The sequence below is a fragment of the Haliotis rubra genome, unplaced genomic scaffold (genome assembly GCF_003918875.1).
Source record: "Haliotis rubra isolate DU_JTF1 unplaced genomic scaffold, ASM391887v1 Scf153, whole genome shotgun sequence".
Classification (NCBI taxonomy): domain Eukaryota; kingdom Metazoa; phylum Mollusca; class Gastropoda; order Lepetellida; family Haliotidae; genus Haliotis; species Haliotis rubra.
This window is the reverse complement of record NW_025765481.1, coordinates 318,084-390,172: the sequence shown is the minus strand read 5'-3', so window position 1 is coordinate 390,172 and position 72,089 is coordinate 318,084. Positions and strand designations below refer to the sequence as shown.

The following is a 72,089-nucleotide window of genomic DNA, read 5'->3' as shown; positions in this document are numbered from 1 at the left end:
TTGATCACTGGATTGTCTGGTCCAGATTCGATTATTTACAGGCTGCCACCATATTGCTGGAATATTGCCACGTGCGGCGAGTCACTCACTCACTCACTCCAACACCAAACTGAAATATCGTGTTATAACTGACATACTGTTCTAAGCAGCTTTCAACCGAAAACATCTTACATGTTGCATACGATATTCATTTCTGACATGCATCCTTATGTGCGATTAAAGTACAGAAATAATCGAAATGAAGTCCCTGCTGTTGATCGGGCAACGCCGCGGGAAATAAAATTGATATTTGGTTCCACTTAGTACAAAATCCCGAACAATTGTATTGTTATGTAGTAAACTGTCAGCACAGATACAGCTAATCAAGTGCAGCGTATATTTGTTCAGCATGAAAACCTTTTATCGTCTGATTGTCAAGGTCTTCAGAAACAGTCATAAATGCTTAGTTTACAAATAATGACAATATGACACTAATATTTATGAACAGACAATAACCAGGTGATCAATTTGAAAAAACCCCAAACCAACAAGTATTTCTCGGTATTCTGCATATACCATCTTATATTTTGCATAGACTGTATGGCGCTCCTGACTGGAGATCGGAAACTCCGGGCTCCGCGTCCCTTTTCACATCACATTGCCAAACAGTGCGCGTGTACACTGTACTTCCGTTATGTCTCCGCGTTTCTGTGGGAGAAGGTCCGATGTGATGGAAGGCCTTGGTCGTTCTTTTGCATTTGCATGGTGTTGAGAATCAAAGATAATTAACAGGGAGAATCTGCAGGGTACGATCCATACAGCGTTTGTAGCGCAATGACACTTAGTGTCGTAACGTTACGAACGCTTTGTGGCTACATTTAAGACTCGATATGTTTCATGTGTTGATATTGTGGCTATACATGCTGCTTAAAAACGCGGTCATCAGTTTCATTTAATAGCTTCAGACGAATTAAACACAGCTGTAAAAGGATCGTTCGAATGTTTATGGGTTTTTTAAATTCCGTAAATCTATTTGCTAGGTGTCCTGTTCCCTTGGTACCGACTCTCCTTATATACAATGTAGTTCAGTTTGGCTTTAATTGCTTGGTACATATCTGGTTGTTCCACTAATTGCATGTGTTCAGTTCATATTAAACGTTGTCTCACACTTCAGCGTTTGTTGATTTATCAATAACAGGTTAATGAGGAGTATCATTCATTGTTGACCCATTCTTTGCGATTCATCACTACTCCATTCACTCACTATCCAACAAAATAGTGCAATTTGGTAATATTTTATGAGCGCTTCACTGGTTTAAATTTCACCAACATCAACACCTTTAAACAGCCATACGGTTTTTATCAGTGTGCAGGTATAATCTGAGCAGATGATTTGGATTAAGTTTTCATTAAGTAAAGTAAATATTTTACTTAACCAAAAATTGAAACAAATTCAAAGCTGGACTATAAGAACTTATTTTCAGTAATCAGTTTCTAAAATCACAAATGTTACTGTAAATGAGTGAGTGTTGATTAATTTTCTTTGCGCAATGACATCTATCATAAAACTGTAAACTACCAGTGAAGATCTGGGTTAGAATTGGTCTTCAGCAACCCATGCTTGCAGTAAGAGGTGGATTGGGTGGCCAGACTCGTTGACTTGGTTGACACACTTATACCAACTGCGTAAATTGATGCTCATGCTGTTGATCACTGGATTGCCTGGTCCAGACTCGATTATGTACAGACCGCCGCCATATAGCTGAGAATATTGCCAAGTGCGGTGTTAAACAACAAACCAACCAACTGAAACTGGAAATAGCTTGTCAACAAATCTGTATCATAAAAATGCAGATTTAGCTTTGCTATTACATTATCTGGTTATGAAAATGTGTCCATTGTATATCTGATATCATACTTGTAGTGATGAGTCTGCAGTATCATCTAATTTATTAATGTTATTCAGAAGTCCATTCAGTAATTCATAGGATAAAATATATGCATTTGACATTCTTTCATTTGCATAAACATTCAAGTGAGGTATTGTATTCCTCATACCATCAGGAGTTTGAGTGCTGTTATTGTCACATAATGTGCAGTCCATGCCTGAGTCAATATGGTTTAAACAGTTTGAACCCGTGAAGATCCGGGTTAGAATTGATCTTCAGTAACCCATGCTTGTTGTAAGAGGCGACTAACTGGATTGGGTGTTCCGCCTCGCTGACTTTGTTGACATATGTCATTGTATCCCAATTGCATAGATCGATGCTCAGGCTTTAGATCACTGGATTGTCTGGTCCAGACTCGATTATTTTTAATCCACCGCCATATAGTGATGGCCCACAGGATGGAAACCATTATGAAATGATTCAGTGTGATTGCCACTCCAAGAATGAGTCTTGGTTTTACACATGAACTGAATATGATGAACAAGTTTGTTTTCAAATTGCTAAATATATTTGACAACCAGTGTTCTTTTGGTAGTATGACACATTACACACAACAGTAACTGGTGATGGACTTGCATCGGTCAAACAAGCCAGTTAGGGATGTCTACCTTCAACAGAAGCTAGTCCTGGCCTTGTATCGGTCAAACAAGCCAGTTAGGAATGTCTACCTTCAACAGAAGCTAGTCCTGGCCTTGTATCGGTCAAACAAGCCAGTTAGGAATGTCTACCCACAACAGAAGCTAGTCCTGGCCTTTTATCGGTCAAACAAGCCAGTTAGGGATGTCTACCCACAACAGAAGCTAGTCCTGGCCTTGTATCGGTCAAACAAGCCAGTTAGGGATGTCTACCCACAACAGAAGCTAGTTCTGGCCTTGTATCGGTCAAACAAGCCAGTTAGGGATGTCTACCCACAACAGAAGCTAGTTCTGGACCTTGTATCGGTCAAACAAGCCAGTTAGGGATGTCTACCCACAACAGAAGCTAGTTGTGGCCTTGTATCGGTCAAACAAGTTAAGAAAGTCTACTTGATATGTGTGTTTCATGTGTCAATATAGTGTCTGTACATGCTGCTTAAAATCGTGATCATTATAGTCATCATGTTCAGGTAATGTGTTCACATGGCAGCATGACACTGACAGAAGCTGGTCATGGCCTTGCATCAGTTAAACAACCCAGTAAGGAATGCAGTATTCCCACACATATCAGTAAACAGCCATAGTCAAAAGTTGGTCTGTCAAACTGGCAGGAAATGACATGATGGTCACATACAACTATGGCTCACCAAGACTTTGTACCGCCAATCCAAGAACTAAACAATCCTATTACTAGGGAACAATGGCCTTGTTTTGCAACTCATCATTATCTATTTGACTGACTGACTGACTGAGTTTGGTTTTACGCCGCTTTTAGCAATATTCCAGCAATATCACGGCGGGGGACACCAGAAATGGGCTTCACTCATTGTACCCATGTGGGGATTCGAACCCGGGTCTTCGGCGTGACGAGCCAACGCTTCAACCACTAGACTACCCCACCACCGCCCCTCATTATCTATTTAACAGGATATTACGGATCGATGGTGAATCTCTCCATGTAAGACCTTCTGAATAAAGACACAAGACAATGTTTCATTGAATCAGTGATTTATGATTTATATACAAAATATTTTTACAAACTGTCACAAGAAATGAAGAAAATCTTGGGATGAGACTTGAAACAGTTGAAAGTGGCATAAACAAAATGACATTTTCTCTACAATTTGTTTTCTAACAGATACATGAAACTTCAGGTCACTGCAGCTCACAGGGGAATCCATATAATATATCTCATACATTAAATATCAAAAATATCATTTGAGTACACCCCACATAGATTTTATGTATCAAGCATTTGAAATGTAAACATCATGAACAAATGTTTACGCAGGAAGGCTGTGCAGACAAGATGTAAAAACCAACAATTATGCATTTTGAGATTGGTTTGAAGTTAACCCACAGCTCTCATTTTTTATGACAAATATTTTCATTGTCGTCAACTTCATAGCACTTTCAGATCATGAAAACAAATCTGTTGAGGAAAACATTTCATAATAACTATAATCTTTGACACGGGGCATCTTTTGGGTAAATGACAGAATGCATGAGAGACCGTGGTATCTTAACCCCAGTTATTTGGCCCGAGTGAGCTAGCAGCACATTTATGTTGATGCAGGAATAAAAAACTACAGACTTTACAGCTCCATTCCAATTAACATGGTCCAACCCTACCAGACACACAAAGGAAACAGCAACACTGCTGGTTGGGTAAAGCTAAGAACAGTTCCCAGGGAACTGACCGATTGAAATAGTGTACTAGTGTGTGAATGTGTTGAATCAAAAAATAAAACCGGCACGGAGTGTTTTGTGTTTGGATGTGGAATAGTCATGTCAGACTGCGTACTTGTTGGTCCATTGCTTCGCTGTCTCAACATACTTGCATCTGTCATTTTTATATATTCTGGCGATCTCAGGTACAAGTGGATCATCTGGGTTGGGGTCTGTCAGCAGTGAGCAAATGGAAAGCAGGACTGAAAACAAACAACAAAAACATCAAACTTTGACATTTAGGTTAAAAGGTAGGCTGACTCATGTAATCTGACACAGTGGAAATATTGGATTACCCATGTTTATGTTTGACACGATTCACTCAGTCTGTAATCTAGTCTAGTAAGTCAGGAAACAATTAAGAGTTAACTCTCTGAATGTATCAAGCAAGAAAAGCTAACTTAGATTTGTACTTGTTAAGCTTCAAATGAGTGTTTATTGAAGGCAGATGATATAATGCCTTATTTAGTCTTCAATTAAACATAAATGCATCTGAAAACCTTTATACATATACAACTAAGTTTTTAAGTAATTACTCCTTTTGGTAGAAACACGGTTTTAAAATCCTTAATTATCCCAAAGCTACAACACCTCTTCAGCTCATTACCAAATCCAAATATTGATGCTATTAACGACTTCATCTTATCATCTTATGCATACTTGCCTTACTCTTCGAAAACAGACTGTGGAAGTCGAGATCGAAAGCTAGCTAACCTATTACTCGCGAAGGTGGTTCGATTGAAGACATCCAAAGTGACCGGACAGGTCCCGGCAGTCGATCACATGGCCATGTGGAAAAGTCATTCCTTTTGTATAGAACGAAGGTAGATGATGATAGCGGGGAGGTAGAGACATCTCGGGAGGGCTACAGACTTGATGATAAGAGGTAAGTATGTAAATATCTAAAATACTTAGATTTTACCAAATTTTTTAACTTACTCCTTATCAACTTATGCATCTTATCTGACAAACTGGAAGGAGGGCCGCTCTAACCACTGTTCGCCCAACTTGACCAGTAGATTAGACGCATGGAATAGTGAATGCTTGGGGGTCTGCAAGCAAAACAAGGACCAATAAAGTGACACGAACAAAGGAAACAATAGGTAAGGTGTGATCACGATTGTCCTCATATGTAGTTCACAACCCACCCAAGGGAGGGAACAACATCTCTTACCTTAGTGTGGCGAAGGCAGAGTTAGTAGCACCGGAGGCGGAAATGTATATCAGTCAATATTTTCCCAAAACAGTGAAAGGGCATCTACTGCCCAAGTGGCTGGATCCGGGACTGGAGATACATAGACCGGAAGTTGATTGTTCTGGTTCATGGTGAACAGGTCTAACATTTGCCTGTACTGGGACTGGCAAAGGAGAACGAAAGCAAACGGATGAAGCATGGTTTGCCGGCTCTTGAGAGAGTGTCCGCCAGAACTTTCTTGTAACCGGGAATGTTACGTGCTTGTACTGCCATCTGAGCCCGATCCAGGATCGAATGCCTGTTCAAGAAGGCGTTGAGAGCCAAACGTCCCTTGATTGAGTATTAACCAAATCACTATCGCATTGTCAGAGGCAATGAGGAGGCTGGATCCTAAGAGGTGATTCTTCCAATGAGTCACCGAGAGGATCACTGCTTCTAGGCTGTTCATATGCCAATCTTGTTGTTCTTCTGACCACAGCCCCAGTACTGTGTGGGTGCTCAGATGTGCCCCCCAGCCCTGCATTGAGGCGTCACTCAGAGACTCCTTCGCAAACTTTCAACCGTTGAGTCCACCAGCGTAGGTACTGAAGTAACGGCAGGGGAATTCTGGTCCTGAGATCATCTGCTTTGATGAACGGTTTCAGAAACCTTTGGATAGGTCGGAGCATGAGCCTTCCCCTGACAGTGAGGTCTTGTGCCAATGTCAACAGTCCTAACATGGACTGCCAATCTCTCTATTTGGGGCCTGGGACAGACCCCTGTGGATGCAAGCCAATATCTTCACCCATCTGGGGGCAAGAGAGATTCTGAGCCTGTCCTGGTTGGTGAGGAAGGGTACTCCTATGAAAGTTAATATCTGAGAAGGCTCCAGGCACGACTTCTCCCAATTTATCAACCACCCCAGTTGAAGGAACAATTGGAGAGTGTAGTCCTTCTGTCTGACAAGCTTTTGACGATCCCTGTGATACATGAGGCAGTGGTCGATATATCCCACGCAGAAGGAAATGAATTATCGGAGAGGTGATGCACGTGAACAGCCACGGTGCCAAAACAATTCCAAATGGGAGCACTCGCCATTGGAAAGGCTGGCCATTGAAGCAGAAACGGAGGTACTTCCTGTGTGGCTCGAAAATCGGGACGTGCAGGCATGCATCGTGTATATCTAGCTTGACAAGCCTATCTCCTGGTGAGATTTTAGGGCGAAGCTGGTCCAATGAAATCATTCGAAAATGAGGAGGCTCCATAAGGTATAGATCACTGAACACAGCCATATTGTGGATCATCCTCATTTTGTCAGAGTTTTTCTTGGGGATCAGGAAAATAGGCGAGTAAAACCCTGGGGTGTTGTTGGGTTCTGCACAAGTTCTATTGCCCTCTCGTCTAACAAACCATTGATGTCAGATATTTCCTGTGGTTGGGCATGGGAATACACGCTTGACTGGGGCAGGTTAGTCAGATGCAGCTTTCTTCTTAAAGGGAGCTGGTACCCTTGCTTCAGGATGTTGACAACAAAGAGTGTCTTCCAGGAATGTCCAGTTCGGCCAGAAGACTCCAGTCTCCCGCCTACAGGATGAACAGCACTTATACTGTGGCTCAATGTTGGCTGGAGGCTTGTTCCTCTTGCCAGAGTCACCAACATTGGGTCTTCCCCTGACCAGCCAGGATCTGCCTGTTCGACAGACAGAGTTTTGTTTGCTGACGTAGGAATTGGCCTTATGTGCTTGATTCGATTTGCAGATGGCTCGAAATGATTTGAGCGCTATCTCTGTCGTTGTGAATGATGAACATTCCTTGTAAATTCCCCTGATGGCGTCATTGAACAATCTTGCTGAGAATGGTTGGTGAAACAATTTCCTCGCCAACTCCGGTTCCCAAGCGCAAGCAGAGAGGAATCAAGACCGTCACACCACCGTGGTATTGGCCAGTGCTACTCTCACATGACCAACAATGTCACCAAGAACACGAGACTGCTATCTCATTATAGACATCAAATGGTCGATCCTGGAGCATTATCCTCCTCCAAATCCTTACGGATAGCTTCTGTAGCTGAGGCCATGGCTGACAAGGGACGTAACATTCTCTTCAACTCTGTGTCTATTGAAGCTAATTTGGAGTCAGGAACCCGGTATGAGGACACTGGAGTAGAGGAGAGACGCTCCAATTCCTCCTCGTGAACTGGAGCCGGGTCAGAAAAATCCAAGGAATGGATGGGATAATCCCCTTTGTGCGCTCTTGCTGCTCTTAAGCTGTGATTCAGGGACAACTTGGCAAACTACTAATCAAGAGAATTGACAAAGTCACGGATGATCTGGTGTGGTGGCAGACGAAGTTCTGGTGAATCCCAGATGGTGAGTTCCTTGTCCACCCCAGGCCTGGAAAAGGGCAAGAGTCCTGTAATCTGTCTGCCATCCAATCACAGACAGCCTCCAAACCTAAGTGAGTCTCAGTTTGAGATTGGTTCGGCTCTAGATCGTCCATATTCTCCTTATAATCTGGACGGAAATCTTTTTCTGAACAGGTTGGGCCAATAGGTGAGCTACTTCCGTTGGAGCATCTGGAACTCTTGTCATCCCATTTAGACGACCTTGAAGAGCGACCTGAGGAAGTTGAAGGGGGTGGAAGGGCCTGGAGGTCTCATCTGTGTGTGTTGATGGGGCTGGTTAAACATAGAGTGCATGAAATTATGCATGACATACGGGTTGAATCCCTGAACTGGAGGTGCGCCATAGTTTTGCGGCACACCAAAAGTTTTGGATATGGGTTGGTAACCCCCCCATTTGTTGAGGCACACCTATCTGATAAAATCCCATCTGGTAAGGTAAGGAACTCCCCTACTGAGAATTTATCTGTTGAGGTATGCCTACCCCAGGTTGTAGGCCGTACTGTTGCTGTGAGCCAGTATTAAGAGGTGTGCTCAACTGCTGGAAAGTGCCTGCACCTAAAAGTGTGCCATTGCCGGTAGGTACGCCACCGTTGAGAAGTGTGCCTTGTCCAAGAGGTACATTTTGTCCAATAAGTGTGCCCTGTCCAATAAGTGCGCCCTGTCCAATAGGTGCGATGTTGATAGGATTCATAATCGTCTGGTTAACGTTCCCCTGAGGTAAGACTGACCATACTTCGGCAGACACACATAGTGTTGTGTCCAACGGTGGTGAACCCAAAGGCTCACTAGTAGGTACGCCAGATGATCTAGGGGTAGACGAGAGAGGAGGGCGCTCCTCAATATCATTCTCAGGTTGATGACTAGAAGACATCCTCCTACGTAGCTTCTGTTGTGTAAGCCTCTTCTTTGCTGCCAGTAGGTAAGCTTTGAAGAAGTTGAAGCATAATAGATCACACTCCTAACACCTGGAGTCCCAAGTGCACTGAGAAGTGCAATTTAAACACAGAGAGTGAAGGTCCTTGTTTGACTTTAGACCTCACACAATGAGGTCATGACATAAACTGTACTAAAATAAAAGCAAAAAATTTATTAGTAATAAACGACGGGAAACCATGAACAATGAGGGATATCAGAAACAACCACACTGCTACAACGCCCCCGCCTATCTACAAACTGGTGTGATAAACCGGTTAACCGGCTCCCTCCCAACGACAGGAGGGATAACAGAGGGATATACGAGGACAATGAAAGTCCAGCCTACCCTAGTACGAACCAAAAACTAAGAAACTCAACTCGAGAAGCGAGAGAGCAGGTAAAACAAATGAGTAAAAAAGAAGAACGAGAAAACTCAACCCTGGTGAGAAATCCTCATTCAATAGTTTAGCAAACTTAAAACATACCAGGTAGTAAACAATTATTGACCACAAGGGAACAAATGCAATATAAGGCAATGACAACTACAAAAGTACAGAGATCTCAATCCGCGTCTGAATTGTGAAATGAATAATAAAGGGATGACTTTTCCATGTGGACACGTGATCGACCGCCGTGACCTTACCGGTCACTCCGGATGTCTTCAATTGAATCACCTTCGCGAGTATAGGTTAGCAAGCTTGCGATCTCGTAACTGCAGGTTAAAGTATAGGAGATACGATAGGAGTAGCGCTGTGATTGCTTTGTGAAACACAGCCCTGAGCAATAGACATAGCTTTCTTAGTGCATAGGTGGTCATAAATATCATGGAGTCCAACACTGACTGATTATTTCCATACAGAGAATGTGACGACATTCTCAAGATCTCATAGCCACACACAAAAATGTCTCCAACTGTAATTCTAAAGCATATGGCAGGGTTTTACGCAACGCAGAAATGTGTGTCCAATATGAGCAAATGTATAGATTGGACGCAGAAAAAAACATATACTGTGTCCCTTGGACGAACAATAATATTTACTGTTCAACATGCATGACAAGAAACAAAGTTTTTGTAATAACAGTAATCATTAATCCTCACAGTACAGTCTGCTACATCATGTCATTACTTTACAGGACTCTCATATTTCACGTAACTACTAGTGGTGGTCCGATTAATTGAAACAATCGAAGATTGGTCGCAATGACTAAATGACCAAGCAATCGATCATGTTTTCTCATAATCGAACACAAACGATTTTGGCACACATTAACAACATTTTTCACAAGGTTGGTTTTGTCTGATACATTTCATAAGTACTACAAGCTCGTTCCTTGACATGATAGAATTTATCTTAAACATTCCAGGAAATTTATGTTCCTAACATACTAGTTATCCTTTTAGATGTGAAATTTGTAAATGCATTTTGTGCAATTTGCAAAAAAACGAAAGAACTACATGTTTTTTTCTATATTTTTTGTGCATTAACCAGGAGAATTTGATAAATTGTGCTAACCAATTTTTTGCGATGATTGACTGGTTGTAATGAACCAATCGTCAATTGTGAGATTTTAACCAATTCCCAACCCTAGTAAGTACCCTTGAAATAAGCAAGTGGGGGTCCTATGGACCCCTAAATTTATTGGTCAAGGTAAAACCCTATTATGGGATCAAATGAGATAAGCTTTGCTGTACAACCCTTGACCTTTGATCTACTTGTGTACCAGCCTAGCCTGCAGATATTATCCTGTAGACCTCTGTGTTGACATTTAACTCAGATTATCATTACACATAACAACATTCATCCACCTAAGTGGCTTGCAACTCCATTGTTCAACTCCATTGTTCAACTCCATTGTTCAACTCCATTGTTCAACTTCATTGTCAGCGGGCCAGCCTATATGGGCATCAGTGTCACAACATTTGATATGATGTCATTTGCTTGTGACACTGCAAATGAACTTCACATTTGAGGTACCACAAAGAACTTGCTGGTATATAAGGCAGATCTGATCTCACAAACATGTTTCCCCCAAAAATAATATATCTCCAACAAGTAGCTTTTTCTTATAGGTGTCATTTGTGTGGTGTATGGAGTTTTGCCACCAGTGTGGTGAGTGGGTTCTTCTCACTAGCATCGTGAGTGGGTTCTTAGTGTGGTCGTTGAGCATTTAGTCTTTGGGGTTTTGTCACTAGCATTTTCTATGGGTTGTTTTCACTAGTGTTTTCTATGGGGTTTTGTCACTAGCACAGTCTGTGAGTTTTTTTGTCTATGAGTTTTAGTCAGTAGCGTTGTCTATCGGTTTTTGTCACTAATGTGGTGTGTGATTTTTTTGTTGGTAGGGTGGTCTATAGGAGTTTGTCACTACTGTGGTGTGTGGGTTTTTGTCACTCGTGTGGTCTATGGGGTTTTGTCACTAATGTGGTGTGTGGGTTTAAGTCACTCGTGAGGTTTATGGGTTTTTGTCACTAGCATAGTCTGTAGGGTTTTGTCACTAGTATGGTGTGTTGGTTTTTTGTCACTAGCGTTGTCTATAGGGTTTTGTCACTGACTGACTGACTGAGTTTGGTTTTATGCCGCTTTTAGCAATATTCCAGCAACATCACGGCTGGGGACACCAGAAATGGGCTTCACACATTGTGCCCATGTGGGAATTCGAGGTTTTGTCACTAGTGTGGTGTATCTGTTTTTGTCACTAGCATGGTCTATGGGTTTTGCCACTAGCGTGGCCTTGTGTTTTTGTCACTAGAGTGGTCTTAGAGGCTTTGTCACTAGCATGGTATACGTTTTTTGTCACTGTCTTTGTGTATGGTTTGTGTCACTAATGTTGTCTATAGCTTTTGTGACTGGCGTCGTGTATGGGGTTTTGTCACTAGTGTGCTATGTGGGCCCATATGAGCTGAACATTCCATGCAACCCTCAACCATTGATTTCCAAGTGTACTAACCCACTCAGCTTGAAATCTTTCACACTCCTCCTAACATATGTATCAAACTCATCACGACGTGTTCACGAGCACCAGTTTCGGTAAAATATGTTCATGTATTATACAGGCTATTGCAAAACTGTCTCAGTTCTAATTTTCTGTCCACTTACCTTTGGAGATTGTGAGAGCTGGTGACCATTGTGTTCTCAGAATGTCCAGGCAGATGCTGCCATTGCTGTTGATGTTTGGGTGGTAGATTCGCGTAGTGAACGCAACCTACAAAACCGTTCAAAGAAATTACAGCAAGCATCCAGTAGTTGGAAGAGCTTGTAAAAAAACCCATCTAAACAATGACTTTCAAAATTGACAAACACTATCACAGTTACATTGCATTAAAGTGTGTTTACTTAGGATCAAAACTGCATGTTATTTGATAAAGTAAAGGTTTACTCATTTTAAAAGCAAAGGTTTATTCGATGTGCATGTTTATGTAGCATGCCAGGGGCACAGATGAAGATGTTTAAATTGAAGCAATTCCCCGTTTCATTACTACAGACCAGAATCTTAGATTCACCTTGATTATGTAGCTCAGGTTTGCCAGCACAATGTCATATTATCAGTATCACATTTAACTTTTCTCTCAAATTTAGATGGCATGTGATATGACTGACTTTGTACAGAATGGCACTGTTTACCTTTGGAGGTTTGAAGGGGTAATCTGTTGGAAAATGTATAGTCAGGAAAAAAACACCGTTCTGATAAGGGCTGTCAGGCTGCAAACACACAAAAGACAAATGACATTCTGGTACAAACATTTTATTACAAACATATTCCACAATCAGTAAAGTATTCCAAAGGTTGAAATAGTACACCTTCTTCCTTCTTACAAATGAAACATACGTTATATTTGGGATTACACTTTCTTACTAAAGTAGATTCTAGTTCTTTTGTTGTGTTTACTAAGAAAGTGTAATCCTAAATATGATGTATGTTACACGTGACCACTTTCTAAATGGCATTGTGTAATCAGAGCTTTCGGATGTGGGAGCCATGCCAATTTACACTTATCAGAGGGTTACACAAAGTCCGCAGTCTAGACTACCAGTTGTCCGATATACATTTTTGTGGAAGTTGCGGTGGCTGAGCGGGTTAGGTGGCTGACTTTGTGTGCTGGCGATTAGGTGCCTGACTCCCAGATGGGACTCAACCCAACAAAAGTACTAGAAACTAAGAAAGTGTAATCCCAAATGGCATAACGTATGTTACATTTAACCACTTTATAAATGACATTGTTTAAATGAAATGAATTTTCTGAATTCCTGAAACATATTTACACATTTTCTGGTTGACATGAGGAAGCATAATGAGAAGTCTTATAATGCGCTAATCTCCACACAACAAAGCATGCCCAAAGTGCTAACACCCTGATTATTATTACCCCGGATAACCCAAGCTGCCTGTTAGGCGCTAGAAGGTTATAGTCACATGACTTTATCCCACCGGGTACCCATTTTCTGCTGGGTGAACAGAGGCAATTTTGAACAAACTCACTTGCCTAAGGTGAGACCACATGTATCACATGTGCTTCGTTGTGGGGCAGGACTGAAGTCCTAGAAACTCTCAGGAGTCAAGCTGTCAAACATGGTCACCCATCCAAGGACTGTCCGAGCTCGCCGTTGCTTAACTTCAACTGATTCATGACCTGCGCTCTGTGCACAGGACCACATGCCATAACATTATAACTAAAACATCCAAGAGACTAATGGATAAAAAGAGGATTACTCACTGGTCCCATTATTGTGGCTTGCCAATGAAATACTGAAAAAGACAGATACATCTAATCAATCTCTGCCAAAAGCTTTGAAGTCTACTTAAAGAAGCATAATTTCAGTGGATGTCATCCATAACATCCACAATAACATCTGGGCCAAATTTCTCGAAACAAACAAAGTTTGTACTCAAACAAACTGAATTAGAAATTCAACTGCATTTTTAAATTAAAACGCAGAAACAGCTTAAGTAAAATATCTACTAAACCTCAATTGTCTACTATGTTTGAGTCAAATCTCAATTTCAGTTTATGTTGGAAAATGCATTTTTCTGCATTTACTCAAATTTGAGTAAAAACGTTAGTTATGTCAAAACTCAGACCTCATCAGGACCTGGACTATTAACTTATCTTGTTTACAGGGCTAAGGTTAAGCTTACACACCTGAAAGAAATGTCACTTGACTTGGATTTAACGTTCAATACTCAATCAAAGTGGAGGAACAGCAGAAATGGGCCTCACACATTGCACCCATGTGGGAATCGAACCCTGGTCTTGATAAGTCAACGCTTTAACCACTAGGATACCCCACTGCCCCGATCCATCAAAGATGGAACATTCTTGCAAAAAATTAAACAAATACTATTGGTCTTTTTTCTTCCAATTTTCTGGTTTGGGGCTCTGGTTTGTCTAACCTGTCAACCAAACATTTCGATCACTTTGCAATAAACATGAAAAATGCTTGTATGCCATCTCGGTAAATAAAGATAATAAATAAGGAAGGAATTTGAATGAACATGAAAACTATAAACAATTTCTGGGATTACTGCAATACGGGGCATATGAGACAATACAATTTACATGCACAATTCATGTATGTATAACCATACATAGAATACATTACTGTAATTATAGTGGTGTAATTTTACTGTAAAACAAATGAATAATAAACTGTCCCGCATCCAGTTGATGCAGATTTTGTAGTATTTTCCCAGTAGAGACATAGTTCACAGTGCCCGGCATGTTTCTGTTTAAAATATCCCTTCTTTGATCTATGGAATATTAAAACTTAATTTAAGGTTGTGATTAACCTACTAAAAGGGATAATATCAACAAGAAAACTGAAACAGGCTTGACAATGTCAGGAAAAGTATGATATTGCAACCGCACTCTATCGCCACAAATCCACAAGGGACGGAAATTAACTGCAATAGATGACCAGCCCTTGCATGATTCTAATTTCAGTCTTGTTTACATAAGAAAGGTAGTGCCAAATGAAACATTTGGCAATTTAACACAGTGAATCAAAAGGAAACATAATTCACAGTGTGTGCGAGAAAATAATTACAGTGAGTTTTCGTTTTACGTCGCTTTTTTGCAATATTCCAGCAATATCAAAAGCGGGGAATACCAGAAAAGGGTTTCATCCTTTGTACCCATGTGTGAATCTAACCTGGGTCTTCGGCGTGAAGAGTGAATGCTTTAACCACTAGGCTACCTTACCCCCCCAATACTTACAGGACAAAGGGGCTCGTTGAATTATATTTTTATTAGCCCGAGTTAATTTCTACTTTACTTCAGTCTAAAGGTAAACATTAAACTACATCCCTGAAGTCAGCCTTTGTCTCTAGTTGACTGTGAAGCAGTTGTTTCTATATCACAACCATTTCTATCCTTGGTTACCATGGTTACCAGCAAAAGGAAACCATGGGCAAAAACAATACTACTACTCACAATCGTCTCCTACTGGTCCCGCTGAGCACTGGGCTGGAGGGTCACGACCCAGATCATGTAGTTCCTGTACATAAAGCAGAAATACTGTAACAGCTGGAAATACTGGGACTGGTCAATCTTCAATTACAGTAACTGTTTACATGGTGAATCTAAACCATTCACAATACCAGCAGTATGATTAAGATGTGTATATGTCAGATGATCAACAACCTATGCATGTAACTTTGGTGTCACAGAATCTCCTCTGAGGGAGTTTGCTATTTGAATCAGATCTTGACCAACCATTGAACCTGATTGAGATGCATCCATCATAGGGTCGCAAATGATCAAATTTAACAAGTAATAAATTACATGAGAAGAAATTATGGAAATTAAAATCCAACATATAATTCACTTTATGGATATTTAAAATATCAGTTTACAAAGTTATTTTAAGATTGTGTACAGATTTGTATGATTTTATGTTTTTCATTCACAATCTAAATCCTAAATGGACAGCATAACTATGCAGTTTGTGTTGCACCAAGTTTATAAGTTATCATGTTTTAATATTTTAATGAATTAGGTTAGTCTTTAGTCTTAGTCTCAATTTCAAATTCAGTTTAGAGTTTATTTACAACAGTTGACATTCATATTTACTGAGTTTTGAATTAGTTTGAATTATGTGTATTTTTGTTTTGTTTTAAATATTTTGTGTCCTGGTCGTAGTCTGTAAATTCTCCAAGTAAAGTATCGTGTCCAAGTCGGAATCATCCCAGTGAATGAATTTAGTCGTCCATGGCAATGCCAAATGTTCGTTGAAACAAATATTCCGTGCTTATGGCGACACGCATTTCGCAAATGATACACATGTTCTGCAATGTTGTGAGTTTACATGTGCAAACGAGAGATAAGGTAAAAATTAAGATTATTGTAATCAGTTTATTGGAGCTGTCCATGTAATGTTTGACTGTCAATCACAGCCGGTGAAATCCCACTGAGGGAATTAACTCTCGGTCCGGCTATTACGCAATATTGCTTACGTGGTTACCAGAGTGCTCATTTGCGAATGTCTGTGCATCTGTTGAGCATGTGTACCGGCAGCAGGAAGTTAGCAGCAGGGTGTCGATGTGTATCGGCTACATGCCAGACCGTAGGGCTGATGGTTAGTGATAAACTGTTCGGGAGGGCCATCCCTCTATTATATGGTCTCTGATTGGATAATATAGTTGCACGTTGCAGGTGGGAATAATAGAAGACGCTATCCAATCAGAGACTCGCTCTACTTTTCGGTGCGGGTCTGTAGCCTTAGATTTGTTTACTTCCGGGCATATGTCCTGACTTCGTGCTAGAATGGACGGCAAAATTATTGAATGCTTTAAATATGAATAAAATCACCAGGTTAGCGATATGCAAGGTACTTTACAGAGGTCAACAGAGTATAAATTGTGCAGTTTATTCAGCAGTCAAAGCGATGGAAGCGTTTGTCAGACCGAAACCGAGCCGCCATTTTGTTTCAATTTACTGACACACCTTTCTTATATCTTATATATATATATAGGTTATACTTATAAATATATCAGAGTCGGGCGCCTATGAAGCAGACAGATATAGAATTACTTGCTCATCACAAGATGTGGTCCGAACTGAGAGAATGTATACCTTCGGATCATATGTTTACGAACAGTAGTGTTTACTTGAACAAGTCATGTTGCATCACAAAGACATTAAAAACACTCAGATGATGACTTGTGTTCAAAATAAAGTTATCAGAGAAATATCTTTACTAACTTAGGGACATGTTACAAAAAATCGTTCGTGCGATTATCTAAAAAACATGTCTGAAAACTCTTAACAATGAGCCTTCAGTGGTATATATAAATGACAAATGAAAATTAGCTAAAATCATGAAATGGTTAGAATGCACTTTACCGGGCGCAGCCCTCGCTGCTCCCTTTACGATCCTTAGGGTTAGGGTTAGGCACCCTTTACAATCCTTAGGGTTAGGCAGCCTTTACTATCCTTGGGGTTAGGCAGCCTTTACGATCCTTGGGGTTAGGCAGCCTTTACTATCCTTGGGGTTAGGCACCCTTTACGATCCTTAGGGTTAGGGTTAGGCACCCTTTACGATCCTTAGGGTTAGGCAGCCTTTACTATCCTTGGGGTTAGGCATCCTTTACGATCCTCAGGGTTAGGGAACCCCAGCAGGGCTAATTAGTCTGAAAAAGTGCGCCCGGTAAAGTGCAGTACTCCCCATGAAATTGTCGTTATGACGTTTCTCTTTGTGCAGGTATGTGTATGTGTGAATGTGTGTGAGAGACAATGAATGAGCATGTGCATGTCATAGCAGGATTGAAACTTACATCGCTAAGAAGTACAAACACAATAGCATCCCAACACACGTGTCCCCAGCGTAGTATCCCCTTTATAACATGTACAATGGCAGTGGGGAATATTCTGGTACGAAGATATGATTATCTTACTCCTCCCACGGTAATAAATAACCGTTTTCTGTCTTTTCGGGCTACCCGTAGTTTGTGAAATTGAAACTGTCAGCCGGTGGTGGCGGCGATTTCAGGGGGAGAAATAAAGACCGGCTTTATTTGTTTATTTTCAGAAATGATTGTACATAGAATGACAAATTCACGAATTCAAACCTTGGTCAACCAATGAATAGATTCATCGTGACTACCCCTCCTAAATGACGACAAATTCCAATAACTGAGCAAGTGTTCACAGTACCTTAGTAAGCTAATGTCCCTAAACAGGATATAATGGAATTTGCTTCCTAGTTCGTTTATGTGGCTTTTTACACATAAAATTCAACACACGTGACGTACATTCATTTAAGACGATGAAATCTCACCTTATTTATTCTTTTCAAAGCCATGATTATGATAAAATTTCAACGAAATGTAAGTGTGTTTCTTTCCACAATCCAATATGGTGTCTGCGCATGCGTAGATAGCATGAGTGGTTACCTCCCTTGTAGTTGACAATTGAGTCACGATAACGTCACGGTCTATTGACATTAGATCTATTGCGTAGTGAGTATCTATTCAAGATTCTATTTTTGAGTCATAGATCTACACATAATATATAGGAGTGACTCCAAATGACGTAAGCCTTTGTAATACACATCTGCAAAATATACAGTCTAATTTTAAAAATATTATTAATTATTAACAATTAATATTAATGTACGTGGTGCGTGTGTCACCAGCTATTCCGGAATTACATCATACCATTGTTAACTATCCGCTCGTCACGCCGAAGACCCGGGTTCGATTCCCCACATGGGTACAATATGGGAAGCCCATTTCTCGTGTCCCACGCCGTGATATTGCTGGAATAGTGCTAAAAGCTGCGTGAAACTAAACTCACTCAGGCACTGTTTACTATAGCCACAAGAATAATCACAAATGTTAATTGCGCAATAAAAGCAATACCCTTAAATAGGGTAAGTGAGTGAGTATGGTTTTGCGTCGCCTTTAACAATATTCAAGCAATATCACGACGGGGAACCAGAAATCAGTTTCTCATATTGTATCCATGTGCGGACTCGAACCCGAAGAACTAGCGATCCCTGTCGTTGATCAAGTAGGGTGATCGCTTACAAAAAGTCTTATGTAAGATGGTCGCACAATACGTATCTATCATCGGGTTAATCCCCAAACACAGGATCATTGCTTGTTATTGTTCGCCCCCAGCAGGCAAAGCCACGGGCTCCGGAGTTTAGTTTCGTCACCCTAACGAGGAACAATTTCAACAAGGAAGTGATGGAACACCACGCGGGGGCGTTACGGATTACGATTGGATGTTATCTTAAATCCTGGTTTCTCGATTCATTCGATCATCAGCATAATTGTGAAAGCTTACAATTTTTGGAAAATAATTGTTGTTGTTATTCTGTGCCTTCGTTTTATCTTGCTCTGAAGTGAATGGACTGTCAAAACATTCATTCATATGAACTTCGAGATACTAAAAGTCAGTCCAAAGCTTTGCTGGATTAAAGTCCCGTTTGAAGTTACACAAATATGTGTAGCTAAACATGGAATGGGTAAAACATTTCAACCTCTGAACATATTTTTTTTCTGGATTTCATCTTCTTTTTATTCTTTGATACAACGTTTCATCATCAGGGGGAACAGGCCCCGAAACGTTGTATCAAAGACTAAAAAGAATATGAAACCCAGAAATTGTTTTATGTTCATCAAATAGCATTGTCTAAAATGCCAATCAAGCATCTATTTCAACCACTGTTAGTAACTATATGGAGATACCATTTGTAATTTCCTGTCTCCTCTTCCCCTTGAAAGGGCATGTAACCCCACTTCAATCACAGAATGTTATATCTAGCATCGTTCTTAATCGTAGAATATTTGTAGTTTTTAGATAAATGTCTAACATGACCCACAATCGCTAGCTGCTGAGAATGGTTTTACGCCGTTTTTAGCAATATCCCAGCAATATCACGGCGGGGGACACCACAAATGGGCTTCACAAGTTGTACCCATGTGAGGAATCGAACCCGGGCCTTCGGCGTGACGAGCGAACGCTTTAACCACTAGCTAGGCTGCCCCACCGCCCCTACAATCGCTAGCAGCTGAAGGGATGGTTTAAATCCAGCTAGGGAACCGTGCAGGAAGCAGAAGTATTTTAAGTCCCCACGGTCCCTAGTATAGTGGCCTAACTTCCGTTGCTAGCGATCTCTTGCCCACTTTTATATTGTATTCTTCTCTTTAATAACATCGTTTTATCATTACATGCTAGTTTTACCTTATCTGTGACACTCAAGTAGTTTTACTGTTCGTTATCAACATGGTTTTAATTTCTAATTTTATTGATCTTTAGTATGATAAATGATTATTTTCGTCACGATATAGCGATAATATTGCCGATGTGACAATAAATATTACCTCCCTCACACCTGTCTCCTCGAGTGACCAAGCAAAGTCTGTAATCGTATCTTGACACTCGTCACGCCGAAGACCCGGGTTCTATTCCCCAGATGCATGGTTACAATGTGTGAATCCCATTTCTGGTGTCCCCCGCCGTGATATTGCTGGAATATTGCTAAAAGCGGCATAAAACCATACTCACTCACTCGTATCTTCACTGAACCTGCGGCCATTAGATGAGAAAATATGAAGATAATAGTTGTATTTGTGTTGTTTATTTTCTCACTTATCTTCACAATATTACTCTGAAAACAATCTATGCAGTGCGCAGTGACATTGAGCAAGGCTGAGCATAGAGTTCCAACATGGGTATGATGTAACTCGCGTGATATATCCTTTATGTATTTTCAGTTGAATTCAGCCCGTCCGTCAGTTCATGCTTCTCAAATGTCACTGTCAAGAAGATGAAGAGTCCCGAGTCGATGACAGTTACTTCTCCGAGTACAAGATTCTTCAAAATGTTCATTTTCATTGTCATTTCTACACAGAGCACCCATACACATGGCCTGGGCCGATACACCCATTACTCTGATACACACTTATTTCATCCTCCATGCATGCGTCTCCATGTTTGATTTGTTTAACACAGCACCATTGATCCAGGACCACATAGTCAGTGAGTAATATTGTGAGAAACGTCAGATATGTAAACCCCCCACCCACCCCACCACCACCACCACTCTCTCTCTCTCTGTGTCTATCTTTGTAATAGGCCTACACATCTGCAAAATATACTGTCTAATTTTAAAAATATTATTAATTATTAACAATTATTATTAATGTACGTGGTGCCTGTCACCAGCTATTCCGGAATTACATCATACCATTGTTAACTATCCGCTCGTCACGGTGAAAACCCGGGTTCGATTCCCCACATGGGTACAATGTGTGAAGCCCATTTCTCGTGTCCCCCGCCGTGATATTGCTGGAATATTGCTAAAAGCTGCGTAAAACTACATCTGTAACTCAAAGTGTATATAAGAATTATAAGAACCATGATGCAGTTATTGAATCAGCCTATATATTCTATTTATTCTATATAATACATAACCTTTATTCTATGATTCTATATATAATACAAAGCCATACATATATGACGTCATGTCATTGTCATTGTCAGGGCAATATCAGTGAGTCACGTCTAGTTTCGCTTTCGATTCTGCGACGGGATTTCTGCTTCACAAATGTATAGGATCTTATTCACCCACAGTGTACTCAGTTTATTGATTACGGCTTACCATACGGGGATTGCCACGTGAATATTGCACAGAGAACCCAACCTGTGGCTGACGTTGGTATATAGTATATAGATTGGCTCAAAATGCTGTTTCTGATTAAAAGCCACTCAGAAATATTTGAAATATCAGAAATATTCACTCGGAATAATTGATTCTCGATCAGTCATTCCAGTGACTGATATCATGAGCATCGATCAACGCAATGTGGATGAACATGGGTTACCAGTTGTTGTCCCCCGTTCCCCTACAGCCCACTTGCTACAAGGCCCCAGTTCATGGATGAATACAACAGACTCCCATGAACCCGGGTTGTGAAAGCCTTCCTACATTGACCATTCCGCCTTGAGGAGCTCTCAGACCATACTTCCCGTTGGTGCATCATCCTTGGGCGTTGTGCGCAGGTACTGGAGCTTCCTGAACATAATCTCCGCGCACTGGAAACAGCTGTCAGGAGTTGCTGCCGTTGAACGCTGCCCTAGGTACTACATCCAGTTATATGATGGCAGTCTTTAAACAATCGAGTTGGACCAGACAATCCAGTGATCAACAGCATGAGCATCGATCTAAGAGCTGAGATACGATGACATGCATCAACCACATCAGCCAGCCTGACCACCCGATCCCGTTAGTCGCATCCTGACGACAAGCATTGGTCAAAGGTCAATTCTAACCCGACCTGTTATCGGACGCAGCTCAGTACCGAAAAGTGATAGGGTTTGGGCATTCGTCACCACTCGCCCCTTTCCGTAACCTCCAAGTATTCGGCTTGTCCCGGAATAACACGAGTGGGTCACGAATGGGGCACGAGTCGGTATTCGGCTTGTCCCGGAATAACACGAGTGGGTCACGAATGAGGGTTTGGGATGAACAGATCACCGGTGGCTGTACTACAAGATAATGATTAAAATCTTGTCTCATCTGACAGATTGTTGTTCTCACAGATAACATACGTTTTCCTGCTCGCGGTTTCAGATTTCTCATTCGAGCTCTTGTTTTACCTTCACCGAAACGTATCTCGGTTCTTTTGTGTGTGCAGATGTATAGAAACTCCTTGTAGTGAGACAAACGAGGACTGGCCTGCCGTATTGTACATCATTAGGTCCCGTGGGGTGTCGTCGTAGCATGTCAAGCACCTGTCGGTCAGCATGGCTATATTCCACAATTTACAGCCGTAGTATTTGAGAGTGCGACAATAAAAACAAACAAACAAACATTTTCATAAACAAGCCGCAATATGACAGAAACTTCCAGCGTGTCTGTTCCAAGGTCATATCTATGGTTGTTTCTGTTAGGTGAGACCCGTGAAGATCCGGGGTAGAATAGGTCTTCAGCAACCCATGTGCTTGCCATAAAAGGCGACTATGCTTGTCGTAAGAGGCGACTAACGGGATCGGGTGGTCAGTTTCGCTGACTTGGTTGACACATGTCATCGGTTCCCAATTGCGCAGACACTCTCATAACTCGACCCAAGACAACATTATCAACTGCTTTCTCATTCCAGTATTAGTGTTTGTGATGAAACCCGTGAAGATCCGGATTACAACTGTTCTTCGGGAACCCATGCTTGTAAGAGGCGACTAACGGGATCAGGAGGTTAAGCGCACTCACGTGGTTGACACACGTCATTGTATCCCAATTGCGTATATCGATGCTCATGCTGTTGATCACTTGATTGTCTGGTCCAGACTCGATTATTTACAGACCGCCGCCATATAGCTGGGATATTGCTGAGTGCGGCGTAAAACTAAACTCACTCTGTTAAGTGATGCAGTATCCCAGCTATATGACAACGTATTTCGTCTGGATCAGACAATCCAGTGACTGACTATATGAGCCTCGATCTATGCAGTTGGGATAAGATTGCATGCATCGACTAAGTCAGTGAACCTGACCATTCGATCCCGTTGGTCGCCTGGTGTGCTGAAGACCAATTCAATCCCGTATCTTCACGGGTCTGTTGATAAAGAACTTTTATTTGCGATAAGTCTTTTTTGAAACTCTAGTTTACATAGATTTCCACTCATACCATGCATTTTAATTGGTGCTTATTTGCTGATATACGAAACACCAATATGAAACCTCTACTTTCGAACCATAAAACCTGTGAAGGTCCGGGCTAGAATATTGATCTTCAGTAACCCATGCTTGTCGTAAGAGACGACTAACGGGATCGGGTGGTCAGACTCGCTGACTTGGTTCACACATCCCAGTTGCGCAGATCGATGCTCATTCTGTTGATCACTGGATTGTCTGGTCCAGACTCGATTATTTACAGACCGTCATAATCATTATGATGGATAACAATAGAATACCTTATCAAGCTTAGACACTTGATGATGTAGGGAGAATTACATGGGCATCGCATATCAGAAATATTTTATTTCAATTTGGTTTTGGTATTTTATGGATAAGTCAAGACATTGGAAACGTAAAATGTTTTTATCTCACTTTTTAAGCAGAGATTGTCTGATTGTTTAAACCAAGATTGGCATCATACTGTTTCACTTTTGAGCAAATGTCAGACATACTGTCAATTTAAGACAGTGTTGCAAGTTGAAAGATATCTGTCCTTAGACATTCCATGGTATTACAAACATTTTTTAAGCCAGTTCAGAGACTTATGTCATGTAAGGATGAAAATGTTTTGATAAGTATTGCTAAGTTTCTGATGAAGGCTCGTCGAATTAGAAATGCATACATTTCAATATTCTACACATTAAGATCTATATGTTATTTCTTAGATATGTTATGCCTATACACTGTGCAACAATGTGAGACACTTTACAAAGCAAAATTGTATGATTGTTACAACATACTGTCACTTTATGACACTTGTGCAAATTGAAAGATATTTCCCCCCTAGATATATTCTACAGTATTATAAACATGTTTTAAGCTAGTCCAGATATAATAGCTTCCAACCTCCAACTGTAACAGGGAGGCATTATACACTGTACTGTAATAGACTCTGTTTATATTGCTATAGCAAAGGCATACCAGTAGTTGAAGATGAATACCATTTAATTGTCAGTGTTTAAAAGATGCACAAGATTGAATGTCTTCCACCATACCTATATATTGGTAACCCATGGAAGGATATTCCACCATACCTATATATTGGTAACCCGTGTAAGGATAGTTTTGTTAGACTTGTCATGTAAGGTATTGCTAGGTTTTCTGATAAAAGCTTACAAAAGATCCACGTTTTCTTTAGAAGGGTATATTATGCCTGTACATTGTGCAAAAATGTTTCCATAGTTTTCAAAGGCAATAATGTATGACTGTTACTGGTTTTACCAGCATCAAATGTAAAATTTGTCTGTAATGCGGGCCATGGCCTTATATACTGAAATAAAACTGTCTGTCTGTCTATTTACAGACTGCCGCCATATAGCTGGAATATTGCTGAGTGCGGCGTATAACTGAACTCACTCACTCGAACCCGGGTTCGATTCCTCATATGGGTACAACATGTGAAGCCCATTTCTGGTGTTCCCCGCCGTGATATTGCTGGAATATTGCCAAAAGGGGCGTAAAACTAAGCTCACTCACTCACTCACTCACTTACTCACACTGTAAGGGACCATTCATAATTTATGGCGAACGGGGTGATGATGATTTTAATGTGCATGTGTGTCCCATTGTGTTCGGGGAGGAGGGCATCAATTTTGTACACATGTACTACTTGGAGATGACAAGACTTTATGGATGTTCAACTTCTTTATTTTAACAATGGCGACGTTTCGGTATAGATTCGTATACCGTTTTCAATCATATGGGGGATGAAGGGGTACCTTAGTATATATACAAGATACCCTTGTTATTGTTATCTCTTTATCGTATCTTGTATATATACTAGGGTACCCCTTCATTCCCCCATATACTTGAAAACGGTAAAAGAATTTATACCGAAACGTCGCCATTGTTAAAATAAAGAAGTTGAACATACATAAAGTCTTGTCATCTCTATACCACCAACTTCTAGAAATGCCACTCAAACAAATCATGTACTACTTGCGTTCATCAATTTTGTACATAAAAATATTTTAGAATTATGCTTAGAAATTATGGGAAGGGAGGGCTGGGGCTGGGCTGGTCATTGCTTTTGTACATGACATGCAGGGGATTATTTTGTGCATACAATTTTAGGGGTGGGTGGGTGCATTCACATTGTACATGCTTCTCCATAAAAATCATCATGGTCATGGTAATTCATATTCGACGGCAGATATGGGCTGAAGAATTAAATGAGGGCTGAGTGAGTGAGTGAGTGAGTGAGTGAGTGAGTGAGCGAGTGAGTGAGTAGACTTTCTTTCCCTCCCACCCGCCCCATTCTGCAATGCGACAACCCATTTATGAAGCAAGCCACAATTTCTCAGTGTAGGGTTAGAATCTTCTCGGGACTCCTTTCAGAATTAAACGGAGTTATTTGTTCCTATCAAAATCATGCATTTAAGAGACTAAGCTTTAGTCTAATTAAAGGATGAAATCCCCATGGATCCCATGGCCATGCAGTTTTCAGTAGAATCTAGATACTAAAATATAACATATATCAGATTACTCAATGTTTGATAAGGGTAATCCGTTTTGTAAGATATGTTTAAATATTGTGTATTGTTTTCTTGTTTATTGGTTGTTGTTAAACGCCACACTCAGCAATATTCCAGAAGTATGTCGGTATGTTAACGGGCCTGGACCAGTGATCAACAGCATGAGCATCGATCTTTCGTCCCTTTGCTTTGGTTTGCCACGGGACCTTAAAGCAGTAGCCTAAACGCATTGCCGCTCCAGTCGCTAGTGGCAGGTTTAAGGCATTGCTTGGCAACTCGATGTTGTCGGTTTCCTTAGGTCAATGAGCGAGGTTTTCACTGATCGTTGCTTTTATTACATACCTAATCATTCCCGGTACAAGGTGAAGATGCAGCCCAAACCTCAGAAAATTTTAACAATATACACTGAACATATTAATAAAATCAGTTTTGTGTTTATAAAAAAAAGATAAAAAATATCCAAAGTTTAAGTGGGGTAGTATATTACATGATGCATGAGATAACGAATGGCGTTACGTCAACCAGACCGGGATCCGTCTATAATATGACCGTACCAGATCACATGTGTGTCCTGTCTGTTTCCTGGTGAGTGACGACTGTGGAGACGTGGCCGGGCGAGCAGATCGTTGTTGACCTGTTTGACAAGGATTGGGGCGGTCATAGCATACCTTACCAGAGCAAACAAGACGGAAAACCTGTTTCCCGAACTAAACACACAGGACGTGATCTACAGCTTAGCTGTGTACTCTATCCCTCTTTCTGTCTCACACGCCCTTAAGAGCTCTCTGTAACGTTCGCTGTTTGTGTGGAATATCTGGTATTTAGTTCACAAATATTATGCAAAGTTCAGAAAGAAAATGACATCACGGTCATCCTCAGTATATAAGAGTATAATAAAACTCCCGTGTCCATAAGGAAAACATGGATGTGTTGGTATCTCAGTAACATATGGTTTAGATTTGGGGAAAGGCTTGTTCGTTTATAAATACTCTACCTTCAGGTTTCCAGGCTAGAACTGATCATCGATATAACGTACGCATGTTCTGACTAAAATTGAGAAGAGGTGTTGGGCCCTGCAGGCTTTGATTTTCGACGCTCTCTTAGCGCTAAGATAGTCGTAAGTTAATGTGAATGTATGGCACGTACGACTATCTTAGTGCTAAGAGAGCTTCGATAATCTAGGCCCTGGGTGCCGTTGTACAAAGGAATCTTAGCGCTACGCCAGTCGTAAGTCTATGTTATGGTATGGAAGTTAAGATCGACTTAGCGCTTAGAGAGCTTTGTGCAAGCGGACTCTGGGCAGATACTGGCCTATAAAGGGATCGAAGAGCTACGGCTGCCTTAAGTATACTTTAACGTATGTGATTTACGATCAGCTTTGCACTATACGATAGCCTTGTGAAATGGAGCCCTGGGCCTAGATTTTCGAAGCTCTCTTAGCGCTAAGATAGTCGTAAGTGCCATATATTAACATAAACTTACGACTATCTTAGCGCTAAGAGAGCTTCGAAAAATCTAGGCCCAGGGCCCCGTTCCACAAAGCGATCGTTGCGCTAAGATGATCGTAACTCCCATACTTTAACATAGACTTACGACTGTCGTAACGCTACGATCGCTTTGTGGAATTAAGTCCCTATAATAATGTAGTCTTCAAATGTTTTATTAGTGGCCATCGATATAATGTGTTTAATGTTGTCACAACACTGGGAAATGTTCAGTGCTTATGCTCATATTGACTTTACTATTGATGCATTAATCTAAATCCAATAAATCACAGTACATCTTGGCTTGTCAGGCTCTCTGATTTTCTCAGTTAAAGGTGTGTCGTTGTAGTCCGACGGTGTGCACAATACAAATCACTCGATTGTATGGTCCTGGGCCTAGATTTTCGAAGCTCTCTTAATTAGCGCTAAGATAGTCGTAAGCTAATGTTAATGAATGGCACTTACGACTATCTTAGCGCTAAGAGAGCTTCGAAAATCTAGGCCCAGGTTGTTTACAACACGCCGTCATTTAGGGAGAATATTGCGTAGTGCGGTGTTAAACTACATACATATACTCACTGAAGTCAGATTTTGTACTCAGATGCACGATACGTTCCTGAACTCCGAGTGGTATGGGGAGTTAATTAAATGGTGTTAAAGAGTAATGTCAATGTGTAATGTCACAATATATTATAACTTTGAGAATGCAGATGTAACACGCTGTCTTGTGTTATTCTCATGTCTGGTGTATGAGGTATTCTTCTTTTCTTAATGGAGTTTAGTATTTGTAACTGACACGGAGTGTCATGGATGTTCTCCACCGGTGTTTAGGGTGCTGCGTGGAACTATTACGTCCAGTTCCGGTGTACATTTAAGGACATATATATTCGTATTGCACACATGTTTGCACATACCTTTCGATATCTTCGTGTTGGAATGGGTTGTCTTCAAAACCATCTTGGTCATCCAGAACCAGTTCCCGAGGAATCGCCCACACTTGATCTTGTATTTCAGATCCAAGGACTAGCAATGACATCGTAATGATATAACCAATCACGAACATCGTAGTCGCAATCCAGGATAGCCTTGTGCAATCTCCCCTGACGAAGAGGTATCGGGTCAGAGCAAAAGACAGGAGACACTTTTCACAAAGCGATCTTAGCGCTAAGATGATCGTAACGCCCATACTTTAACATAGACTTGCGAAAGTCGTAGCGCTACGATCGCTTTGAGGAACAGGCCCCTGGTCCCACTCGCATAAAGTGATCTAAGCGCTACGACGACCGTAACTCCTGTTCTCTAACATGGACTTAAGTGATGGCCGTAGGACTAAGATCGCTTTGTGCAAATGGGCCACAATTTGATGCTCCAACTTGATATGAAAATGGCTTAATTGGCGGAATATCTCATTTACTCAGGCACACACATTCGATATTGGGGTATGCCAATATTTGTCCCTATAGCTTCAGTTCAGCGGGCGGACGCTCCTACCCACTAGACCATAACGTAACCTGGGCCTAGATTTTCGAAGCTCTCTTAGCGTTAAGATAGTTGTAAGTGCCATACTAAGAGGGTTCGAAAATCTAGGCCCTGGTTACGTTATGGTCTAGTTGGTAGGAGCCCGCTGAACTGGAGGCCGTTAGTTCGATCCCGCACCGCATCATATCAAATAGGAGCGGAATCCTTGGAATAAACCTTCCCTCTGCTTTTGTAGATCACTCGGCAATCATGAAATATTCCACTTACATACTGCTTCGGATTCTTGTGTTTTCGGTGACCCTTTCAGTCGTTTTTACATAATGATATTTTTGGGATTCTTGATGCCTTTGAAAGCAGTTGTGAGAATCCGTTACGCATCTGCAATTACTGATGACTTGTTTGTTGTTTGACGTCGCACCCAGCAATATCACAGCATATGGCGGCTGTCTGTAAACAATCTAGCCTGGACCAGACAATACAGTGATCAACACCATGAGCATCGATCTACGCAATTGGGATACAATGACGTGTGTCAACCACGTGAACGAGCTTAACCTCCTGATCCCGTTAGTCGCCTCTTACAAGCATGGGTTCCCGAAGAACAGTTGTAATCCGGATCTTCACGGGTTTCATCACAAACACTAATATTGGAATGAGAAAGCAGTTGATAATGTTGTCTTGGGTCGAGTTATGAGAGTGTCAACGAAATACTTCAGCAATACTGTACATCAGGAACAAACATATTCTGTTTATCAATTTCTGGCGAGGCTAGTTTGCTTTTAAATTAACTTTTTCAGGCAACCCTTTATCTTTTATATTGCATTATCATTTTAGGAAGTAATTATAAAGTTAGTGCCAGGTGTGTTTTTCACCACAAAGGGGGTACAGTAAACGGGGTGCGCACCCATGCATGAGGATGAATCCATTCATCAACAGTTCAGGAACTTCCCCTCTGGATCCGCCTATGGTGTCCAATTAGAAATTTGGGTTAGTCTCGCGGTAGTGCGAGATTTAAAATTAAAAATACGAGGTTTGTATTCTTTAAAAAGAGTACCTAAAATTTCAAGGCACAGTAGTTTTATCTTCATTATTCAAGCTCCTCCTTATTTGCGAAAGTGTGGAGTGAAACATCATTGGCGGAGTCCAACATTTTGATTGTATTTTTATATAACAAAATTAAGGAACCTTCATTTACTGGGTTTAGAACGAAATTTACAAGTACAAAAACCTCTAAGTCTCCAGTCATTTATGACACAATAACAAAAAACCCAAATCTCCAACAACCAAACCAAACAATTTTCATCTAGTCAAATGGACGAATTAAGAGATATGTTTGCCCTTCGTCTACCTCAACTATGATCCTCACTGTTCAAATGTTGTCATACAATATCATGGTGCAACGTGTACGCATCTGGCGTACCAATCAAGTATACACAAAGAACATAGTTAAGCGCATCCTCACGAGCCCCGATCTTAACCCTTAGGAGCATATCTGGTCGTCCTGTGCCACAATGGGATCCTGTACAGAGTGAGTGACTGAGTTTGGTTTCACGCCGCTTTTAGCATAGTATATTAGCCATATCATGGCGGTGGCGACCAGAAATGAGCTTCACACATTGTACCCATGTGGAGAATCGAACCCGGATCTTCGGCGTGACGAGCGAACGCTTTATTCACTAGGCTACACCACCCATCCCCCTCTTGTAACAGAACATGACCCAATTGGAAGCTGCCTTGCACCAGGAATGGCGTAGACTGGCCCTTCAGAGGATTAGGAGGCTGACAGGGTTTGTGAAGAGGAGAGTGCTGGCTGTCATACAATCACATGGAGGTTACACTCGGTACTGACCTTGAATCGTGTAAAACACGCAAAATGACATTTTGAATGTTCACATTTACCAATAAATCCAACATTAAACATTCCAGGACAATACTTGTACAGACATTGTATTGTATGAAAATCAGTGGGTTTTTTTGTTTTGTTTTGTTTTTAAAAATGAGCATATTTCACATAAAAAATTATTTTTTTTAAAAATCAATATGGATTCCAATCAGTTTGTCGTTTTTATGAGTCAAAGGATCATACGGGTCAGAAAAACTCTGTTTTTCCATCTCGGTCACCAGGATGGTTTTATGTACCTGTTGAAATCCTATCACTTCAACAAATACAGGTGGTGCTTAATTAAGTTCTTTGTGTATATATTTTGATATGTCATGGCAGATCATGTTGTTGCTGATGACAGATTATGTTTAAACAGTTGCATGTGTTTCGCAAATCAGACCATTTTCACTTCATTAAGGGTCTGTACAGGACTGGAGAAGAAGTCATGAAAATATGAACAATCCAATAGGTTGTAGGAGCATGATAAAATGTTACTTAAAGGGTGTGATGTACAGATATTGAGGGCCATTCTCACTAGCTTTATGGGTTGGGTACACGGAAGCAAACATATGCATGTAGCATAAAACCCAACTTCACCATCCTTGAATTCGCCCTTTCAATCAACTGAAATTATGAGGCTCATATTCAATGTGTTTGCATTTGTCTTGACATTGTGTCATGGCAAAACCTGATTAAACATTTGTACATTTGATACCTTTAAATTCACGTTGAACATTTAATGTCCATTCAAAACCTAGCACTTTAATGAACCCATCCTTACTGCCCCAAACACATGGCCTTCGAACAAATTCAACCCAGCCAAATAAATAAGATTAAGGGAAGCTACTAAGGCTGACTGACTGACTGAGTTTGGTTTTACGCCGCTTTTAGCAATATTCCAGCAACATCACGGCAGGGGACACCAGAAATGGACTTCACACATTGTACCCATGTGGGGAATTCGAACCCGGGTCTTCAGTGACGAGCCAACGCTTTAACCACTAGGCTACCCCACCGTCCCGGAAGCTACTAAGGGAGGGAATCAGTGTTGGCAAAATGATACACAGCAGAATCACTGACAACAATCAAAAGTCTTACATTAAAAATAAAAGTAAATTGAAGAAAATAAATAAACAATAACCCACATGTTCACTCAAACATCAACACAGATCCCGTGTCCCAGGATGTCTCAGTACAACTAATTACTCAAACACCAACAGTTACTACAAACATTAACAACAATTTCTATTCCCACAAAAACGACTTACACACAGCAATACCAAAAATGTTCGAAAGGGCATTCACAACAAACTGAGAACTTCAAGATGTAACTTCAGCCAGTGTTCAGTCACAAGTCTTACCTTTCAAACCACATAGTGTTTGCCTGACGAGTGCGAGTTGAATTCTACACCAATACTGCCAGACCATTGCAGAAACCACAGTTCACGTATCCGAAATTTGCTTTGAAAATATGAGGCTTGGTTTGATCAGGGTCCAGTTGTGTTAAAGTGTAGGACCTGACATCCACCTGCTTTCCCTGCTAGCAGAAAGTGCAGGGTATCTGTTCTAATGCTGGAACCCAGACTTCTGATTTCCCTGCTAGCAGAAAGTGCAGGGTATCTGTTCTAATGCTGGAACCCAGACTTCTGATTTCCCTGCTAGCAGAAAGTGCAGGGTATCTGTTCTAATGCTGGAACCCAGACTTCTGATTTCCCTGCTAGCAGAAAGTGCAGGGTATCTGTTCTAATGCTGGAACCCAGACTTCTGAAACACAGCTGGAAACTCGGCTCATTGGAAGTTCATCTGAGTTCCCCACTGTGATATATATATATCTCAACAGTCTGTGTTTTCCATTTGAATGAGTGTATAAAACTGACACTGTTAAAAGTAAACACATCCTCTTGTATATTTCTCCATGTGAAGATTTTAATTGTCTGAAGAGTGGTGCATGTATAGTGATTGTCAAGTTTTTAATACTCAATCCAATAGCTTTGCGCATCTATGATCTCAGTTGATCTCTCACACTTTCAGGGCTATTTTGAGAAACTGCATCTTGACACTAATTACAGTTTACAATCTTGTAAACCCACAATCAATTTGAAGGAGAACTTGAGAACTTGAGACATCCAACCACACACATTCGTATAAGCTGCAGATGAGTGAAGCCTTAGAATATGGTACCAACAAAGGACAGAATGTGTAATCCGGGAGCAAATTTTGAACTGGTCATTGGTTTCTTGTGTGCCCATGGGTCGCAACCCCGACAGGTGCCTTGTAGTACCTCAGATGATGGGCAATACAAACCCCACAATTTGCAAAGAAAATTGCCAACATATTTTACTATTTCCTGTAATCCTTTATGGAGGTTCTGGAGAATTCTCTGGTATGTTATGCTCATGACATACATACTCTTAGTTTGGAACTCAACTGTTGTGTGTCACTAATAGGTCACAACTCAGGTGAAGTTAAGCAACTGGTGCAGAGTCCTTGGATAGGTGACCTTGTTTGGCAGCTGGAGTCCCGAAAATTTCAAGGACTTCAGTCCTGCCCCACAACGAAGCATATGATATATGTCTCAACTTGGGCAAGTGAGTTTGTTCAAAATTGACTGTTCACCCAGCAGAAAATGGGTGGGATAAACTTATGTGACTGTAACCCTCCAGCACCTGACAGACAGCTTGGGTTATCTGGGGTATTAATAATCAGATTGTTTGTGCACTTCGAGCATACATTGTGCATGGATGAACGGACTATTACTATTATATTTTATTATTATTATTATTAAGCAAGAATCCTGTATGATGTCTTACCAACGAACATAATATGTGCTAACATCAATTTATTCTGACAAATCTACCAACAGTTTTTGTCACTGTCATAGAACCAGTCTCTTACTATGCTTCGTCATGAAATTGAATGAAATGCTTGCAACATGTAGATCAGCTGTATTTTTTTCAACAGTTTCAGTGTACTTAATTAGTGAGCACTAGAATTCTTATTACACTCTGTATTGAATGTATTGGTTAACTGAATTTGTTTACCGTTTGATTGTTTTGATTAAATTGGTTACCTATACTTTTTAACCATTTGATTGTATTAAATAATCTATTCATCTATGATTTAATAAAATTTGTTTGTATAGAGTTATTGGGTAAACTACAAGCTGCACTTGCCATTAATGAGGAATCTTATATGGCCAATCCACTTTAAAACTTCAACTGATCACAAAAGTCAAAATACACTCATGTGCTTCTTGCCCATGCCTAAAAATGACATGATATTTATCAAAAACATAATTCAAACTCCACACTTGAAGTCTTGGTATGTGGTATTTGACTGACAAAATAATGACCTATCCAAATGATGTCATGTTGGGCAAGTAGGTTCTTCCTGAAAATGAACACATCAACATGCAATTGAACCTGCAGTAACCAGTACATAATCAGTAACATCCAAAGTGTGTGGGGATTGTACCTAATATCTGGTGTAATCTGCAACCTATAGACTATAAATATGATTAATATTTACTAGAATTTCTTTAGTGATAATCTCTTTTTAGGCTATAAGATGTAATCTTAGAATGAAGTCATTTTCAACATCTCCTATTTTGCTTCCAGTTAGAGTTACCTCCCTTCCAACCATAATCGGACATTGGCCCAGGCTGCACAAACAATTGGGAACTGATTCCAATAGCTTTGTAGAACTGGTGATGATCTCTTTCTAACTTCTGTCTGAGTTAAAAAGGTAGTGTTCTTTCCACACAGACAACTTGCATGCCATTTGGAGGCTGAGAAACTCGGAAATGTTTTGCTATACCACAACATACAATAACAGTAAGGAATACTGAACTTACACACACTTAAATTCGATCTCTTATTGTACACTAAATTTGATGAAGTCATTACTTTTATCAGCACTAACTCATACAACGATAACAACAAAACCAAGAACAAAATACACCCAGAAAATAAGTAATTTCAAATCAAGACAAAAAGACATAAAAGAAATTTACACTTTTATTGCAATATAAATGTTTTCATACACAACCCCCCCACTGTACATATGGCCAAATGGATTTATCAGGATATACTTCTATCTTAATACAACACAGGTTCAGTTCATTCTAACCAGGAACATGTCCTAAATTTCTTGCCACACTGAACTAAATGTGGTGGTGACATGAACAGAAAGGATGGCATTGTCAGTAACCATTTTACCAAGCCTTACAGAAAACTGGGAACAGTCAATGACCTGATGAGAAAGGCTTAGGATCATAGTGTGTATTTAGGCATAATAAACTGTTACATTCTGTTCACATATATGTATTTTTAAACACAAACATGATTAGTTGGTTCATATTACAGACACTTGTTGTTACCCATAACAACTTTTGTAATTAAAATCTGCAAACCTAAAGTTATTCAACATTCAGTGTATTCAATGATGTAACATATGTGATTCTGAGAGGTGGAGATACTGGTGTTCTCGTACAAAGGCACAGTAACATGCAGTGCCACAGAAGTGTACCTCACCTGTTCATATTTTCACCAGACATTTTCCGAAAACCACAGTGGAACTTTAGCTGATGAGAAGGTAACCAGATGCATATATGCTGATCATGATACCTTGATTCAAAGGTAAGGGCAGTCATGGTATTGTATCTCAATAAGATATTTATAAATCGTATAATAAAGGAACAATGTTTTTCTTCTAAGACAGCATTAATACTCTCACATTAATTACAAGTCTCAATGCTAATGCGCAAGTACTTATAATTTATGAGTCAAATCATATGCACTGAACTCATTTTATATCACACAGTTTACATTATTAAAGACACTAAATTAACTGCAACTGACTTGTTTTGTTTCTAAACTTGCAATAATGCAGACAAGGGGTAAAAATGGGAACAATTTTGGCCTGCTGAAGTCATATGTAACTTCACATAAGATTATATTGTGTTTTGTTTTTCACAATATGAAGCACTTTTGCTCGGAAACAGTTGAAGAAATCTTGTACTGACTGTTGGAGTTACTGCCACAAATTAGCTTCAACCATCAAGTGGTTCCAGATGGGATGATATTGCCAACTTCAATATTCTCCAGTCATTTGTTTTCAATATAAAAAAAAGTCCTGACAGACTGTTAATAGCTTATGTTTATGTCATTATCGGTAGCAACATGAAGCTGTTTTAACATTTCCCAGATTTCAGAGATGACATTGAACAAGAAATGACAAACAGGCCCGATAACAAAGTTCATATGAGCTGAAACATATTACATAGTGCCCCTTTCATGTAACAGTAGTTCCAAAGTGAATCCTGTTAAAATGGTTACTGACCTTTTGAATTGGAGTATTCTAAATTGATATCAGCTTAATCAATGTCTTTTTAAATTGCCATCTTCCACCTGTCAAGCATTCTTTTTAAGATGTAACAGATATGTCTTATCACAGTTTGTAATACAAAGACCAAACTCTAAAGCCATAACCACACTTAAATCCAACCAACTGGTCATGCCATCCAGGTCCTTAACATTAGGCCTACTTTTCCCTTCTTTCTTGTCTCTCTTGAGTGACAGTAATTCTTTGCTGTAGCGTCACATAGACACAAAGTTGGTTTCACTCTTCTTTGGAACCATGGATCAAACATGTTCCAGATGATCGTTAATAACTTCGCCAAAAGATACTGCAAATATTTTTCTAAAATTAATTTCAATTACATAAAGAGGATTATGGGTGCACAAAGAACACAGTAGAAAATCAAGTAAACAATTAAGTTAATTTTGACATGACACTGACTAATAAATACACAAACAATCAAAAAGTGTGTCTCATCAGGCAAACTGACGGACAATTTAGGTTCACTATAGCACTATAGCATAGATCGATAGCACTTTGGCCGACAGTAGAATTACATAATAATACCTAAATAACATTACATGTTGTGGGATATTTGTATTGTTAGCCAGGAACAAACATGCTAATATTTCAAATAATTGTAACATAGGTGTGATCATTTGTTTGCAAATTTAATTTTAAGATAAGCCAGGAATTTTGTCCATTTTCACAAATGCTATAGATAAATGGATATGATACTATCAAACAAATGACCAACAAAATGGAAGAGTTCTCACCAAGAGTAAGCCTCTCTGGGAAGGAGTGGGTTGAAATTGCAATGCAAAGGATATTCTCATATTAGTCAAGAGATGTCAAGTCCAAGAGAGGTTTACTCCAAAGATTCACAGTGCTACAAAATGTCCATGACTGATGACATTTTACTCCTATCGCAGATGCTGTCGTTATGGTAAATTGTGTCCTCTCCATAACCGCCTAACATTTCACATGGCATACTTCTTTGTCCATTCCCTTGCTGTTGAACCATACTTTGCTCGGTCTGATTTGAACATTCGTGCTATTTCTGGAACAAGTGGGTCATCTGGGTTCGGGTCACACAGAAGGGAACAGATAGATAAAAGCACTGGAACGAAGAAAATAGGCTTTAGTACTAAAGAAAATGAGTTGACATGTCAGAACTTGCAATGATTAGTATTCATATAGAGTTACAAATGAGCCAAAGAGCAATTCTCAAAACTATTTGAACTGAAAAGGCACTGGTTGCGATAAAATGAAGTTCATTTTCGTGAGATTGGAATAAAATCTTCTTTACTGATCAACGTATCAGAGCCAAAAGCCATTAAAAAAATAAACTAAAGGGACACTGTGCTAATGCTATTGCCTGCCTGCCTGCCTGCTCCTGTGGGAATTAATCAGGAACATTAGTAATGGCACCACAGCACTTTAGCTCTCCTGAAAGCTTAAACATCTACTTTGGGCAATTGTCCGCATCAAAATCATAATGTCTGGTATTGTCTTTGAAAAGATGAAAATTCAAGTTATCCACCATCATCAAAATATCTGCTTGCAAATAATTGAGTTTCAAGGGTTGGAAGGGTTGCATTCTTGTTAAACTACTTGCACATAAGACAATTTATCTGAATGAGGAAGTGCATATGTTTAAGGCCTATTATTGGTATGATATAGCTGCAGAATTAAGATGAGCTTGAAACCTGTCAATCGCAAGTTCCTAAATGTAACCTTAAGAACTACATACAGGAAGTTGTCCACGACAGCCTCCCCTCCACCCCCAACATAAAAAAAATAATACACAAAAATAATTAAACAAATATCAAGACATTGAGCAAAACAACTGACCACAAATTGACAAAGTCAACAAACTCCATCCAGGATAGCACAAGTTTCAGCTTCAAAGATCAAAGAATAATAATAATAATGCACTTGTATAACATTTAATTTCCAACCGGTGGTTGTTCAGTTGTTCAGTTACTGGTTGAAAAGATAGGTCTTCAAGTCATGGTGGAATGACTCAACCGAGGCCGGCTCTTTTGGGAGATGTTGGGAGGCTGTTCCACAGAATTGGAGCCACAACTGAAAAAGCCTGGCTAGATAACTTTGTGCTTGTAAAGAGTTTACAGAGCTAGAGTTGATCAGATGGGTGGAGTCTACAGGCAGGGAGGTAGGGAGTTCCTGTGACCATAAACTCAGTTTTATCACTGTTAAGCTTTAGAAAATTAGCTGACATCCAATCCTGAATGCACTTGATGCACAGCTGAAGTTGGTGGACTCCGTCCTGGATTCTGTTATGCCTTATGCCAATGTACAACTGCTGATCATCTGCATAACTGTGGAAGTTGAGTGAATGCTGATGAATTATACTTCCTAGAGGCTGCATGTACATCAAAAAGAGGACAGGACCCAGCAAAGATCCTCGTGGATCTCCACACTTAAGGTCCTTGGGATCAAAACAGACTCCATCAATCTGTACGCTCATAGATCTCTTTTCAAGGTAAGATTCCAACCAAGCTAGAACTATGTCTGCTACGCCAAAGATGTGCTTGAGGCGGGATAGCAAAATGCAATGATCAACAGAGTCAAAAGCCGCAGACAGCACCAGCAAAACAACTTCCTGTGTACGTCATTGTACACCCTCAGTAGAGCAGTTTCTGTTGAATGGGATTTTCTGTACGCAGATTGAACAGGTTCCTTGGTATCATATTTGAATACATGTTCATTGAGTTGCTTCAAGACCACTTTTTCCATTATTTTAGAAAGAAATGGAAGGTTTGATCCAGGGGATCCAGAGAAGATTTCTCGAGTAATGGGGTCACGAGCGTCTGCTTGAAACAGTGAGGGACTATACCAGAGTCAAGAGAGCTGTTGATCACAGAACATGCTGCTGTTACTACAAGCAAGCACTGACATAAACCACGTAGGCACTGGATCATTCAAATAGTAAACAACAATGTTCATGTGCGAAGATCAGACACTGAATAAAGCCATGCTGTTTCAGGAGCATTATCTCCAACATGTAAAACATATTCACTTTCTTCAGTCCAAGTCGGAAGTCACTTTTCACATCAGAAACAATGTTCAGGTCCATCATTTCCTAAAGGAAATTCATACCCTTTATCCTACATTTTGTCATATATAGACAAAGTGTTTAGGTTACGCTTTCACCCAAAGTCAAAGCATATGTAACCTTTGATATATTTTATACAAGGAACAAACATTAAAAGACCACTGCTGTGTTTCTTTTTCCATGATATGCAGTTCATCATTATCTACAGCCAAGAACTAAATAAGCAATACATTTGTAATGCGCAAGACTTGAGCTCCACAATTTAAACCAGCTTCTATGAGCAACACTTAAACATCAGAGCTGGTTCTGCTTTGAAGGCTATGAGGATTTTTCAAAGATATCACATTCACAACAGACCACAACATCAGCTCCCATGAAACTAAGGAGTTAAAAAATACATGATAACGATCAAGACTTATTTCGGTAAAATGACAAACTACACTTAAAAACATAACATCAAAGTTTCCAAAATTACAATGTTGTGACTGTCTAGAAACAAGTATGCTATTTACAATTCCAAAATGAATCCTTGGGCTTCAGATTAATTCAATAGCAGCAGCCTTAAAGACTTACACAAATGTACTGACCTTATCAGATACTGTTGCCACTCCAATCAAATTTGAGGCAATATAAACAAATATTCATAATACTTTCCAGTTACCAGGTAAGATTTCATGCTTACTGCCCACACTGCACATTAATTAGGTAGGAAAGTGCATAGGTATAAATTCAGTGTAGTCAGTTTTAGGCATGTGCTGGTTCTATTATGAACATCAAGGCAATTAGGACACAAAGTCACCAATGTCACAGTTGCAGAAAAATATTTCATTCCTCAGGATTCAAAATTTACATATTTGGTCCCACTAGACCTAGTAAAATTGAGGTGGATCTGTCACATTTCCTTGTGGACTACCAAATTTACCATCAGAAATTTACCATTTTTGCAGACTCTTAAAAACAAACTTTAATTTAACCCCGCAAAATTATTTCACTTCATTATTTTCTGACAGATGTGTCAGGTATGGTTTCAAATCAACACAATTATTGCTGTTTCCTGTTTAAAGTGTACATATTTTTCAGAAATGATAACTCTTTTGGATCATACCAAGAACACTGTAACCTTAGCACTGACTGCAGGTAACTTTGAACTGAACAACAGAAGACGTCTTTATAAAAACGAGGATGAGTACTAAAACCTGATTGACTTATTAATCTTTTTCTGATTTCCTCCATTTTGAAGAAATCTAAAATATACAAGAGAGGAGGAATGCAGTCTTGAGAACAGATTAAGGACTGTTATTGATAGTCTGAACACAGAAAAGGTATAACTATCAGTCAGGGTGTGACCATTAGGTTACAGTAGAGGACAAGTACATTGATGAAACTAAATATTTATCACACATGGTTACACAGATACAGTACCAAACAGAACGGACTGCATCTATTCTGACACAGATGGAGAGAGAAAATGAGTTATCCCCCCTTGCTGTAATCAGTGACGAGGCTTCCTGAACAGATCAATTTCCAGGCAAAAAATTCCCCAACTCTCAATTAATCAAATAAGTTTAATCACAATAGTTTTAATTCACACAAAGATAAAACATACAATAAATTACAGTCTCAAACAGCCTAACACTTGGTCATATTGAATAATACAATGTCTTCAGTGATTTGAAGTGTTAGAGAACTTTTCCAATCGTCTTAATTTTAACAGTGACATGTTACTTAAAGGTACAATACCAAAACAGGCCATTGCATGTAGAAATTTAGAATGTTTGAACTTATACATTATTAGGCCTTTTTAACAGACTATCCGTGGCATATGTAATCCTCTAGCAGAACTAACGCATGGATAAGTTCTGTTTGCAAGGTCAATAAAGCCTGTGACAGAAGAAGATACACTTCAATCACAGTCTGTTTCAAACAGCTGTGTTCTGCAATTCAGGGCTATGTTCTTCCTCGGACATCGAGGAATTCACATTGCATACTTCTTTGTCCATTCCTTTGCTAACTCGTCATATTTGTTTCTGTCCGTTTTGAACATTCGCGCTATATCAGGAACAAGTGGGTCATCTGGGTTCGGGTCACAGAGAAGGGAACAGATTGATAAAAGGACTGGAAAAAAAAAGAAAATACAATACTTCAGTGGAAGAATGCAGTAAATTTGCCTAGGCATAGAAAACACTCAACGATTTTTATGGGCATTGCCGCAACAGTACTTGAACACTAAAAATAACCTGCATGGAGCTGTTAAAACAGGAAGTCCCACACCAGACAAACATCACAGGAAGGAACAGGATGCAACAGACATATATATGTTAATTTCCTTGGTTTATTTTGTGCATCGTTGGTAACTTAACATCTCTGAAGGTTTATTGTTCAGGGCTCCAGATAAGCGCCGTATCGGCGTATGTACGGATAGAAAATAAGCACAATACGATAGGAAATAGTTTAGAAAACGTAGCAGATACGCACCACAGCAATGATGTACGGTCTTAAAATCATTTACAGATGTATTTATCTGAAAAATTATTGCTTTATTGTTTATTGTACTGTTAACACAAGAGTAGCAATGTTGTGGTGCATATATGAAACGAAACACAAGATTACTGATACTCCATAAGTTCCATTCAGTACTCTACATGTACTCTTAGGGTTTTCCAGTACTCCTATATTGAAAAAATAAGGAGTACGTACTTCTGATGTTGAAAAATTATCTGGAGCCCTTATTGTTGATGTATCAAGTAAAATATATTGACTGAAGAGGGCAAAATACGTCAATACACTTAACAATATAAAACATGCACCAGCCCAACCTCTTATTGAGAAATGGAACCTAATAATGTAAAAAGATAATTCCCATTTTTTTGTCTAACCTTCATTTGAACAAAATACTTCAAATCCTTATTTACCCTACTTCATTCCTATTCCCTGAATAATATGAAATTAAAAGGACTTTATTTTTAAGACCAGTTTACACATCAGCATTTCATCTTTCATAAATTCATAGGACCAGGGTGCAAACCTGGTTTTCACTTGTGCATCTAGATTTATAATAAGTAAAATGAAGCCAGTTACTTCAAGTCCTTAAATCAGGCCATACAAAAGGAAGCAACCCTCTTGAAAAGACTGGTGTAAATTGTTATCATTCGCTGAAACTCTCCATGTAGTGTAGCCAAATGAACTATCAAACTATCAACATGTTCAAGTTACAGAATAATAATGACATGATGAAGATGACTATCTAATTACAAGAATTGAACAGCCAAGAAATGCCTTAAATTATGGTTACAAGTCTGAGTCACAAAAATGCTTACCAAGCAAGTACTGTTGATACACATATCACTTGTCCATGAGTGAGTGAGTGAGTGAGTGAGTAAGTGAGCATGTTTTTACACCGCTTTTAGCAATATTCCAGCAACACCACGGCTGAGGACACAAGAAATGGGCTTCACACAATGTACTTGTCAATGAAAGTAAACAACTTTATATCCTGGTAATTTGAAGGACACATCGTTTTGTGCTGAAGTAGCAGTACAGAGAATGAATTAATGTCTTGGAAGAAATGGTGTTTTGTAAACTGTCACCAAGCTCTTTGTTCAGTTTCAGTCATTTCAGTCTCCTTAACATACATCCTTTCATATTTTTTTCCTTTGATGGTTTGTCTGACAACCACATTAGTACATCATATCAGTAAGGCCTAAAAAAAAAGAAGCTTGTGGTTCCGATTTCCCGACCGACCCTAAATATTCCCGCCGAGCCTAACAATTTTACTCACCACATAATAAATTAAATTTATTTTCTGACACATGACTCATGATGAGTAATGTAAAAATATTTTGCAAAAAAAAACCCCAAAAAACTACCTACCTACCCTAGTTCTGAAATGTAGGAAATCGGAACCATAACATTTATTTTTTTTGGCCTAAGTTCACACTGAATATAGTAACAATTTAGAAAAAATAACTAATCCTTTCAAAGAATAATCACAAATAAGCACTCTGTGATGCCTGCCTCTATCATGGTGACATTAGGAAAGAGCCTAAACTACATTAAACCCCAAGAACTTACTGAGTTTGGTTTTTGCGCCGCTTTTAGCAATATCCTGTTAATGATTTGTCACAAATACATTAAACCCCAAGAAAATACTGGAAGGGAAGTAACTCTTTAACTAAAAACATGTCTTACACCATTTTCGCATAGTTTGTCCTGCTTCAAAATTATTCTAAAAAGTGAAATCTATATTGATATTTGAGTTTTATGTATTGTTTATCTCAACCACTGACCCTGGAGTTGGAGAAAAATACCTGTAAACCAAGTAAGTGCAAGGAGTTATTTTTTTAATTTTACCTAAACCTCAAATAATAAGTGAATTATCCCCCATGTCAAGAGTTTCAAAGAATAGGAATTGTGCTGTGTCTTCCAGCTGCACCGCTCACGGAACTGACATACCTACACAAACAAGATCAGTTAATCGTCTGTGCTAAACAGTAAATACTAAACGTTGAAACTTGTCATTAATTTCAGTAGATTTTTGTTTATCACCTAACATGCTGAACTTACTAGATCATAAAATATTTTACTAGCTTCAGACTTCAGACAATGGCTAAACTTGTGAACTGATTAAACAAGAGTCAACATCAGACATTCTGTTATTAGCAAAGTTAAGGTAGAGATGCATAACAGTTTGATTTTCTGTGATTTATATTTCACAATCATAATCCACTAAGTTGATACCTATCTGCAAAGACATGTGAAAAAATATTCCATTTGGTTTTTTTATGTGCAAGAAATCAACAAAGACAGGTTTTAGAATCCATCATGTTATGTAACCTGTTGATGTCCTTAAAAATAATTTAGAAATCATCTAACATACTGTCTCAGATTATTTTGTAAAGTAAGGAAGGGCAGGTAACTCTAACAAGAACAGTTACTTCCCTTTGACTACTATTTGAAATCCATATTCATGATTATCAGGTGTAACACAGCAGACAAATTAATAAGCTGTTAATGACATAATCTGTACCATTTGATTTACATTTAAGTTGATATTTCTCATATTATAATTCAACTTATGAATCATATTTACAAAAAGAATACATGCTCACCATGACATTTCAAAACGATCTCCTCCAAGAAGATCAGGAAGCTGTCAAGACCAGTTACAACTTATACCATATCTATTCATATGTATGGTACTGACTGACTTAAGTTTGGTTTTACGCTGCTTTTAGCAATATTACAGCAACATCACGGCAGGGAACACCAGAAATGGGCTTCACACAATGTGCCCATGTGGGGATTCGAACCCGGGTCTTCGGCGTGACGAGCCAACGCTTTAACCATTAGGCTACCCCACCGCCCCCATATGTATGGTAACCTGTGTAACGTAGTAGACACAAAAGAACACATCTGAATCACAGGATTTCCATCATGTCAAAAGGCTGAATCACTGCAAACAGATGGTGCATACACAAAGAACTTTATCTTTTATCCAAGTAAGTCAGTCTGTAGCAACGTTATTGGTCAGTAGCAGTGTTTATGAGTGTGGCTTGTGTTTTCTTTGATGCAACGTACAACTTCCTATGGGAGTATGTCAGAGAACGGGAACAAATTCTTAACTTCTGAAGGTCCTTAAAACATCTTTGTTCTCAGATCCATCTACGAGAAAGCATTCCTTTCACATTAATCCTACATTAAATAATCAACACTCACATGACCCCTACAACAAATGCAGCATAACATTTTTCAAAACTCAATCAAGAAGTACCTGTTGTATTATCATCTTGCCAACACTTTCAAACTGGCCCCTGGTAACAAAGTGATATCAGGTCCATGTTTATCAAATATGCCATACTCTAACACATACCAAGGATTTACACAGACCTTCTCAAAGCCCTTAGCCCAAATGGCAAAAATATTCCAAAATATGACTGTCATTTCCCAATTCATGTTACCTGGTAATAACCAATGTAGAATGACTTGTATTTCACTGGCAAATGCCAGCAAAATAACAATATTTTTCTTGACAAGGGCACTTAGTATGGAATCCTGGATAAATCCCTTGTAAAGATGTAGCACAAAAACATCCCTGTGAAACTTTCTGTCCAGGATATACAAGTTTTTCTTTGTTAAAACAATATTAAAATATTTTGCTGAGCGTTATACCCGGAAATCAATACTTAAGTCAATTTATGCAATGGCACAAACTTGGCTTTGCATTTCTCAGTTTCTATTTGGTTTTCTTCATATATAAAACCTGTTGGTGTGCAATCTTTTTCTCAATGTTTTCCATGAAAAGATTGTTGTTTGTCTTCAAATTAAAACCGCTGAACCCAGAAATATTTCTTTCAGCTTTATTGAAATACCAAGGGTACAAATTCTGCTATGGAAAGTTTACTGTGTGTGATGGTAGAGATTGACATGTCAATACAAAGAAGCAAATCATAACAAATCACGCTTATGACTGCAGACACTCGTCAGTAATACTGACATTAAATATCTATTCTGACATTTTCAGTTCATGAAAACTAACTTTGGTATTTCAAGTTGAGAGAAAATTAATATATGCAACAGAAATATATGTACTCAAAAGGTTATCTTCTTAGTCTTCTCAACATTCCAACCTTCAAATAATCTCTAATTCATCACCTTTTATCTCTATTAAGCAGACTAAAGTAGCACAGAAGGTGAAAAGGTTTGTACAAATCACTTATACCTTAATCGCTTGAAAACGAAAGTTTTCACAAATACAAGCAAAATAGAATTCAAAACAAGCTTATTTTCAATTCAACAGAACCCCTTTCTTCACATTATCTGATTTGTTCATTTTCTGGATCTTTTGCCCCAAATTAAGGCATGCTTAATGGCAAACCAAAATAAGTTTGATTTGCTCCACAGTACTGAAAAGTCTCATAAGGAACAAACTGGTGCTAAAGTCCATGAGACTCATTACCCTAAGACTGGCCTGATCAACATCAAAGGTCCTTAAACAAATTGATAGCTGAACAACTTCAACTATGAATTGAACATGTGAGATGATGTAGCAGCCTGGATATTTGAACCTATATAAACAAATACAAAAAACTAAAAGCTTCCAAGTCCAGGTTCACTTAGTGTGAATCGAATTTGATTAATTCATCCTTGAAGAGAAGAAAACTTGTTAAGAAACATTATATATTGTCAATGAACTAAAGTTCTTACTTCCTCAGATAAACAGTGTGTATAGGCCTCAAGTGACATATTTTAACCCTAACAACTGGTTAACTGGCAACTTAATAGAAATGATTAGTCCAGAAAACATTTCTTCTCTCTCCTCAGACATGTAACGATTATGTTGCATATTTTTGGGTCCAGTCCATTGCGTGTTTATTGTATTTTTTCTTGTCTGTTTTGTACAAGCGAGCTATTTCAGGAACTAGTGGATCATCTGGGTTCGGATCGGTCAGAAGTGAAGTGATTGATAAAAGCACTGGAATAAAGAAAGTCATTTTCAATAGAAAAATGATGGTGGTACATTGTTCAACATCAGGCAGGAATGCTGGAAACAATCTGCACCTGTGGCAAAAGGGCCCCAAATCAGATTCTAGTAAAGTTCATCAAACTTGTGATTGTAACTCACACTTCCATAAAAATGGTCTTTGTGATTCACAACCTCAGCAATGTTCCAGCCACACTATGGCCTACACTGTCCTACACGACTGCTGAGAGAGAGTTTGGTTTTACGCGCTTTGAAAATATTCCAGTGAGTTAAGTGAGAGGGGACACCAGAAATTAGCTTCACACATCGGCAATATTGCAGCCATATCGTGACGAAAACAATTTATACAATAAAAAGTGAAATGAGAACATTTGACATTGAAATGGAATATATGTACGTTATAAAAACCTGTCGAACAAAGACAGTAAAATAAATAGAATATTACAATTACAACTAAAACTAGTGTGGAGAGTTAAAACTGATAGCACTATTGGGACAATACAATATAAAAACAGGCTATAGATCGCCAACAACAGAAGGTAGATCACCATACTAGGGACCATGGGGACTTACAGTACCTGTGCTACCTGCATGGACCCTAGTTGGATTTACACCATCTCTTCAGCCGTTGGCGATTGTAAGAAATGTTAGCCAAAATTAAAATAACAAGAATACTACGTTTAAAAATCCTGGTAAGTTTAAATTGACTTTCAAAGTTTTGGGACTTACGTACCCTCTCAGGGGAACAATAATTTTACGATACTTCAACCCCCCTTGAGGGTAGCGCCACTAACAATCTAAGTTACTAATCAAAACTACCAATCATTAAAACACATCTATCTACAGAACATATTTATCAAAATTCATTAATTAAATCAATTTCTTCTAAAAGCAAGAATTAAATGAAGATGAACAGTATTAAAAAGATCCTTAACAGTTTTAACATTGAAATATTTATGAAAAAGTGTGCGTGCATGCGTGGCTCTCTAAAGACCAGAGAAATCAATATGGTGAATATGGGCTCTGATCTTTGAAGTCTACAGAGCTACAGACATTGGGTCACTTGGTCAACATGTGTTGAGAACAAGTCAAAAATGATACCTGTGATGTCAGACCATATAGCAATTCTAATATCTGCAAGCATCCCAACTCTCAATTTTCTGACAATTTCATTTCTTTCTACCTTAGCATTTGGGAGTTTTTGAGTAGCATTCAGCAATATTCTAGCTATATGAAGACGATGTGTAAACAAATCAGGCCTGAACCACACAATCTAGTAATTGATATTGTAAGCAGTGATCCACACCACTGGGGTACAATATAAGGGTAATGCTTTTTTTAGGGCATTATCATTTGCAGAAGCCTGAGGTCTTCCATTAATTGCCCAACGAAGGAGGGCAGTTGAAAAAGACCAAAGGTTTCTGCAAATGATAATGCCCTCAAAAATATCATTCCCGTTATTATTGCTAAAATACCGTATATGACCGTCTAGAAGCCGAATTTTGAGGACCAAGAAAAGCAGTCTGTAGAAGGGGGTCGTCTTATCCATGGGTTACGCTTTCGTCAAACTTTTTTCCAGGGGTAAGAAAACAACGTTGTATCACTTTGCGTGAACAAAGAACAGAAGACGACTTTGTCAGTAGAGACGTCAAATTTGCAATTAAACATCACTCGACAAGATTATTTACCTTTTAAGTTCTAAGTTGCTTTTGCTGGGCATTGTATTATTTGCAGGGATTAAGATTACCGTGTGTATCTGAGCCGGAAATAGCAATCAGCTGTGCACATGTTTCCCGGCGATCAAGTTCAAACATGCACAGATAATATAACGGGACAAATTCTGACGCAGTCATCAGTAAAATATAATACAGAATACTATTATTTAACCCAAAGAAATATATCCTAGCATTGTGTAATTTTAGTTACAGTTTTTGCTCTATAAATTAATCAAGATTAAGATTACATTGTGTATTTGAGCCGGAAATAGCAATCAGCTGTGCACACGTTTCCCGGCAATCAAGTTCAAACATGCACAATAATATAACGGGACAAATTCTGACCCAGTCGTCAGTAAAATATAATACAGAGTACTATTATTTAACCCAAAGAAATATAACCTAGCATTGTGTAATTTTAATTACAGTTTTTATGTAAAATATATATAATCAACACTAAGGTTATACGGACCCTCATGAACGTGGTAAGCAGAAGTTGTACGCACATGGAATGGGGTAAAATACGGAAGCCATTTAAATTCACACATTTTTACCGATGTTACTGTAAACTAGCAGTCAGTGGAAAACAAGGCGGTAATCAGTTCATGATTGTTGAATGGGGTAAAATAAGCAAGCCAGTTTGTTGCTACAATATATATGATATTTAGAGAAACAAAATATATTATGCATTTTCTGTTAACTACATTCGTTTCGATCCGTGAGTAGACACAATAATAAATGATTGTGAATTCTTTGAATAATGTGGACCAAAGTTATAATTATTGGTAACTGCCAGTTGTCTGTAGTGTGTGTTTGCCGCGATTAGGACCCCATCGCGGGGGATCGACTTATGCACGAAACATACCATTTTGACACTGATTTTAAGTGTCAAGTTTGGGGGTCGTCTTATCCATGGGGTCGTCTTATAGACGGTCATATACGGTACATGGAATTTGTGTTGAAAAGAAAAAGGAAACAATGAAAGAATTTGACTGTAATTTTACTCAAAACCAACTTCTGATGGGGTTGACTGCACGAATGCAATTATGTCATCGAACAATTCAAGTGACGTCACAACAGAAAGTGACGATATTCGACCTTGGCCTTTGACAAGACCATAGCCTGCAACATGTCAAACTATGTCAGTGTTCGGTTTTGGTCCAACAAAAACGTTAATAGTGCAATTGTTAAGGTTAGCACAAGCAAGAAAGCCAACATTACCACTATTTAAAGCGGGAATTTGGGTTGCTTTGACTTGTTTGACTCAGAATATCTGTCAGTCCAAAGCCAATGTCAATTGAACCATAAGCCCACGCACCCACTATGACGTCACTTGACAACAGAACTGATAGTGGCCCGTCGTTAAGGTTGAGCGGTCCAATATCATTTGCAGTGGCCCGCAAATTTCTGATAATGGGAGGGCCGTTTCATGATAATTCCATGTATTTTAGCTATAATGACATACAATCAACCCAGTTACCCAGCCTGACCACCCAATCTTACAATAAGTTACATTGTTCCTTAGGACCAACATAGGTTGCTCGGGACCTGTTCTAACCTAGAGTTCTCACACCTTAAAACCAACAGTTAACTAAAGGCATACATAGAGGTCAAATATTCCCATTCTATAACAATATAGAACACACAGAGTATCATGCATTCTTGAGATAAAATACAGTATGCATCTCAATCGGTAATTATGCAATTTTTGAGTGAAATTCTCCCCGTTCCATAGGGCTCAGCTGACAAGATTATGCTATTAACCAGTTTCTGTAAATCAACCCACACATTTAGCTTCTCAAAAGCTCTTTCTACAAATATTATGCCAACCAATTTCACAGCATGTTTCATGACTTGTGATAAGGTAAAGCTAGCTTGAGTAGTGATAAAGCCAAGTTGGAAAATGATAATATTTTGATGAATCGTGTTGGACAGTCTCTTTGATGCATCAAGACATCGAGCAATCATAACCCACCTATGTGCCCCCAAACAATACTGAGATGAATGTAAACTGACTAGTTTGCTCCTTGTTTAAAGCTGCACTCAGCAATATTCTGGCTGTTTGACAGCAGTCTGGTCTTGAGAAGACAATTTAGTGATCGACATCATGAGCATTGGTTTATGCAATTGGGATGCAATGACATGCATCGACCAAGTCAACAAGCCTGGCCATTCCATCAACCTTTACAACAAGAGGCCAGCTGAAAGCTAGCCTGGATTGTCAGTGGGGAAACTGATTGGAAGGTGATTGGTATTGTTGATACACAGATGCTGAAACTTCCATCAACATGTGAAGAAACTATTTCATTGACTTAATCAGTACATGTGCCTAACATCTTCAAATGATTTGAAGAGAGGGTGGAGTTATTTACTTTTTAAGTTCTATTTATCTCAAGTTTTTAGATAACAGAATACAATTAAAACAGTTAACATCTGTGACATCTTAAGTTTAAGTAAGGATTAAAATCTCATCACCAAAGTTATAAACCTGAGCTTACAAATATGATGCAATCTCTTTTGTTATGCAAAGAAAATATTTGTTTCAACTGAACAAATCAAAGCCTTCTTCCATGAACCTAATAAGATCATTCAACAACAAAAGAGAAAACCTTTATCTTAATATGTTCAAACAATGTGCTATACAAAAGAGACCTTCATAACCTACTTGGTTGTCCCCCAGAAACCATGTTTTTGTATTTTACAAATGTCCATGCCACTAAAAAAAAAGAAAAAAAGAAGAAAAAAAAAAAGAAAAAAAAGAAATCAGGCTGAATGTTACAGCCCTGTGCAAAGCAATATCAGTGACCTTGAAAGCATTACAGGATCTGGAGCAGGTAAGCTGTTAGCATCAATCCAAAGACTTACATCGTTCACTACAATCTGTGAATACAGCTTTGCAATTTATCAAGCTTGCAGCTATCCAAAACATACGATCAGGAGCAAGTTGGGTTCAATATCACATGCCAGCTTCATTTCAGAAGGATATGTCAGGCTGCAGACATTCAGAGGCCCAGATAAGCTGTATATCCGTGTAAAATACGCATAGAAAATATCCAATTACGCACTGAAAAATAATTGTTGCGTACCAATTATGCATTTAAACTGTTACATACGCAAAGAGTTTAAAACAAATGCGTACGGAATATATTTATAAATATCGCTTGCGTAATGAAAAAGACATCGATTGCTATCAAGTTGTACTGTTAGTATAGGACAAGTGTTGTACTGTCAGTATAGGATGAGTGATTTTTTATGAAATCATTTCCCTTATATTTAAGTTGGTTTTGACTAGGTATGACATAAGGCAGAACATACCTGCTTAGTAAACTTACTCAATGACATAATACTCAGGTGAGTAAAATGACATACGCACATATTTGAAAGCAGTGGGTAACGGAAAATGAAATACCCACTCAACATTCATAATACCCACTCCAAAAAAAATACAGTGGGTACTGTACCCACATCAGCTAAATCTTATCTGGAGCTCTGGATGTTTAGTACTCTCCAGAAACCCATCAACCACTAATGTCAGGGATCATAATCAGGGACTGTCTGGGGTTCAAACCCACAACAAGCTCACCCTGACAAAGAATACAACCTGGTACTGCATGTATTGATTCCCTACTCCACTGTGCCACTAGTGGGACTGTCTGGGGTTCAAACCCACAACAAGCTCACCCTGACAAAGAATGCAACCTGGTACTGCATGTATTGATTCCCTACTCCACTGTGCCACTAGTGGGACTGTCTGGGGTTCAAACCCACAACAAGCTCACCCTGACAAAGAATGCAACCTGGTAGTGCATGTATTGATTCCTTACTCCACTGTGCCACTAGTGGGACTGTCTGGGGTTCAAACCCACAACAAGCTCACCCTGACAAAGAATGGGGTACTGCATGTATTGATTCCCTACTCACGAGTGGGACTGTCTGGGGTTCAAACCCACAACAAGCTCACCCTGACAAAGAATGCAACCTGGTAGTGCATGTATTGATTCCTTACTCCACTGTGCCACTAGTGGGACTGTCTGGGGTTCAAACCCACAACAAGCTCACCCTGACAAAGAATGCAACCTGGTAGTGCATGTATTGATTCCTTACTCCACTGTGCCACTAGTGTTTTCTGGAACCAACAGGAAAGCCCCTATCAATAGACTACAATAACGTGGAATGTTACCTTTTGAGATAGTGAGAGCTGGCGACCACTGTGACCTGAGTATATCCAAACAGATACTGCCATTGCTGTTGATGTTCGGATGATAGATTTTCGTTGTGAACGCCACCTGAAAAAGAGGGGACAAACGAGGGGAATCACAGTATTTATCTAACTCATTTGCCTATCCCAACACAACAGCATGCAATATTCCTTCCTGCTTCGATAATATAACAGGGGAAAACACTTAACACCTTTAGTTGTGCCACTTTGAAGAGACCTGATGAGACACTTAGTGAGGCACAGGCGCCATGAGTAGGTTAATATAACTTATATGGGTATGTCAGTTGGAGCGGCTGATTCTTGTGATCAGTAAAAGCAGAACTATTTGCAACAAGCTTCCTCTACATGTGTCTGTTGTGCATGCATTGTGACCCAGGCAAAACTAAACAAATCACAGTCGTATGTATGGGAGAGTGAGGTGAGGTGAGGTGAGGTGAGGTGAGGTGAGGTGAGGTGAGGTGAGGTGAAATTGGATTTAACGTCGTGCTTGAGAATATTTTGCTCATATGACAACATGCATGCGTGTGTATGTGTATGTGCGGCTGCTTCTACTAGCCCAGACTGAAGCTGGTTTTATAGTGCTAGCCCACTGAGATCCCATGCCGCAGTGAAGCATGAATACCCCACTCAGAAGCATTATACTGACTCTGAGCCGACCAGTCCTTGTACCCATTAATGCCGAACGCCAGGCAGGGACCAACAAGTACCATATTTTAATGTCTTTTGGTATTACGTGGTCGGGGATTGAACCCACGACCTTCCGCTCTCCGGGCAGATGCTCTAACCACTACAGCACGGAGGTGATCTATGGGAGAGAGAGAGAGAGAGAGAGGAAGGGAAGGAGAGAGAGAGAGAGAGAGAGAGAGAGAGAGAGAGAGAGAGAGAGAGAGAGAGAGAGAGAGAGAGAGAGAGAGAGAGAGAGAGAGAGAGAGAGAGAGAGAGAGAGAGAGAGAGAGAGAGAGAGAGAGAGAGAGAATGAGAGAGAAAGAGAGAGAGAGAGAGAAAGAGAGGGAGGGAGAGAGAAAGAGAGGGAGGGAGGGAGAGGGAGGGAAGGTGGAGAAAAAGAGGAATTCACTCTGGGGTTTCTTCCAGTTTTTATCTTCCTTATATCCACGGTATTAATGTGCACAATTTTACTTCAAGTTAACTCTGCTGCATGCCAAAGCCCCAAGACAATAGAAATGCTTTGACAGGCATCCTCATAACATAAGTTATAGAAAGAACATGGGATCACTGTAGAAGTAAAGTATTTTTTCACATTTTTCATTTTAATGACAAGAATTGTATTTTGGTAATACTTACATTTCCAATATTATTTCTGACTGGTAAATTAACAAAATGTAACAGTTTGGAATTTATAGAAAAACACAAACATTACCCAGACAATGGAAAATATTTTTGCCAGACATTCTATGACCATTCTGTAACCAAATCTATTTCACCTAATAAACAGAATATATTTTTGATTAACTTTAAGTAGCTAACAAGAGCTAAATATATAAGAATTTACTTCAATATTGCTTTCATACACATGGAAGTATAAAGGTTAATAACTTTTTTGTGTATGTATCTGCATAATCTTGTTGAAATAGACACACCTAGATGTCTATTCCGCTATGCAGTGACAGAAAACTTGACAAGCAAGTTCATCCTTCTCCATTCTAATGGTCACACTGACAGCAGGAAAACTCCATACATCAATCAGTAAGAAACCCATCAGGCCCATGTAACTGATTTATCACGCACATGTAATGTTAAGAGTCTTAAGCAATCTCATTTTGAATTACTTTAGGTCTGCTCACTATTCTGGTCATAAGATCCCCAGCAAAAGTTGACTTCTTAAATCATGGGAGTTTTGTCACACTATGTGAGCTTAATGCTTAATGTTATCAGTATGCTGAGTCCCGGGCATTTATCTTGAATCAATTATAACAGTGAACAGCTCTTGTGAAGAAACACATCCTGGATCTACTTGACTTTGGGAGCCTTGAACTTTCATTACAGTCAATTAAAGATAGTATTACATGTGTAAGTGCTGGGTTTGTCTTCAGGTAAGGTGTTTCCAGTGAGATGAATATCTTACCATGAAACCTGAAGTTATTCACGTCATAAGCAGTTTAAATGTCAGTAACTATTAGAAGTGAGATAAGGACAAACTTTAAGGATGAACAACTTCCTTATTCAGTTGTTCATCCATAGAGTTGGTCCTTATCTGACTCTCCAACTTCTAAAAATGCCACTCTAAGAAATTTTAGAAGTGAATTTGGTTTAGAGATGTTTTCGACAAAATTCATGTATCACAGAATGTGAACATAATGTTTGAGGATAGCCTGTAGTGACGCAATGTCACACAACTTTACCACTTTGGTGAAGCCTATGGGTACAGTCATGATCTAAAAATAGTGTCGGGTAAAACTGGGAATTGAACCAGCAATTCAACTTTTCTTGTACAGTCCGTTTGGCTCAAAAGCGGACCGATGAATTGCAATCTAACTCGAAAACTAATAAACATACTCAATGACACGCTGATCATAATCAAAACATCATACCCACTCTGTGACTTTTTTGCTGAATCATGAAAATATTGTTTAACAATCTATCATTAAAATATTGACACAGTTCACTATTTGTTACGAGGGAGGAGTGCAGAGAAAGGAACAGCCAGGTGTTCGAGAAGCACGTTCACAGACAAAGTTATTTATTCATTAACCTGTGCTGTGCCGTCTCCATCCGTTCTCGAACACCTGGCTGTCCCTTTCTCTGCACTCCTCCCTCGTAACAAATAGTGAACTGTGTCAATATTTTAATGATAGATTGTTAAACAACTTTTTTATTTTTAGGACAAAAATTCAGCAAAAACCAATATATATAATTTTCATCGTAACAAATAAACCCATTTAAACTGAAAAGGAGCCTAAGGGAGACCAAAGATTGAACCAGGGGAAATCTTGACTTGCTTCATTCAGGGCTTTAGCACTGCAGGGAAGGCTAGGCTGTAGGGAAAATAATATGGTTCAGGGACTGAGCCAGACATCTTTCAGTGAAACATGGGGACAGCGGTCTACTTTCTCTATCAAACTTGTACTTACCTTTGGGGGTTTGAAAGGGTAATCTGTTGGAAAGTGTATGGTTAGGAAAAACACACCCCCTTGATAAGGACTGTCAGGCTGAAGGAGAAAGAAAATCACAACATTACAGTCAATCACGGACTTGGAACTGTGAATGTAATGTGTAACTTTTGCCTTAATAAATCAGGGACATATCCAAACCTGCCTGAGCCCAACATTTGGCCCCAAGTCAGGAGAAATGACAGAAAAAAATAAGACTGAAAAAAGAAGAAGAAATATTTAACCAATTTCCCTGTCACAGGCACTAAGTTTGGATTCCTTAACAAATCCATGTAAATACAAACATCTGAAATAATCTGAACAATACAGGACTGATTGAAGTTAATGGAAATGCAGATACTGTAAGTGTAACAATAAATAATTCCACCAGGTACCATAAGTACATATGAAAGTGCAACAGTTTCGTACCTTATTTCTACACATCCCTTTTAAAGTTTTAATATTGACCCAAAGACCACTGTAAGCGTTCTCTACATTGGAAGCAACATGTGCTGTCATACGAAAGTTGGGTGAATGATTTGAAAGTCGCGTTACATATTTACCTTTTCACAGGGGAAAAGTACCATGGATAAGGTTTTTAAGTAACAATGATAACATTTAGTAAAATAACTGTTTATAAAACATTTAATGTTGATGTGTATACATCTATACATTAAACACACTATTCTTAAAATACTGATATGATTTTGATAGTATGAAAATCTCCCATCCATTATCTCAGATTGGTAGCAGTATCACAGTCCAATTCACAGAAATCTAACAGGTTGTCAGAGTAAGAAAGGCACAGGTTTGAATGATCAATAACAACAACGAAGTTCAATAATTTGATTTACTATCCACATGCAAGTGCAAGGTGTTACTCCACTGTTGTTGTGTTGGTTAATTTTTCAATCATCAATTGGATTGCAACAAGTTAATTTTTTAATATTGAACAAACTTTTTAGATATCAACTTCTCTATTTCATGAGTGCGACATTTCAATACACATTCTTGTACCATTGTCAAGCGGGAATGACCAATGATTTGACAAAGATACAAGAATCTGTATCGAAATGTCGCATTCACAAAATAAAGAAGTTGTTATCCATAAAGTTTGTTGAATATTGTACGTCCAAACTTCCAAAATGCCACTCAAACAAAATATGTTCATGTTTTAGTTTGGGTGTCATCGTAATCAAAATCTTATACACCATGACAATAATTCTCCAGTGTAACATCCCCCATTCACATTGAATTGATGAGTAACAGACCAAAGGTAAAAAACATTTTTTAAAAACATGGTGCTGTTCCTCCTAGGGCTGGCAATCGAAATAGATCATAGATTGATAAATGGTCATTAAATATTGCAACAAACAAAAAATCAAGAAAAGTGTTAGTCTCATCAATTCATGTGTATATAGCTCCAGTATTATGTTAAACCCAAATAACAAAGGTTAGCAAGGGTTAATGACATGATCAGCAGACAATTCTCGCTCACCGGACCCATTATTGTTGCTTGCCAGTGGAAAACTGCAAAACAATCAGACAAACTTTATAGGTATACACTGTGTCCACACAGGTCAATGTCATTCCTGACAAACAGTTATAATTTACAGATTTAATGTCACTAATTAAAGAGGTAATTGAGCATCTCAATATCACACATATGATTCAGATTGATCATAAAGGTGAAGAAACTGAAACAGAAAATCATGCTTCTAGTCGAAAGCTTGAGTCAAGTAACCTCAGCTCTGAACAAATATGTACTGGCAGATAAGCTGTGTATTTGGGTAAATTATACAAAACATGATAATTACCCAATTCATTTTTAATTCTTGAATACAAATATGCAGGAGCAGTTGTTTCCCATGGTAAGGGAGCAAACAAAGCAAGTTTCTACACTTAGTGAACTAGGCTTGCATTGCTTGGCTTGGCTGTTACAGTCTCTATTAAACAGTTCCTTCTATGTCCTTTCCACTGACCAATCAGATTCTACCTCTCATTCTTGCACTTGCTTCGAACAAATTGAGGCACAAAGACTATTTGGTCAATCATCAAGATCTATAACGCAATAACATGAGTCTGACCTCACAAAGAGCATTAAATTTCCTGTCACACTGTAAAAAACACGAAGAGATTTGAAACACCAAAGGTACATATTTTCAGATCCTGCATGTCGTCTAAAAACAGGGTGTTGATTTTGTTGAACAATTTAATGACACTACTCCTAAACTGAACTCAGACACTGAGTCTGGCATATGCAGAAACTGGACTTAAATAGTCGGTTAATTTCATTGCCTCAGGAATATGTGTACCTGTATTTCTATAAACTAATTAGCATCACAAATACATGAACTCTGTTGTAGTGAATGATTCACCAAGGAATATATCTACAGTGTAGGAACGATGTAGAAAATCTAGCCTGTCCACAGGACTGGCCGGTCAAATTTTTTTACCAGTCCTGCCAAAATCTAGCCTGTCCTCCAAATATAAATAAAACACCATTTCAAGACTTAAAACTGGTTTGTTTTATTTTATTCTATAATTTAATATGCACACACAGAGATTGGACTGTTAAATCTCTCCTAGTGGAATCATCTGATTATTCTAGTATCCTTTGGCAGTAAATATTCAAAAAGGTTATAATATAATAATGATTATGTCATTGGTTTGCTAAAACTGACCCGACATGAGGACGGACCAGATTTTTTTTAACCCGTCTTCCACAAAATTCACCCGTCTCGGACGTTGGGACGGGCTATCTTTCCTACACTGATATCTGGTATACAGCTGTAGTTGATTTTATGTGACATTACAAACTAGCACCAGCAGATAAACAGACTAAAGTACGAAGCGATCTTAAACAGCCGAATTATTACAAAACATTTACTTATAACTATAAAATAACTCATAGATTGGACCCAAGGGAGCTCAAACCTTCTCTGCAGCCCCTTATTGGGGAACTATTCTGTCCCCAAATCCCAACAGGGTAAGCTGTGGTATTACAGATTTAATATGCTCTTCAAACAAAGTATATAGGGGAATATAAATGTTAACACCAAGAATTAGAACAGAGATGAATTTAACGAAAAACATAATATGCAAGAACACTTTCTGAAATTTAAAACCAAAATGTATTTGATAGTTTGCATGTGCTGCACACAGTACTGCTAAATACATTCTCTGATCCCTGACACTTTCAAAGAAGGTTCATCAATCTCTGTGGACCAGTATTTCTGTCAGTCTTATTGATTCTGCTTATCATACACTAGTTATATACTTCATTTTATCCATTGTGTATAAACTTGCGATGTGGAGTATACATGGCTCAGAGCATCAACAGGCCATTGGCATGCTGAAAACATTGGCATCAGTTGCTGTTCAATGTTTCAAGATCTCTGATACCAGATGATGGAACAGGCACCAACAAACCCAAAATGATCACCACTGACCTTGTTCAGGTTGTTCCAGGGTCCCATTCCACTAACCGATCTTATCTAAGATCAATCTTAGCAAGTTACGCCAATTTTACAATCGTCTTAGCTAAAAGTTACACCCGTTCCACTAACCGATCTTAGGCCAGCAAATGATGGAAGTAGTTTATGAACCAACTGAGTGAGTGAGTGAGTGAGTTTAGATTGCTAGTGAACGCTATGTATCTTAGCTATAAATAATCGAGTCTGGACCAGACAATCCAGTGATCAACAGCATGAGGATCAATCTATGCAGTTGGGAACTGATGACATGTGTCAACCAAGTCAGCAAGCCTGACCACCCGATCCCGTTAGTGGCCTCTTATGTCAAGCATGGGGTTTTGAAGTTCAATATTCTAATCCGGGCCTTCATGGGTATTTTTCCAACCAAGTGTAAACGTGGAGAAAAAACCTAGAGCAAAATATTAGAGTAGTGAGCATCTTGGTTTCAGGTGCAAGTGTGTGTGAACGCTGGGTATCCGGCATAATATAATAATAATAAATGCATATTTATAGTGCGCCTTTTCCACATCCTGGGGCATGCTCAAGGCGCTATGTACAGATAATTTACACAAGAGTATTTACAGCCGAGATTATAAGTAATATACTGAGAACAGGTTTTAAGTCTGGACTTAAAAAATGTCAATTATGTCAGAGCTTTTATCATGTGCCTGAACCTTGTCAATCAGAATAAACAAGGCGTGACGAGGCATCCTCTATAATGTATCTAGAATCTGTCAGTGGTCTTGAATAACACGCGGCCTGCCTTTAGAATCCCCCACCAAATAAGGCATGTGAAATCAAACATATTTGTATAGTTTGTTTCAGAACATTGTTCACTTCATGGCTGTCCTTATGCTTAACCATAACGTTGCAATATTGTTGTACAAATGTGTTACACGGACTCGCTCGGGTGTGTTCCCATGACGACAGTGGTCAGACTGGTCTGACATTTGTAAGGCTTCAGTGCAGTGTTTGTTTACTTCACAGAAATGTACAAATTCATTTCATGGGGGGTTTTAGGGGACGCTCTAGGTGAAATGTTCGCTCTTATTTTTCACATAGAATAGGAAAGCCAGCATTTTGGTTTCTCTACAATTGATTTTAGCTATCCTAAGTTGGTCATGAGCAATTTAGACTTTGAATCTTAACTTTACGATTGACTTAGGTAAGATTGGTTAGTGGAACGGTATGCCGATCGTAACGTCACGCAAAGATTGGGATTTTAGGGGTTTACGATTGGCGTAGGGCTAAGATCGGTTAGTGGAACAGCACCCAGGTCAAACATACAGAACAGATTGACGCCAAACCAGGATCTACGACACAGAGCTCAAACAGCGAACATACATGTTGAAAACTTTCATCAGGCTAAAGGAGTATAAGCACGGATTGAAATAGTGCTATTTTGAGTGACATGGCACAGCAAAGATTGAAATGGCATGGATGAAATATTTTCAATATGCCTTGGCAGCATGTCTAAAATTATACAAATAGTACCACGATTCATTTAATAGAAAATGCGATGAATTTGACCAACTCAAATGATTCAAAATCTATTTATGAACCCAATCAAACTGCTTATCAGTGGCACTCTTATCTCGAAGTTTAAGATGGGCGTGGCCATTTTGAATGATATTGCTCATAACAGGTAATCATGTTTTGGATAACATAATTTGTGGGTTAGTTTATAGGTCCAGGGCAAATAAAAAGATACTATTCTTACAGAAATGGTAGTGTTCAGGAAATCCTACACCTCAAGTTTACAGGTTAAAATGTTGTTTTACTGATTATTAAACAAATAATTGAAATCACATAATTGTTGTAATGTTCTTAGTTTAATTGGATCATCAAAAGGTATGAGCACACTTATTTTCATAAAGGCACATCTAAATCATCTGTCTTGTGCCCTATGGCACCCTTTGAAAACAATGCTTTTCTATTCCTGATGAGATATGGGTCAGTCAGATGACTAGAAATCAACCTTCACATCTTGGCTCCCTCAAATCACCAATGTAAGATTTATATCCCACTGTGAGATTCACACATAGCATGATTCATCAAGTTAATGAATAACTGAAAATTGTGTCAGCATTGAGCGCTACTGATCCAAAAACTTAAAAATTTCAAATCCTAGACCTTTCGTCCTTCAAAATGTTGCCGTTCATAACATCTTCTGTAATGCTTCTCTACTGGTGTTCACTTTTTGTTCATTATCAACACACAAAACAAATATTCCTAGAAATTAATATCTAACAGTTTTGAACATCTGCAGTTAATCTCGATGATTCTCTCCTTATTTTGAAGAGGACAGATGCACATCCTGAGAGACAACTTGCACTCAGGTGAGCTCAGAGCAACTGACACATTTCTTTCATTTTAGTAGTCCATTGTACTCGTATGCATAACAAAATTGTTTACTATAACATATCAAACCTATCACTTTTGTGTATTTCAGATTAAGGTGCCGCTACCATGCAATCAGTATAAATCACAAGTTCACTACTGCAGTTCTACTCACAATCATCTCCTACTGGTCCAGCTGAGCATTGAGCAGGGGGGTCTTTGCCGAGGTCAGTCAGTTCCTGAAACATTACACGAAAATGAGGATGGTCGTCCAAAACACATTCTGCATGAACAACACAACAAATCCAGGAATGGATATTAGCACCAGTCTGCTAGCCCTGTCCAGTTTTGTTACTACTTAAGAGATGTTGAATTTATAATATTTTGGAAAGTAGTGCTACATGCTCACAATATTCAGGCAAGGAGTAACTTCAGTTTAAGCTGCCTTCAGAAATATTCCAGGCACACCAGAAATGGGATTCACACATTGTGCCCATGTAGGGAAATGAACACAGGTCCTTGGCGTGACGTTTTAACCACTAGGCTACAATACCGCCACTATTAAAACAAAGAAATGTTATCCTTATCAGCAAGTTAAATTTGTTATTGTCTCAGAAAGGCAAACATGACTTGTTTTACAATTCACACATTTTAAGGTACCCACTGAAGACTAAACTGATATGTCTGGAAAGTTTCATCAAGCAACAATGGTTTTAAGTAAGGGAATTATGGCGATAAAGCTGAGGGAGTACCACTTCGTCTTTGTTTTCTTGTCATTTCAAAAAGTATATTTCTGCTCGTTTTGAAACTTTACCCCAATTATGATCTTTTCTCATTTCTAGTAGGATTTACTTGACAAATCTGCAAGTTTTAATAACATTGGAGCTGCATATACCAGTCATTCTCAAATTTGTGCATATTTCATGTAGGCAAAAATTGTAAATTTTGTTTTCTTGTTATATTTTGAAATGTTGTTGATTACGTTCATTGTATTCTGAATATACAAAACATAAATTATGCAAGCCTAACGATGTTTCATTTTTCACATTTTACCCCTTTATTAGAAATTTCATGAAATTGCGTCACTACTGTTGTGAACTTTGTAACGTCATTTTGAAAAGAAAAAATCCAAAGATGATATTTATTTAATGTACATATATATTAAACTATCTAGTTTTACAATATAACATGGTTAATGAGTTTTGAAATTTTATATTTATTGCTTAAAAGGAGCCAACAAGCCACGAAAATTCTTTCAAAATGAGAATATGAATTATATTATGCTTACTTGAAGCTCTACTACCAAACATAGTTGCACTACAAATTCCAGACATAAACAGATAAATCAATTTCAATTAAATAAGGAAAATGATATTGTTATGGTATGGACAATGGAATTAATTGCTACAGTAGTTACACAATAACGGTAGTGACATTTTTAATAATAGCCGTTTTTTTGTTTACTTTAAAAGATAATTTGAAGAAATTAGTCAATCAGATATTTAAGAATATTTGAAGAATATGTAATAGGCAAAAGATTTACTTATGGATGTCCCTGTCATGTAAAAAACAACTAAAGACTGCATGTTATGGCAGTGACATTGTGATGGTATGTAATGTCACTACTGAAACGGCCTTATCACAGCCATAGTTTTCTTTGTCACAGCTGTTACACTTCCCCGTCTTTAGCGTAACAAAAATATCATATTTAAATTTTATTGATTTTATTCATTTGATACAATTTTGTTATGTTAAATAAGATTCCAAAACATTTGAAATCTTTGAATTGAAAATTTAGATACAAACAACATTAAGAAAAATGTCACTGCCGTCACAAAATCTGTCCTTACCATAACAAAACCTATGATAACGGCAGTGACAGCCACTAATAATATCAGTTTTAAAACAATAAATGGTCCCCAAAGTTTACTGAGCACATGGTTTCAAATGATTTCCCCTACTGTCTAAGGTATTTGGCATTGTTTGGCTTCACAAAATTAATTGGTTTCAGCGGTAGCCACCATAACAATTAGGACATGCAAAATCTCAGATATCATTTTGTACACACCTTTTTTGTGATAAAATTCAGAAAAATTATTTTTTGTGTGTCAAGTGTTTGACTGTCATGTTTCCTCACTGCCACTGCTTGCAAACATGAAGTAGAATGAGAAGATAGTACAGGGAGTAATCACTATTGCAATTTATTTGATGATGTTATGGTAGTGACATCAAACATTTTCTTACAAAGTTTAACCTTTTTCTACAAAATGTTTTTTCCACACAAAAAAGGCCAAACCATGCCAAGCATGTAGCTATAATATCATTAATTATGATATGTTAAAAAATTGCCTTTGGAAAACATGAAAAAGACACAAAAAGGTCTAATTGTGCATTGGCCACTGGAGTTGTGACACATGAAAATTGAGTAAAATTGGGCGGTTTGGGGGTTTCAAAATAAATATAATAATATATTTTCCCCAATTTTGTTACTGTAAAGTGTAGAATAAGCTGAAATAAATTAGTTACTATAAAAAAAATTTGGATTTTGACTTAAGTTTCTGAAATAATCACACGACACGGATTTTCTCCATCATGTTTCACTTTTATCTTCAGGAAGAAGTGATTACAGTTAAACGGATTATGGTTTGACGTCACTTTGTCATGACGTTACAATGCAACTGTATACAAATGTTGTGACGTGGCGTTGCCATGAGGTCAGATTGGTGGCTTTAAATTGACAGTACTAGTAGCACAATGAAAACAAGTATAATTCAGACACATTGCGTTACCTATTTAACGATGGACACAATTCTTTAATGAAAAAGTTTTCTTTAGCTTTACGCTGCATGGCGTCAGCAGTATTCATTTTATAGAAAGGGAATATTTTAAATTTTATTTCCTTTCCTGCTGCGCATTTGTCGATGTGAGCGCTTAAGGGGATGCACCTTGTTTTGGGGTGCTTAATCTGTTGTTTATGGACGCGCATTCTGTCCCTCAAGCACTCCGTTTGTCTAATGTATTCTTCATGACACCCTTGGCATATAATAACAAAAATAATGTTTTGCAGAGCAGTCCATGTTAGAGCGTACATGAAATAATTGTTTCCTGTTTTTGAACTTTATGCATGAAGTTTTAAGTATATATTCACAAGTTCCACAATTTCCCCGTCTACATTTTGAGACACTGAATTCTGTAGGTTTAATACATGAGTCGAATGTGGCAATGAGTTTTAAGTTACGGCTTTGGTGTTTACTCTATATCATGTCATCATAGCAATGTCATTATTTAGAGTCGAAAGAATTTCTAACTGTGATACAGATAGGTCGTTGTCACCGACAAAACTCAATGTCTGTTTTATTGGCACCTATGTGTCTGCCTGCCCTTCTGCTAATGACAATATTCAATACACAATTTCAATCACTGACCATATGCAATTGGAACTTAACACCTATCAGGCTATACACCATAAACAAAACGCATTGATTTATGGCCCGAGTTTGGTCTCTGTCACATTATGTAATTACACAGACAGGCAGGTGTGATACTTGTACACATGACATGTTACGATGTCTATTGATTGCAAAATGTTATACACAAAAAATTAGCATGTATTTACAAAACCCAACAGCTCTATATATACACACACAATGAGCCGTGAGAGCAGCATCTGCAAATGAACCAGCCGTTACACTTGAGTGCACACCCACCCGCTCTGACTGGGTTCGGTATCCCGGCTGCTTCGTTTCTTGGGAAGTAAACCCAAGTACAAAATATTGCACTTTTGATTTGCGATCGTACGCTTATAATTTTGTTTATATGCTTTTTCATAACCAGCAATATATATATGTCATGAGTAAGTGATAATTGTGTTTTAATTAGTTTTGATTTTTTGATTGCATGTGACCTTTAAAAGCAATTTCATTATTTAGCGTTGACAGAATTTCTAACTGTGATACAGATATGTCGTTGTCATAGACAAAACTCAATGTCTGTTTTATTGGCACCTATGTGTCTGCCTGCCCTTCTGCTAATGACAATATTCAATACACAATTTCAATCACTGACCATATGCAATTGGAACTTAACACCTATCAAGCTATACACCATAAACAAAACGCATTGATTTATGGCCCGAGTTCGGTCTCTGTCACATTATGTAATTACACAGACAGGCAGGTGTGATACTTGTACACATGACATGTTACGATGTCTATTGATTGCAAAATGTTATACACAAAAAATTAGCATGTATTTACAAAACCCAACAGCTCTATATATACACACACAATGAGCCGTGAGAGCGGCATCTGCAAATGAACCAGCCGTTACACTTGAGTGCACACCCACCCGCTCTGACTGGGTTCGGTATACCGGCTGCTTCGTTTCTGGGGAAGTAAACCCAAGTACAAAATATTGCACTTTCGATTTGCGATTGTACGCTTATAAGTTTGTTTTTATTATATGCTTTTTCATAACCAGCAATATATATATGTCATGAGTAAGTGATAATTGTGTTTTGATTAGTTTTGATTTTTTGATTGCATGTGACCTTTAAAAGCAATTTCATTATTTAGCGTCAACAGAATTTCTAACTGTGATACAGATATGTCGTCGTCACAGACAAAACTCAATCTGTTTTATTGGCACCTATGTGTCTGCCTGCCCGTCTGCTAATGACAATATTCAATACACAATTTCAATCACTGACCACATGCAATTGGAACTTAACACCTATCAGGCTATACACTTGAGTGCACTTGAGTGCACACCCACTTGCTCTGACTGGGTTCGGTATGCTGGCTGCCGGCTGCCCGGAAGTAAACCCAAGTACAAAATATTGCACTTTTGATTTGCGATTGTACGCTTATAATTTTGTTTTTATATTTTTTCATAACCAGCAATGTATATTATTTCAATATATGTCATGAATAAGTGATAATTGTGTTTTAATTATGTTTGATTTTTTGGTTGCATGTGACCTTTAACGTCCATAATGACAATAATAATAATATATATATACACATATATCTTCGAGGTACTGTCATCAAAACCATAAGGATGGATAGTGATACAGTCACTTTAATAAAGTAATGTTATAATGTTGTGCACCTCACTGTCGTAGTAGTATATCTATAGAGTTACACAAAACTATGTCAAGCACAGCAAAACATAAGCATCTGGTGTCTGTTCATATTCAAGAGGAAGCGCATTGGTTTACCAATACTGAAAGTCTGGTCGCATGATTTACATACACCTGTGGTTCATCCATGTAACAGAAACTTCTCATGAAAAAAGATGACTAGAACCGAGTAAGCATGGTGGTTATGGGCTAGTTTTTAAAAAAATACTTCAGAATTTGTTGGTTTCACATTAGTTTTCAACTCGCATGCGCAGAGCGTGTGGAAAAATGTCCACTGGTAAACTTCCGGTTTGGTCGTATGTTTACCAATGGCGTAAATACACTCTAAATAAAAGCTGTTATGAAAATTATTTACACTGTGACAACTGTTCATAGCTGAGTACATACTTCCTTTTGCCTATGCTTTTCAATAATTGATGTGCTATTTTGGTTGCAATTCCATCAGAGATGTAGGGTTGTTTAGTTGTGAGAAGGGGATGTGCGGGAAGGACGGTGGTGGTGAGATGTCTATATACAAGAGCTTGTTAGCATAAATTAAGCTATTTATATAACTAATCCCAGCCATTGTTTCATAATTTAATTGGGATCAGTTGCATTTGACATAAAACTATATATTTGTTTTGATTTTGGTTTTCTTTGGAGTGTGTTTACACTCGGTAAAGCATACGACCAAACCGGAAGTTGACCAGTGGATTCGTTACACGCTCTTCGCATGCGCACAGCGAGTGGAAAAAGTAATGTGAAACCAACGAATGGCAAATGTAGTGTCTGTTAAATGACTATGAAGTCTTGATGAGTCATGAAAATGTTTATTATGAATGTCCTGTAACAAATGTGAAGCCGCAGGTCTTGGAAACAAGAACAAACACAACATTAAACATCTTCGTCTTTCATATAGCGTAAAATAGTCGGATAAAATCAAATCCTGGATTTATACATTACAGTTTCCTTGTTCAAAGTCATGCAGATTCTTGACATGGGGAATGTGGCATGTCAAGGGTGGCAAGAAGGTATGCTGAAATGAATACATGTATACCTAAACATCAGCCTCAAAGACCAAGATCTGGTGGAAGTGCTCTAAAAGATCAAGTCTGAGTTGTTCTGCGCTGTTGTCGACCACTTTGGACATAGAAAACCCAGATCTGAAGAAAGAACACAACCATACCCCAGAACAAACTGCCATCGCCTATGCCAAGATGAGACTGCCAGCCATGGAGCACACAAAGCGCAGTATCCGATACCATTGCCTCTGACCACCTGCACCCAGACAACTAAGTGACCTGACCATTCCTGATGAATTCTCTTCTACCACTGGCCCTAATCCTGAACCCTTTCTGTTATTTGATAACGCAGTGTTTCCGTTTACCGGCATATGCCGGTATTTTACCGGTAAAAAAATCAAAGGACCGGCATATTTATGGCAAACAAGTCCTGGGGACCGGCAATAAATAATTAGCGTGCCTGCCGAGAGGGGATTTAGCTTGCAAAATAGAATCCACACTGCAAGAAGAAACCGTCTTGCGCAGCATCGTATGAACAATCTAATGATTCTCAACATGCATGCTAATGACCGTTTCGACTTCACGAGAGCATCCGAACTATTCCGTAAAACCAAGAAAAGAAAAGTGTAATTAACAGTTGATACCTGTACAAGTACTGCCAAACAAACTTGCGGTTTACTAGTAACATGTGACGTCATTTCACATTTCATGTTCGAATGAGTTTGATACGTTTGTTGTTATTAAAAATGAAACACAAACACACACACACATTCTTGTTGTTATCTTTATTTAACATGGAAAAGAAGTGGACTGGTGAAAATAATAAGGGACTGGTATATTTGAGGCTTACCAGTCCCATGGACTGGTAAATTCGAAACTCACCGGAAACACTGTAACGGACCTGATTTTTCTGAGAGAGTGATTGCATTTGGTACTCCAGAAGGACTACGTCAAGTTCTTCCACTATCTTTATGAACGGTAACTTTGCCATGACTCCCAACCTGTTTTCTCAAGTGTACATCCTAAGAGTTAAACTACAGAATGAGTATGTCAACTGTGTGTATGCCCTCTTGCAGCGAAAGACACGACATTCCTACCAGACTCTCCTACAGGCCATAGTAGATAAGTGCGCTGAAATGAACTTAGAACTTGACCCAGATTCTGTGCCTACTGACTTTGAAGATGCAGTCCTGCGTTCAACTACAGCAGTGTTTGGTCGCAACATTCAGACACGCGACACAAAGTACTTAGAGAAAGGTCCAGAACCTTGGCCTCTCTTAGCTCTACCACGAGGATCCTGAATTCAGACTTTTCTGCAGCAAGATAGATGGTTTGGCCTTCCTTCCAGTAGCAGACGTAAGAGCCGGCATGCAGCATCTGAAGGAAATTGTCCCCAATGAGGTGCATGAACTCCTGAGCTACTTTGACCAGAATTATGTCACAGGCACCTATCGACAACGACCACAACAAGAACAAGACATTCTTCAGATGCGTTTGAGATACCTCCCTCCACATTATCCTCCTGCTACATGGAATGTCCACCTTGCCACCCTCAATGGAGATCCAAGGACCAACAATGCATGTGAGGGATGGAACAACAAGTTCGCCAAACTTGTGGGCTACCTCCTTCCAGAACCAATGCCAAAGCAGTTGCCTCCCACAAAAGACTGAAGAACCTGCGCCAGAGATGGGTCAACAGTGACATTTCCATCCGAGACTTCCTTACTGCAGTGGGCCAGAATATCAGACTTTTTAGAATTATCATGGGAACCTCTATTATCATGGTAGTTAATGTTGTCGTCATCGGGAGTATGAACGGCTACTGACATTTAGCAATTTATATATATTTTCAGTTGACTGGTGTTTACTCTTCATTTCTGTCACAAATAATGTGACACATAGTCGCAACTCGTTTAATACCATTGCGGCAATTCTGATTGTCTTTTGACCCGGAAATTGAAGCAACTCTCTTATATCGCGGTATTGCTATTTTCTTACTATGGCACGCGGTACAAGCAGATGACACTCTGAAACGTTTACTAAGACAAGTAACGAATCTAAATAGTTTGATCATTAAAAAATATTTAGGAATTTCATTCACATTAGTAATATCATCATGTGTTTAACCCAAACATCTGAAACTTCTATTCATGTGGATACAAGGTAACAATAACGTTACAAAACATTGTTTTTCCGCCTTAAAACGTACCATACAAGTTGCTGCCGTGTATAGTGATAATACGTCACTTCTAGTTATATTTTTAGCACGGAAAATAAGCAAATGACCTTATAGTTTCGCAGAATTACTCTTGACGAAGTAAGTTTTGATTCATGCTAGATGTAATGGCAGTAGGGGGGGTCATACTAGTTTCAAAATGTTCCAGAACTTACTGAAAAGATGAATACTTATATATTTCTGCGATTAGACATGACATTCCAATGAAATAAATGACTGTTTCAAAAGCGAATATATTTCACGTAATTTGCATATGTAAACAGCCGATGCGGGGCGCGGTGTTTCTGCTTTCTCAATGTTTTCGTGTTTCGCGATAATAGAGAGTCCCAGTATTAGTAAATGACTTGCCAGTGTGTGACTTAGCAGAAAAATGTGCTTCATTTAAATGTGCTAAATTGTCAATCATCTGTTACCAAATTTTGCTTATTATTATGTAGTATGAGATACACACGTAATAAAGTATGAACAAAGTATTTCTCTTTTTCCCTTTTCTTTTTTTCCTAGCAAAAATAATGTTTTTTCTTTTCTCTTTTTCCGAATACCGGGGAATGTTTGGGTGCTTATTTGTTATTTCGATGGACATCAACAATACAATGTACAATAGTTACCATAACAGTACATTAGAGAATACCTAAACAACAGCGGTACACGAACTAATTGACATCAGGGAGCTAAAGCAAATTGAAACACGACCACTGGTGAAAACGAGAGACGAAACAGTTTTGAACACGGCTGTTCATACCGGCAAAATATGTCGTTTTGAACGTTTGTGATCGTTCACATTCTTACCTTAGATATCCTTTTAAGAGCCATAGTGTATTATAGTGTTTATTGTTGGAGATGTATGACTAAAAAACCTCCTCTTTCCTAGTTTTTGGGGCCAATTTTCACTTGCTCAACACTGCATGGATACTGTAACTTCACTGAGCATGCGTATGGGGTCACGAGCAGATACTTCCGCTAATGACGTAGATTGCCATACGGCACGGTTCGCTTGAATCTCCAGTGAATCATTCGTGAACATTCCCGAATGCACTTTCGTCACCCCCGATGATTTGACACAAAATTCGCCAAGAAGCCAGTATTTCCCAAGTGATGATGCAATTGTATGGAGGATACAGGCTGCCAGCTGCAGTTTTGAAGGCGTCAACTCATCTCCAATGAATCCAGAATAGTATAATGATGATCATAATAATGATAATAAGTAACCATAAATTTCATTATTAGTTGTCAGATTCAGAATTGGCTGGAGACAAAATACAAGCATTTTATACTAAAATCGTGTTAATAATCACGAGATTTCACGTCTGGAACGTGGACCCAAAAAATGCATAAAAGCTCGGATACTTTAAGATGGCAACTTCTTTATTACATTATGCAACGATCGTTCGATTTAGATTCTTATACCCTTGTCAAGCAAGTCTGAAAAAATGACAACGCGTATTTCTTATCAGGATTATTAACCAGAGTTATAAGCGAATCCATCCAGACGACAGGTGATCTCAGACTCCGTAAATATTGTTACTAAAAATAGAACTCGGTCAGCCGTCGCGAGAAAGCACTGACTTGGTACGGTCTTTACCAAGCGCTGTGTATATTTTGATGTAGTCATGTAATCGAGACCGACATGCAGTAGCGCTTAGTCTCAGTTTGAATGTACCTAAATAATTACCACATCATACATCGCACTAAATGTAGGCGTCAGCTGGACTTACGCGTTGAAATGAAATGTGTATAGTTTGTCGACTATTAACATTACAACACTTCTCAGGGGCGGTGGGGTAGTCTAGATCTAGTGGTTAAAGCGTTGGCTCGTCACGCCGAAGGCCCGGGTTCGATTCCCCACATGGGCACAATGTGTTAAGCCCATTTCTGGTGTCCCCCGCCGTGATATTGCTGGAATATTGCTAAAAGCGGCGTAAAACTAAACTCAGTCAGTCAGTACAACACTTCTCAAAAGACATTTCGCCAAACCTGTGTCACCGTTTTAAATAAAACGAACAAAAACTATTAAATGGTTCATCAGAAAAAAACGATGTGACATTATATAGCTATACCATTTGTTTTCTTGCTTACTCTTATTTACTCTCATATTCCTTTCTTCAAAAAGAAGGGTCAGAGGGAAAAAATAACAAAACCAAAAAAACAAACAAA

General features: G+C 38.8%; 2 protein-coding genes across 6 annotated transcripts; both read right to left on the bottom strand.

Annotated features, from left to right (window-relative positions):
• Nucleotides 1-4,181: 4,181 nt before the first annotated feature.
• On the bottom strand, nt 4,182-18,182 carry LOC124270604 (ubiquitin-conjugating enzyme E2-17 kDa-like). The gene is made up of 6 exons (XM_046705619.1): nt 18,057-18,182; nt 15,212-15,275; nt 13,496-13,527; nt 12,405-12,482; nt 11,880-11,985; nt 4,182-4,494 (listed from the first exon to the last, which is right to left on the bottom strand). The coding sequence occupies exons 1-6, from the start codon at nt 18,078-18,080 to the stop codon at nt 4,355-4,357; spliced, it is 444 nt and encodes a 147-aa protein (XP_046561575.1). The 5' UTR covers nt 18,081-18,182; the 3' UTR covers nt 4,182-4,354.
• A 16,604-nt stretch (nt 18,183-34,786) lies between these two features.
• Nucleotides 34,787-70,880, bottom strand: LOC124270607 (ubiquitin-conjugating enzyme E2-17 kDa). 5 transcript variants are annotated; one of them, XR_006896838.1, is made up of 7 exons: nt 70,725-70,880; nt 61,734-61,797; nt 57,241-57,272; nt 55,725-55,802; nt 52,597-52,702; nt 46,486-46,692; nt 45,564-46,121 (listed from the first exon to the last, which is right to left on the bottom strand). XR_006896838.1 is itself a non-coding variant. In XM_046705624.1 (7 exons), the coding sequence occupies exons 1-6, from the start codon at nt 70,746-70,748 to the stop codon at nt 51,419-51,421; spliced, it is 366 nt and encodes a 121-aa protein (XP_046561580.1). In that variant the 5' UTR covers nt 70,749-70,880; the 3' UTR covers nt 46,605-46,692; nt 51,381-51,418. The 5 variants fall into 5 exon arrangements, 3 of the variants coding, with proteins under 3 accessions (XP_046561577.1, XP_046561578.1, XP_046561580.1); XR_006896839.1 differs by lacking the exon at nt 45,564-46,121 and adding an exon at nt 51,348-51,480 and having other exon boundaries at nt 46,605-46,692; XM_046705624.1 differs by lacking the exon at nt 45,564-46,121 and adding an exon at nt 51,381-51,480 and having other exon boundaries at nt 46,605-46,692.
• Between the last annotated feature and the right edge of the window lie 1,209 nt (nt 70,881-72,089).

Coding starts and splice junctions, on each gene's coding strand:
- LOC124270607 (XM_046705621.1), bottom strand. CDS start 70,748: ATGGCTCTTAAAAGGATATCTAAG. Junction 57,273..61,733: donor TGGACCAGTAGGAGATGATT/GTGAGTAGAACT, acceptor ATTGTTTTGCAG/TTTTCCACTGGCAAGCAACA. Junction 55,803..57,240: donor AAGCAACAATAATGGGTCCG/GTGAGCGAGAAT, acceptor TTTCTCCTTCAG/CCTGACAGTCCTTATCAAGG.
- LOC124270604 (XM_046705619.1), bottom strand. CDS start 18,080: ATGGCTTTGAAAAGAATAAATAAG. Junction 13,528..15,211: donor GGGACCAGTAGGAGACGATT/GTGAGTAGTAGT, acceptor TGTCTTTTTCAG/TATTTCATTGGCAAGCCACA. Junction 12,483..13,495: donor AAGCCACAATAATGGGACCA/GTGAGTAATCCT, acceptor GTGTGTTTGCAG/CCTGACAGCCCTTATCAGAA.